Genomic DNA, 72,089 nt, shown 5'->3' on the forward strand with positions numbered 1-72,089 from the left:
TATGTACTCGTGAATTGCACTTTTAAAGTAGAGGTTTTATTTCGTGAAATTCAATATATATATATAGAAGGTAAATATTGATTATGATATTATGTATTTTTATAGCATTTATATGTGAATTCCATAAAAATACATAGTAAATTATATTTATAATCAAATAATTAAAAATAAATGTAATATAACTAAAACACTGCCACTTTCCAGAACTTAATACTCATATCTATGACAATTACTTTGAATTCTTTGTCAAGCGTTCATAAACCTACATTTATTTAGGGTCTACTTTTTGAGATTCATTTTATTTGCATCATTTTCTTTTCTTTATGTCCCTTGTAAATTGATGTTGTTATGTACACATTTGCTAAAACAGCCACTTCTCCCAGTCTTTTAAAGCTGGATTTGTTCAGGGAAAACCATCACTACCTAGTCCACCTAGAGACTCTGGGGGCCTCTCCAAACTTTTCTGAGGATGTCTATCCTCAGATTTGTGTTTTGAGATTCCTCAGAAAGCTGAGAAAAGGTGGGTTCATATCTATTTTGATTCTATTGTATCTACAGTGTCATATAGTATCTAAGACAGCAAATTCTCAATGTTTGTTGAATGAATAACAACGATTGAGTCAACAGATGTGGAGTTTTTTTTGTCATTTCTAAAATTAGATTAAAGGAATCTGAATTGCAAATTTTTGCAGATTTCCTAGGTTTTATGCTACAGTCTATCGGGTCACAAAGAGTCGGACACGACTGAGTGACTTCACTTCACTTCATGCTTTCATTAATTACCAGAACCCAGCCCACCAATCAAATGAAAAGAGGCCTCTGGATAGTAGATACTTCTCAACAATTAGCACCATTATTAAGGGAAAATGACCTGTGAAAATTCTTGGAATATATTTAAGAGTTTAAAATTTATTTAATCTAACTTCTCTCATGCCTTCTATGGGAATTTCATGGGCATGATATTGTATCTCATTCTTTTTTTCATTGTTCTCTATTAAACTTTTGAATAATTTATTTTATACTTAATAGCTTAGTGAGCCACTTTATGGGGAGATTTTATTACACAAGAAAGGAAATGTAGTGTTTAAACATAAGATTCATTCATCCCAAAATTTCAGTCAGCAAGGTCAAGAAATGTTTATACTTTAGGGAAATCCTGATGTACCAAATTCAGAAAACCTCTTCCAAAAATTTTGCACATCTTCCATATGTTTCTGCCCTACTTTTCATGCTTATCTATCTTTTTGGACATTGTCCACCAAGTTTTCTAATTCAATAGTGGTACAAATATTAATAACATATGTATAATCCTTAGAGTATTTTCCTCTTGGCTCTGCTGGCACATTTGATTCACGGGAGTACTTCCCATGAGCCATGGGCATATGTTGTTATAAAACTGCATGTGGTTCATGCAGGTTAAAAATCCATATAAAAATCATGTCCATAAAGAACCACAGTAATGATATCTTACTACCCTTCACCATTTTTTTCTCCCGTGCATGGCTACAAAGCATAATGCACCAAAGAAAAGTAGCTACAGAAAGAAGATAATTGCAAGTGTGTTGAGATAGAGTATTTTTACAAATGCTAAATATCTTAACCTAAACTTGAAGTAGTTACCAATATTTTTTAATAGTTTCTGCCACTTAATGTGATGCATTTGTAGAAATAGAGGTAAGATTGTAAAGTAAAAGCCAATGCAAACTTTCCTTTCCTTAGCACTGATTTATTAATCCTTAGCTAAGCATTTCATCAGGTGAAATAAATAATGAATAATTTAGGGTTGCCATGCCTTCCTGTATATATCAAGGATTCTGAAAAATGAGTCTGTTTATGTTTCCTGTTTGTCATACTAATTTATTAATTTTCAGAAAATTACTCTGAGTTTGGTCCTCCTCATTGAATATATGTCAGATAAGTATCACATGCTTCAGTTTCAGGAGGAAATAGTACAGAATTCCAATTTGACCTTTAACTAGCTGTATGCTTTTGTTTACAATAATTAATCTCTCATTGTCAGTTTCTTCAAAGGTAACATAAGGTTATTGCAATGAATCAGTGAGATCTATGAGATAAGTACATAAACAGCACTGGCTCTCAAGTAAGTTTCCTCCAAAATGGTTGCTATTGTTTTATAGTGGGACCATCTTCCTCAAATGTAATAATTGATTTTATTTGTAGGAATAATAAAGAGAACAGGATTTACTGTGTGGGAATACATGCTTTAAAATTTTATATAATTTAATTTTACTTTTAATCATTAGCCATCACAATAATTCTATGCAATATTATCCTCATTTTCACTGTGGGGAAGAAAAAAACATATAACTCAGAGAGAGTTGTTTTTTTTAATCCAGATCTCTTGGGATGCAAATCCCGAATAATTCCACACAAAATAATTTAAATTAAGACCTAATGCTATATTTTATAAGAATTTCTTTTCCTTTTTAGGTTAAAGATTATCTTCAAATACAGATACTAGTTAACAAACAGATATTTAGGGAGAAATAGAATATCTCTACAGAGAAGGCAATGGCACCCCACTCCAGTACTCTTGCCTGGAAAATCCCATGGATGGAGGAGCCTGGTAGGCTACCGTCTATGGGGTCGTGTGGGGAGCCGGCAGGAGGCACTCTGCCCGTGGCAAAGGTCATGAGGAAGGAGGCTCGACATATGCAAAGGCGGGATCGAGCCTCAGGAGTCCCCCTGGAAATCCTCAAGCATCTACCCCCATAACCAGAGCCTGCCTACTTTACTACTTTGTGCTCTCACCTACACCTCTGACTTTACGGGCAGCTGTCCCCCACCACCTCTTTCGGAGAAGGAGTTAACTTAGAGCTCCAGTTAATAATAATTCCTGGGCATGATAGGAGTGTTTTAACCTACAAACTCATCTGAAGGTTCTCTAGCCTGCCTGACAGGCTTGTCCGGCCACATGTGATTACTCACAGCCTCCCAACCATGAGAGGCACGAGATGCTTTAAACCTTCTAAAAACAGGTTCCTTAGAAAAGTTAGAAAACCATTAGTATAAGTATAGTGGGCTGATTAGAAATTGTATTGGTGAAGGGTTTTTCATTTGTTGAGCCAATGTTTGTTGCTAAGTCTCCACATCCCCTGCCCTTACACACATTAATGAATATATAGAAGAAATAAGTATTAACCTTTGATATAAATCACGTTAGACCTTAGGTGAAGTAAATTATTTCCTTAACTAAAACCCACTATACCCTCACCCTATAGGAATATAACTTTATTTGAGCGGCGTCTGTTTTAAGAATAATCACCCCTGGAGAAATAAGTGTCCTGGTTGACTGACTGCTGTCACAAGGAGAGGCTCATAAATTGTCATAAATTGTCAGCAGGCCAGAAGATGATGTAACACCCCTAAGACCTCTGTATACATTTGTATGAAACACCTGACTTTAATAAAAGTCAGGACTGCTGACCCCACATGACTTTTGGATAACATCTCAGTGTATAAAAGTAGACCATGGAAAATAAAGAATTGGGATCAGTTTCTCGAAAGACTGGTCTCCCCATGTCTCTCTCTCTCTCAAACTCTGGCTGAGTCTCCATCTGGAGCGCAGAGCCCACCATGCTTACTAATTATGCCTGGGCTTCTAAGATCCGACTGGGGAGGCCTCAGTGTCTCCTCTCCTTCGGGAGAACGGAAGGATGCCTGGAGCCTACGTAAGTGGTGCAAGCTTCTTGTCTTGACATTTTATTGGCTTCCCGCGTAAACCAAGCTACTCAGCCTCTTTTCTCCACTGAATTTTCCTGCTGAGCTATCCTCATTCTATCACTCTTTATATCTATAATTAATATCTAATTGAAGCTATTGTATCCTGATCCTCGCCGACGCCATCCCCGCTTCGAACTCCCTGGATCAGCCGGGGCTGGAACCCAGCAGGGTCGCACAGAGTTGGACATGACTGAAGCGACTTAGCAGCAGCAGCAGAATATCTCTATGGAAACCCACAGATCCTAAAAGTGATATAGGTGATTACATTTTTTTCCTTCATTATTCCTAATCACATGGGTTTGTGTGTTGATCTGACTAATTTGATTTGACTCCCCTTTTCCATTAAGAAAAAGTAACTTGCCTTTTTTCAGAGGAGTCAGAGAAACAGAATTCTGAACTAACTGTAGGACTATTCAAAAATAGTTTTAAGGTAATAATCTGAAAATAATCTAAATTGACTCATGAATTTTTTAATACAGTCATAATGAAGTCATTACATGGTTAGATGTCAGCAAGCACAGTCAGCAGTGAAACAAATCATTCTAGAAAAAAAAATTAGGGTTGTTATAAATCCAAACTATTACCCAAGATATAAAATTTAACCAATATTCTGCTGTTCTATGACAAATTATCCTAACTTATAAACCTAACACCAATAAAAAGATCCTTAATTAATAGGGAAAGACAGATAATTGGAATTCTGCATAATAATGCCAGAGCTTCCCACGTAGCTCAGTGATAAAGAATCAACCTGCCAGTGCAGAAGATTCAAGAGACCCAGGTTATTGATCCTGGGGTTGGAAAGATCCCCTGGAGGAGGAAACGGCAACTCACTCCAGTATTCTTGCCTGGGAAATCCCATGGACAGAGGGGCCTGGAGGGCTACAGTTCATAGGGTTGCAAAGAGTTGGACACGACTGAGCACATATGCACCTTTATTAATACTGATGGTGCAAACCCTCTTGAGTTTATATTTGTTCATAGCATTACTTATGACTTCTTAGGAGTCTTAAATAGTAAAATCAGTACATATAGAGAATGTGAGAAGCTAATTTATGTTTCCAATTATATTGTAGAATTTATGGAGCTTCCCACCCATGTCTCACAATTTAGATAAAATAAGGAAAACAATCATTCAATCCTTAATAGACATTTACATATTGTTGCTTTTTCAAATTGTAGCATTTAGGGAATGCTGGTGATCTTTTCTCAAAGAAGCCATTGTTACAATTTACTGTGAAATAGCAGATATGTCCTAAAAATCATTTCCAGTTATTTTATTTAACCCCAAATTTTATTTAACTCGATGGCAAGTATTTGCTTTATATAGGTTGATTTTCATTTTCAAAGATCCACAAGCCTAATTTGACACTGAGCTATCCAAGACACTAGAATTCATTAAAAAGAAAGAGACATAAAGGAACATGAAGCTTGCTATCCTAAGATCCTTGGGACTAGAAGAAACGTGAATGAGCCATTAGTAAGGAAAGTATGAAATGATGACTTAGAGACTTGGATATATTTTTTATTACATTACCAAAAACATCCCAGGAATGGTTGACACTTCACATCCCAGAAATGATTTACAGATTAGAGTCATAAATAGCTGTTAGTTGCAGAGGATTGTTCACTGAGAACAATGACTTTCAAATTTTAAATATCTATCAAATACTTGAGTTGCCATAAATTTGCCTACAGGAATTATGCTTGTAAGGCTTGCTTTTCTTATAAGTGCTCTTAAACGTTTTTCTCTAGTCATTGAGGATTAGCAAAAGGATAGGTTCATTTTAATGTGAACATCACATTTTTTCCCAGTGCGCTGGCCACCATTGACCTCAGTTGGAATTTTCCCTAAATCAGCAGCAGCTCCACTTTCTGCTATACAGAGGAGTAAATGAAAAGAAAGATCAGGTTTGTAGAGAAAACAAACAAACAAAAAAAAAGTGAAAATTTTCACAACGTTACAATAAATTACATGCTACAAATCAACAAACCCACAACTTGAAATTAAGTATTCCATTGCAAAAACTTCTCTCCTGACACTAGAATGTAAAAGCTACAAGTCAATAAGAATTCAAAAATGAATGATATTGAAATTTGTTATTGTTGTTATTCAGTCACTAAGTCATGTCCAGCTTTTTGCCACCCCATTGACTGCAGCATGTTAGGCTTCCCTGTCCTTCACTATTTCCTAGAGATTGCTCAGATTCATGTGCATTGAGTCAGTGATTGTATCTAACTAACCATTTCACCCTCTGCCACCCCATTCTCCTTTTGCTTTCAATCTTTTCCAGCATCAGAGTATTTTCCAATGAGTTGGCTCTTCACATTAGGTGGCCAAAGTATTGCTGCTTCAGTCACCAACAGTCCCTCCATTGAATATTCATGGTTGATTTCCTTTAGGATTGACTGGTTTGATCTCTTTGCAGTCCGAGGGTCTCTCAGAAGTCTTCTCCAGCACCATCATTTGAAAGCATCAGTTTCTGGGCATTCAGCCTTCGTTATGGTCCAACCCTCACAATCATACATGACTACTGAAAAACCTATAGTTTGACGATATGGACCTTTTTGGTAAAATTATATCTCTGCTTTTAAATATGTTTTCTAAGATTGTCATAGTCTTCCGAGGAGCAAGCATCTTTTTTATTTCATGGCTGCAGTCATTGTCCTTAGTGATTTTGGAGCCCAAGAAAGAAAAATCTGTCACTGCTTCCACTTTTTCCATTTCTATTTGCCATGAACTGATGGGACTGGATGCCATAATCTTAGTTTCTTAAATGTTGAATTTTAAACTAGTTTTTTCACTCTCTTCTTTCATCCTCACCCAGAGGCTCTTTAGTTACTCTTCACTTTCTGCCATTAGAGTGGTATCATATTTGAGGCTGTTGATATTTTTCCGGGCAATCTTGATTCCAGTTTGTACATCATCCAGCCTGGCATTTCACATGATGTACTCTGGGGCTTCCCTGGTGGCTCAGAGGTTAAAGCGTCTGCCTGCAACGTGGGAGACCTGGGTTCGATCCCTGGGTCTGAAAGATCCCATGGAGAAGGAAATGCCAACCCACTCCAGTATTCTTGCCTGGAGAATCCCATGGAGGGAGGAGCCTGGTGGGCTACAGACCATGGGGTCTCAAAGAGTTGGGCACAACTGAGCTACTTCACTTCACTTCACTCTGCATAAAATTGAAATAAGCAGGGTGACAAAATACAGCCTTTCCCAATTTGGAACCAGTCCATTGTTCCATGTCTGGTTCTAACTGTTGCCTCTTGACCTGCATACAGGTCTCTCAGCAGACAGGTAAGGTGGTCTGGTATTCCCATCTCTTTAAGAATTTTCCACAGTAAAAGACTTTACTGTAGTTAATGAGGCAGATATTGAAATTAACTGTTTAAATGATTTCTGCTACTGTTAGTTATGATGACAAAATAAAGACTTCATTGCTCTTTCATGGACTATACTAGTAGCCTGACAAAATAGAACTTCTATTAAGGGAATATTAATGTAGATAAAATAAAAATATAATGTAAAAATCAGAATATACACATATAGATAGAGAGAGAATGCTAATAGTATGTAGATAGAGAGGTTTGGATGAAAAAGAAAATGTTCTCCAGAAGGTAATGTTTTATTTTAGATATTGACATACTTTGGTTTCCTTAGCTCATGCCACAGATCCAATATACTTAATGGCCACTCTGCCTCCTTTCTACTCTTGAGTATCTAATATCTGAGAAGACCACCAAAACAGATACATGACCTGGATTCCTTTATTCCATTATCTGGGGCTTCAGATGAGTAGGAGGTTGAGAAGGTGAGTGTGAGTCTAACTCAAAACTTAAGAAATATGGCATGTAGCTCAAGATTCATCTTCCATGATTTTCCTTTTGGAAACATATGCACTGAATGGCCTTTTTCCTGACACATTTGGCTTTTCTATATTACACTAGGAAACAATCATTATACGAGAAACTAGGTGACATATATTAGGACAGGACGATTTACTGAGGTTGAAGAAAAGACAGTACCCCAATAGGAGGGGATCCTGTGGAGACACTTTTAAAGGGTCAAGAGGTAGCTTCTCTCCTCCTGTATTTCCTAGGTTTGAGAAAAACATAGATTATAATCCTTGCTTTTCATGTGAAGGATATATTGTTTTTATAAGATTTTTAAAAGTATTTTTAGCCTGATGCCAATTTGTAAACTAGGGATTTTATAAAGTAACATTCTTTGTGAATCACAAATCTGACATGTAGTAGAAACTTACTTCAAAACAAGTTATCTATTTCATTAACTTTTAAACAATCTCCTGAATTATGTTAGCAGGGCATAGTAGGCTTCCTTTCAGAGCCAAATCCCAGTGCTACACTTGGATAATCCCCTTTTCTGTGTCTTCTGTTTGTGTTTTCTCCTGAAGGTTACTCAAAAGAAGGAGAAAAAATGAGAAACTACACAGAAATAACAGAGTTTATCCTCCTGGGACTGTCAGATGACCCACAACTTCAGGTTGTGAGCTTTATCTTTCTGCTCATCACCTACATGCTCAGCATCACTGGGAACCTGACCATTATCATCCTGACCCTGCTGGATGCCCACCTCCAAACCCCCATGTATTTCTTCCTCAGGAATTTCTCCTTATTAGAAGTTTCATTCACAACTGTCAGTATACCCAGGTTCTTGGCCACCATTATTACAGGAGATAAAACCATCCCTTTTAATGATTGTATGGCTCAGTTATTTTTTTTCATTTTCTTGGGAGTCACTGAGTTTTATCTTCTGGCTGCCATGTCCTATGACCGTTACATTGCCATCTGCAAACCGCTGCATTACTTGACCATCATGAATCACAAAGTCTGCACACTGCTTGTCTTGGCCTCTTGGCTGGCTTCATTCTTAATCATATTCCCATTAGTAATGCTCTTCCTACAGCTTGATTACTGTAAGTCCAATGTTATTGACCATTTTAGTTGTGATTATTTCCCCTTATTATACCTTTCTTGTTCAGACACCAAATTTCTAGAGATAGTAGGGTTTTCCTGTGCTGTGTTTATTCTCTTGTTCACTTTAGCATTAATAATTCTGTCCTACACGTATATCATCAGAACAATTTTGAGGATCCCTTCTACCACTCAGAGGACAAAGGCCTTTTCCACCTGTTCTTCCCACATGATTGTCATCTCCATCTCTTATGGCAGCTGCATTTTCATGTATATGAATCCATCAGCAAAGGACAGGGTGTCTTCAAGCAAGGGAGTGGCTGTGCTAAACACCTCCATAGCTCCCATGCTGAACCCCTTTATCTATACCCTAAGGAATCAGCAAGTCAAGCGAGCCTTCATGGACACAGCAAGGAAGACTATATTTTTCTCAAGTAAATGAAAAATAAAAGTCCTGTTTTATGAATTAGACCCATATGAATGAAAAGCAATTAAATGAAAATCTAGGAATCTCAAAATCTCTTAATATCCACACAGCCTCCCTAGATTCATTTTTTTTTTTTCACCGCTAGAGGGACTTTATTTATTTATTTTTATTTTATTTTATTTTTAAACTTTACAGATTCATTTTTAATCATTCATATTTTTATTGCCAGCAGTTTATCAAGGATATTTGCATATGTATATTTTCTTTTTGCCATTCAAACTTGAATTCTTCATATATATATATATATATATACACACACATCATATACACAAATATATGCTTATACAGTATACAGTTTTTTTCCCATTAAATTTGCAATCCTTCTCTTATGTACTTTTCTTCCTTTAGGGCTGGTTTTTCTAGTTGGTAACTATGGGAGTGATTTTATTTTCTTCTTTGAAACATTGTTTTTATGGTAATAGAGAAATTAGGTCTTTTTTTAATATAAATTAATTTCATTATTTCACACTAATTTTTAGAAAATTAAAATCAGAAAGAGGCAGAACAGGTGCTCACAAGAGAGAAAAGTGTTTTACAATCTCACCAGAAATCAGGTTTTCTAGAAATTAAATGCATATTAAATCATATTTAATCTTATTTTTAATTTACTACACAGAGACTATAAACATAATCCGACAGTCTTATTAGAATCTTGCACACACCCTCCTTTTCATACTGTGGCCTACTTTGTAACTATGTGAAAAACAATACAACTAAAAGAAAAATGTAATTTCATTTTCTTGAGAAATCAAAAAATGTTTCCCATTATGGAATTTAACATTTTCTGTGCTGTTGTTCAGTCACTCTGTCATGTCCAACTCTTTGTGACCCCATGGACTGCAGACTCCCCGGGTGCAGAAGACTGCACCCAGGTTTCCCTGTTCCTTACTCTCTCCTGGAATTTGTTCAAACTCATATCCATTGAGTCGATGATGCCATTCAAACATCACTGTATTATTCTTCAATTCAAAAAACTATTATAATAAATAGTTGCTTAGGGAAAATTATGATGCAGACCCTGCTTTGGGGAAATGCCAATATTAACATATATACAATAACTATTCTTTTAAGAAACCTGAAGAAACTGGCAACTTAAAAACGAGAGCTGTGTGTTAAGTTTTTAGGTGGGCAATATGAGCAACCCAGGAGACAGTGCCTCAAATAGCTCTGAGAAACTGTTCCAAAGAGGTACGGGGGAAAGATAGTGTATATGTGATTTTGATATACAATTAAGCACACATTTATTTTAGAATTTCTGCTGGTCTTATGAAGCTTCTGCCAGTCATGAGAAACAATTTGCACCATCAAGAATTTTAGTGCTTTTCTAGATATGAGGAGATACAAGAATTGGGCTCATAAAATCAGCTCCTGAGTGTATCTAACTATCTGAAGACTTGTCTTGGCAGTTTTCCTGGAGCAGAGGGTGCCTCATTTCTTCTCTCTACCCTTACTCCTTCAGAGAGTGTTGAAGGTCAGCAGTTGCAGCAGCACATGATTTAATCCTTTTAGAGGTTATATGGCAAGTACCCATGCCAATTGCCAATTTGTAGTTGCTGGATACCAAATATGACTACATTTGCCATGGTCAGTTGTATATTTAAGTAAATGCTTGATGTTAAGCTGGTCTTTTGATAATCAATAACTAAGTTTTTTTTTAATAACTTTCTCATGTCTGTGGCTATTTTGAGATAATAGCTTATACATACAATTCTTTTAATTGTCTCTTTAAGTGATATGCCTAATCAGTATTAGAGAAACTAACAGTACCAAAGTTTTAATATACACTAAACTGAGATTGTCTTGTTAAAAATGCTTATTTTAAGCAGTAGAATATGATATCATATGGAAAATGTACTGATTAGAATTTATATGAACAATTGTACAAGATCATACAATTTTAGCCCTGAACATTTTTTTCTGTTTTCCATGAAGTCAAAAACTGAAATAATAATGGAGAGTGCTCAAACTCATCCTACACTTTTAAACCATTATTATAGAAAGACTGTAATCATAATTCATTGAACTAAGTTTTGATATTCTTGTACAATACTCAGTTGAGAGTCTTAGATACATCATTTGCTGAAACACACAGAAAATAACATAAACCATACTGAGGCGATTTCCACACTGTAGGGAAGTCATGCAGTTACTTTTTCCTCCCCTCATGCTGGACATTTATAATTTCTAAGCTTAATTGGAAACATGTGAAAATACTGAAGTTAGACTTGATTGATAACTGTGACTTCTTAATAACTCAAAAAAAATATATACCATAGACTGTAGATAGGTGTAGTTCTGGTAATTAAAAGAACTGTAAAATTATTGCAAAAGATATGAGAGAGTTTATGTTGATATTATCAGATAATACAGCTCTCTACATAACACTATGCAAATTCCTTAGTGGTTAGTATAAATGTTTGCAAACTGTATGAGCATTTTGATTATCAATATCACCAGTCAAGATATACTTTTTCTATAAAAGGGTCATATATTAATAATTTAGAATTTGTAGACCATAAGTCCTTGAGGTAACTAACTGTCCCTCTCTGTAGTGTGGATGCAGCTATGAACAACATGTAAATGAAAGGGCTAAAGCATGTCTAATAAAGCTTTTAATAAAAATAGTTCATGAGCCAAATTTGCCCAATAGGCTATAGATAGTCTATCCACTTGCTGTCTTAAAATTTCCCATAAACTTTGACCAATTGGGCAACAATCTTATAAAATATTTTCAGAGAAAAAGATAAGACACATGTTTCGGCAAGAGAATAACATTTAAGGGTACCTCATAAAGTTGTTGGCAGGATTCGAAGAGGCAATATGAAGAAAACAATTAAAATAGGTCTGCTGCTGCTGAGGCTGCTGCTAAGTCACTTCAGTCGTGTCTGACTCTGTGCAACCCCATAGACGGCAGCCTGCCAGGCTCCCCTGTCCCTGGGATTTAGGTCTGGACTATAGTTTTTTTTTTTTTTTTTAATTTTAATTAGTGGCTAGTTACTTTACAATATTGTATTGGTTTTGCCATACGTCAACATGAATCCGCCATGGGTGTACACTTGTTCCCAATCCTGAACCCCCCTCCCACCTCCCTCCCCATACCATCCCTCTGGGTCATCCCAGACTATAGTCATTGCTGAAAAAAAATTATCTCTACCCTCCTCTTTCTTTTTCTCCTCCTCATTATTATTAGAAGTACTATTAATAATGTAAAGAATTTATATATATATATATATATGAGTTTCTAATTTTTTTTTTAAGCTCAGTAAACATTGTTATGGTCTGTGACGTGTTATTGATTATTTACATAGTCTTTTATATGCTTAAAAGACTTTATAGTGTAGAATACTTTTCTATAGTGACCTTAAAATACTTTGCAGAATCTCATCCTTGAGTACCATAAAGCTCCATTTCTTTTTTAAAATTTCTTAGCATATATACTTTATTGAAGTATAGTTGACTTACAGTGTTTCAGGTACATAGCCAGGTAATTCAGTTACACATATACACATATATTATTTTTCAAATTATTTTCCATTATGGGTTATTACACGATATTGTTTATAGTTCCCTATGTGATATAATAAAACTTTGTTGCTTGTTGTATATCTATTTTTATAATTAGAAATATAGCATTTTATTAATATGAAGTCAAGTTGAGTCAAAATGTCAAATTTTTTATTTAGGAAAAAATTCATATATCTTAGAAAATTTATGAATTTCTAAATTTATTAATTTATATGTATATGTATATATATATACCCTACAAATACTATTTATATATATATATATGTATATGAAAACTGTTCTACTATGCTTGATAAAAGCTTGAGAAAAGGACATAAAAAAAAAGTAGAAGAGATGGAGAAATCTGAAAACAAAAGCTAAATGAGATGGGAACACTGAATATGAAATAGAAAAAGTGAAACCAACTAAATAAAAGTAAAAGATCATCCTGTGGTCCAGTTCTTCTTAAACATGGCTGCTCCTTAGAATCGTATCTGGAGCTTTGGAGGAAAAAAGCAATACCTGGGCATTTGTATTTTTCAAAAAATTCCAAGATATTTCAGATATGCATCTTTATTTTAAAAGGTGATTATAGGTTTTCCTATTAAATGTTAGTGTTGATGATATAGAATTCTATTGTTGACCAATCATGATACAATGATATTAAGGAGTAATAGTTACATAATCACAATAGTAAAAGATGTTTTTCAATTTTCACAATCATTAGCCAGAGAGCATTTAAAGATCAGTGCAATTGCAAGCTGTAATGGGAACATGATTAACCTAATAATATAAAATAATTCCATATTGTTTGGGAGGTTAAGCAGAGAGATATAGTATTTGGAAGTACATATATGCACAGGTTTTCATCCACCCAGTCAGTCTACGTCTTTTGGTTGATGCATTTGACTCATTTACATTTAAGGTGATTATCAATATGTATCATCCTATTATTATTTTCTTAATTGTTTTGGGTTTATTTTTTTAGGTCTTTTCCTTGTCTTGTTTCCTGCTTAGAGAAGTTCCTTTAGCATTTGTTGTAAAACTGGTTTGGTGGTGCTGAATTCTTTCAATTTTTGCTTATCTGGAAAGCTTTTTATTTCTCCATCAAGTCTGAATGAGGCTTGCTGGGTAGAGTATTCTTGATTGTAGGTTCTTCTCTTTTCATCACTTTAAATATATCATGCCATTCCCTTCTGGCTTGTAGAGTTTCTGTTAAAAAGTCAGTGGATAACCTGATGGAAGTTCCCTTGTATGTTATTTTTCCCTTGTTACTCTTAATATTTAATAAAATTCTTATATAACTTAGAATTATGAAAGAACCTTGAAGCTCCAACAATAATGAAGTCTAAGGATAAGTAATGAAGTGTATATGTAGAAAACTTTCATGTGCCAAGAATATGACTAAAACTAAAGTCGACTGAGTGCTATTTTTGTAAGATTTCACATCTATTTTATTAGTCAAAAATAGTAAATAATTGTGATAAATGAAAAAAGTATTATTTTGTAGAAGTCCCCATTGAACTCTTCTGTGGGATGAACATAAACATTCCCAAGAGAGATTCACTATAGAAGAGAGTCAGGAGGCTCTGAGAACACCAATGGTAGCTTCCAGAAACCCCTGACGTTCCATGTCATAGCACAGCTGTTGCCTGGCCTTTGTTCCCAGGAGATCAACACAGGTCTCTCTTCATAAGTCACAACAGCTAAACTTGAATATTTGAGCATTTAGTGCAACTAAATGCCAGATCCTAGTTTAAGACTCTACACTCATAATACCCCACGTTGCCATGTCACTTGCAGTTCTCACTTTAAATATTGCTCCCTTAAACTTCTAGACCAACGTTATTGAAGAGGATGATAGAAGTTCCATATCTTCTTAAAGTTTTGATATTCCATTTTTATTTTTCATGAATCATCATAAAATAGATAAAAAATAATCAAATTTGATTCGTGTGATGTTTACTAGTGTCTGGCAGAGTAGCGATGATTTATCTTCTATTATTCACAGCAGAAATGTGAATGTCTAAAATAAGATAAGGAAGCTATTATGATTTTAGCAAACCAGATACGCAGAATGATAGAAACATCCAGTGGAGCTGGGAATCAGCTGAATGGCTTTGGATTAATAGGAGAGGTTTTCCTCTACATTTCTGGAATATCCTTTTGGATTAGTCACCTCATGTAAAAGATAAATGTGGGGTCGAACTCCAAGGGAATAAAACAGTTGTTCATAAAGTTTAATAGCTGAGAAGCAATGATGTTCAAATGGAAAATGTACTGGGCTGAAGTCTGGGTAATAGAGCTGCTACTATCTGAGGCAAGTAGTTATTTTTCAGTTCGTGCTTCAGTGCAAAATAAAAAATTGATAAATACTGCATATTCTTTTAAGCTCAAAAATATACACAGTCTTGTATATATATAAAGTTTCTATACATATATGCATAGAAAATCTTAGAGAATGTCAAACATTAATGATTTCAAAGGAATTATCAGATAAACCATTAAGTGAATGATATTTAATATATAAAATAATTATATTTTCTTGTAAATAATATCTAATACCTATAGCCTATTCATGTTGATAATTACATTCCAAAACCCCAATATAAAAATAAAGCTGGTAATTAAATTATTAATCATTAAATATTTTAAAGTTTATTTTATTTGCTAAGAAAATCGTGAATTGATTTCTTGTTTCATAAAAGGTGTTGTTACTTTATTCTTTTAAGTTTCATCTATATCTTATGATGGAATTAAGATCATCCACTTCTCTTTTAGATGGCAGTGTTTTCTGATACCTGACAAAAAATGATGTATGTTTTATAGGATTATCCCAACAAAACTGCAAGGACTTGCATAAACTAGACAAAGCAAAAAGTATCAAATTCATTTATCATCTCTGAGTAATATGACTCATATAAAGATTTCCTAACTTCTCCTGTTAGATTTAGAATAAGAGAACTATTATATAAAACATGACCCACAAATACATTTTAAGAAAAATTGTAAATAAGGTATTAAACGAAAACAATATTGGCATGAATTAGATAGAATGCTTTAGAAATGATGATGATATTGTTCATCATGAATTATATTTTTCATCTATTCCTTTAATACACTTTCTATCTAAATATATTTAAAAGAAGAAAAAGGAAGGGAAAAAGAGAAAGAAATGAACCACACAGTGATCACAGAGTTTGTCCTTCTAGGCCTTTCTGATGATCCTGAGCTTCAGATTGTGATTTTCCTCTTTTTATTAATCACATATGTATTAAGTGTCACTTGGAAACCTGACCATCATCACCCTAACCTGGGTGGACTCCCATCTCCAGACACCAATGTATTTCTTCCTCTGAAACTTCTCTTCCTTAGAAATCTCCTTTACTACTGTGTGCATCCCTAGATTTCTGGGGGCAATTATTACCAAAGACAAGACTATTTCTTACAACAATTGTGCAGCCCAACTATTTTTCTTTATTTTCATGGGGGTGACTGAATTTTACATTCTGACCGCCATGTCCTATGACCGCTATGTTGCCATCTGCAAGCCCCTGTTTTACACAACCATCATGAGCAGGAAACTCTGCAGCCTGCTTGTGCTCTGTGCTTGGCTCGGTGGGTTTCTGACCATTTTCCCACCCCTTATGCTTCTCCTCCAGCTGGATTACTGTGCTTCCAATGTCATTGATCACTTTGCATGTGACTATTTCCCCCTTTTACAATTGTCTGGTTCAGATACATGGTTCCTAGAAATAATTGGTTTTTACTTTGCTTTGGTTACCTTGCTATTCACTTTGGCCTTAGTGATTTTGTCATATATGTACATTATCAGGACTATTCTGAGAATCCCATCTGCCAGTCAGAGAAAAAAGGCCTTCTCCACTTGTTCCTCTCACATGATTGTCATCTCCATCTCCTATGGAAGCTGTATATTCATGTATGCTAATCCCTCAGCCAAAGAAATGGCGTCATTGACAAAAGGAGTAGCTATTCTCAATACCTCTGTGGCCCCCATGCTGAACCCCTTCATCTACACCCTGAGAAACCAGCAAGTGAAACAAGCCTTCAAAGACATGGTCTATAAAGCAGTCCTTTCTGCCAATAAATGATTTTTTTGGTCAACTTTAAAGGGCAGTTTGGCTAATTCCTGAAGTCCCTTAAAGTCTGTATAACTATGGTTGGTCTTTATAGTCTCTTAACATGCCACCTGACAGTTAATATATTATTTTTCCAGTCTGCTGCTTCTACTTCCATTCCTGTTTCTCCAGTGTATTATTTTTTGACATTTAAAAATATAATAAGGTTATTTCTAATGCAGAACTTTTGTAAAAATGAAATGCATTTCTTTAAGACATAGCACAATGTGAAAGATGGTTTTAATTCTCTTCATCAGTCCCTGAAAAGATCCTATTATACCACCTTGTACTTCAAATACAGAGTTTCAAAATGAGTGTGTAATTTCCTGTGTATTTTCAAGATGAACATTAATATTTCCTATGGTTTAAAGAACCTATATATTCTGTGTGATATTATGTGTGAAGTGAAAATATCTCCTGTCATATCAACAAACAAGAAACGTCACAGCCATCAGCAATTTCTGGTCTCCAAATGTGAATGAGAGCTCCCAAAACTGAGAATCAGTAGAGTCTCATTCCCTCATGGTGATTGCTGAGTACCTGGGGGTGATGCAAGAAGTAGCCACTTGCAACTCTTTAAGATGAACAAGGGAACCGGATATGGCCCCAGATAGCTGAGAAGGAAATGGCAACCCACTCCAGTGTTCCTGCCTGGAGAATCCCAGGGATGGGGGAGCCTGGTGGGCTGCCATCTATGGGGTCGCACAGAGTCGGACACGACTGAATCAACTTAGCAGTAGCAGTAGCAGCTGAGGTGTTTATGAAAAGAATTAATTCAGTGGACCTAGAGGCTTGCATCTTCCCATACCTAGAATGTTAAATTCCTTAATTTGATACCTGATCTTTGGTGTTCAGACTGCCTGCTCTCTTTGTTGCGAACTTGTATATAGTCTGACTCCCTCTCCTGTCTTCTTGAAACAGTTTTCTCAGAGCTACTGAGGTGCTGTTTCCTGGGCTCAGAGTCCTAAACATTCCCTTCAAATAAAATAGCTCTCTTCTTTCAGGTTGTGACTATATTTTTTTAATCGGCATACGCTAAATTCAATCCAAAGAGGTATGTACTCATGCATCAGACTTTTAATGTCAAGATATTTATTTTGTGAAATTCAATACATGTTTTGAAGGTAAATATTGATCACGATATCATGTAATTTGTATATAATTCACATGTTCTCTATTATTTTGGAAAAAAATTCATTCAAATAATTCAGAATAAATTCAATAAAACTAAAACACTGCCACTTTCCTGATTTTAGTGATAATATTTATGACGGTTATTTTGAGGTCTTTGTCAAATGTTTAAAAACCTCCATTTGTTTAAGGTTAAATTTTTGAGGTTTATTTTATTTGATTGGGTTATTTTCTGTTTCTTCTTTTCCCTTGTAACTTGGTGTTTTTACCTACACCAAGTGGCGGTTCAACTGCTATTCCAGTATTTTGGAGTTGGATTTATTCAGGACTTCATCATGATCAAGTCCACCAAGAGATTTGGGGGCATCCCACATATTTTATGAGCATGACTTTGGGATGCTTCAGAGGGCCCCTGAGACAACCCAAAGAGCCATTAAACCACCTGGGTTCATTAGACATGTTAGGTTACATGGGAAATATTGTTGAAGGGATGATAAATCGTCTCAGGTCATACAATATGGTTGACTTACTAATATATATATATATCCTAAAATTATGTGGAATTCGTATAGATCTGATATGCCCTGATAAAAATGTGCTCAATTATAATTCTAGTTATCATATTAGTGTTACATATCACAGCAATGGCCAGGCTACTTTGTCAATTGCAATTTAATCAGATTTTTAACATGCCTTCTATGGTTTCACTGTGATGCCTTTGCAAGAATACAGCTATTTCAAGATTTATGGAAAAGACTTTTCTAACATTAACCAATAAAAACTTTTGTTTGTTTGTTATCTGGTAAACTGGTAACAGGCTGGAATTTAGCCAATTCTCTATGTTAAGAGAACAAAGTTTTCTTAGATTGAAGCTTTCAATAACAGATTATGAATTTCTTTGCCTTTAAGTATTTTATTTGTTTTTTAAATCTTTTGTTACTTTGGTAAGAATTATTAAAGATTATGGTACATGTAAAAGCTTATTCTGCTTCTATAAGAAATAACCCTTCACTGTTAGACTTTTGCTATTTGATGTCCTTAAAACATGGCAATAGTCTACTCCTAAATCAGAGAATTAAAAATGGGTTAACAATAGCTGTATATCAAAGAGTCAGGGCTATGGGAAATCCAAGATGGCAGCTTGGATTTTTCAGGCTCCCTGACAAACCTCATTTTTATTTGATAGGTTAAAGCCTTCCCTGGCAACAGGGTTAATGCCCTCACAATGACAAAAAAAAAAAAAATGTATTTCATGTAATATTAAGTTCTAATTTTGTTAATTAAGGTCTGTGTTTACTACGACTCACTTCTGAGATAGTTCCTTACTGTTATGTTATATTGATAAAGGTTTAATTAAGTTATTAAAAAGGACACTCTAAGTTTGTTTCTTAAGCTTATCTCAATAGACAACCTTTCGATGTTCAACGAGGAGAGTCACACCTGTCTATAGTCATTTAACCAAGTCAGATGACCCAAGGTATGCTGGGCTTACCTAATGAAAGTTCTTGACTTAAATTCTTGCTTGTGACTTTATTAACAGCTGTTAACTGTACTATTTTCTATGTCTCTTGTATCAGAAGATTGTTTCTTATGTTAGTAAATGTGTGACTGAGCCTGTGATAAAATGCTGATAAGCAGTTCCATAAGATCAATGATTGTAATAATGTAACTCTAGATATGGGAAGAAGCAACAAGAGGGACTATATTCCTGGACCAAGAGGCTAGTAAGACAGGTATGGTCCAGAGACTTTTGCTGGTCACAAGACCTGGTCCAATAACAGCACCCTGAGTGGCCAATCAATGAAATCTTCCCCGGACCTGGAATGAGCCTTCCCAGCACTGCGGGGCACAATGGGCATGAAGTGCACCCAAAGCATGGTTAAATATGTGGACCCTGCTGACTGGGAGTTGGCACTTGCCAGCTGCCTCTACAAAGATTACATCATGACCACTGCAAGCTGCTGACCTTCAACACCCCTTAAAAGGAGCTCAGGATGGAGATCAGAAATAAGGCACTCTGTGCTCTGGGAAAAGCCCAGAAGAACTGGCCTTCAGATAGTCAGAGGTTTTCAGGTAAAGATTTTATGAGCCCAAATTCTTGCATCTTCTTGTACCTAGAGAAACACTAATGTCACGAACCAATGTCTGGCCCTGGTTCTCCTGGCTAGCCCCTGAGCAGCTTTCCTACTTCTTCTAATCTTTGGGCCATGTACCTTTAACTTTTTTGTTAAGTTTTTTTCTTCTAGAATACAACAAATATCCAAGTGGTAGTACAACAAGAATATCCTCTGACCAACCCAAAGACAATGCTGAAACAAATCACCTTATCATTTCATGGACTCTCATCTCCCTCCATAAATGCACCCCGACAAGGAAGCAGGCAAAGGGAACCCAGAGCCCCATGACACCCCTGTACAGCCTGAAGAAGCCAGAGTGGCCATCATTCCTCTTCTCCTGAGACTCAGTTCCCAAATGCCTAAGAAAGGAAATAGGTAGATAGTTAGACATGAACAGGCTATCAACAGGGACCAAAGAATTGGCCCTAAAAATAAAGGAAGGGAGGAATGTGGTGACCCAGGGACTAAAAAACAGATAAAACCAAGGAGGGTCTTGGAATGCAGGAACAGAAAAAGCAGACACATATGGTCCTTCCCTTCCCCCATGTCATAACTATTAACGGATTTCAGGTCCTCCTGAGCAGTATAACCTGTCTCACCTCCTACCTCACACAAGGAAGGTATTTGCCTTACTCTTCCCTACCCAGTATGCATGCCTCATTCAATCAGCAAGTGACCCGCAAGACACCTATCCCATTCCTTGTACTTGTATCCTGGGTATAAAAGTGGACTAAGGACTGTTCAACGTTGGTTCTCCCTTGAGCTGGCTCAGTGTTCTAACAGCGTCTCTCATTCTTTTTTCTTTCTTTTTTAAAAAAAATTTATTTATTCTTTTATTGAAGGGTAATTAATTGCTTTACAAAATGTTGCTCTTTTCTGTCAAAGCTCAACATGAATCAGCCATAGCTATACATATATCCCCTCCCTTTTGAACCTCCCTCTAAACTCCCTCCCAATCCCACCCGTGTTGATGCAGAGCCCCTGTTTGAATTTCCTGAGCCATACAGCAAATTCCCCTTGACTATCTATTTTACATATGGTAATGTAAGTTTCCATGTTACTCTTTCCATACTTCTCACCCTCTCCTCCCCTCTCCCCATGTCCCTAAGTCTATTGCTTCTCAGGCTTTTGGCTAAGATCAAGTGTAGTATCTCTTCTTATCAGCATCTCCCACTCTAATAAACTTTATTTCCCTCTCATTCTATATGTCTGGAAATTCTTTTCCAACCTGTGTACAGACCACGACAGTATCTTCTATATTTGCGTTTGGAGATTCCTTGGTAAGCTGATTAAAATTTGGGTCATATCTGTTTTGATCCTGTATTGTCCCTAGTGCTCCTATAGTACCTAAAGCTAGAAGAATCTCAATGAATGTTTGTTGAATGAATAATAGTGATTGAGTCAATAGATGAGGTTTCTTTAATTTTCTGTCCTTTCTAAAATTAGATTAAAAGGAATTTGAGTTGTAAATTCTTATAAAATAGATTTTATGCTTTCAGTAATTACTGGAACACTGACAATCAATCAGATGAAAACAGGACCTCTGGTAGATCTTTCTCAATGATTAGTATCACTATTATGGAAAAATAACCTGAAAAGTTTTTTGAATAGTTTGAACAGTTTAAAGTGTATTTAATCCAAAATTTCTCACAAATTTCATTGGAATTCACTGAGTATGATATTTTTTCTCATTCTTGTTTTTATTGTGCTCTATTTGATTTTTAATTTTTTTTTTATTTAGTAGCACAGAGGCCAACTTTATAGAGACATTTTATAACATAAGAAAGGAAAATGTAATGTTTACTCATAAGATCCATTCACCACAGTATTTTAGTCAGCAAGGGGGAAAAGGTCTATTCTTCAGAGAAATGGTGATTTAGGATATTCAGGAAATCCCTTCCAAAATCCTGTACATTTAGATATCTTCACATAGATAGTAAGCAAAATAATCCATTTGCTTCTGGCTTAGTTCTCATGCTTTTCTATCTGTTTGGATATTATCTGCAAAGTTTTCTGTTTCACTAGTGATATAAATGTTGATAATATGTTTATAATCCTTAGTGTATTTCCTCTTGGCCCTGTTGTCACATTTGATTCACTGGAGTATTTCCCATGAGCCTTGGCTATATGGTGGATAAAGCAACATTTGCCTCATGCAGGTTAAAATTCATATAGAAATCACATCCAGAAAGGACCACAGTAACTCCATATCTTGCTTCCCTTCACTGTGTTTGCTCCCATGGCTTCCATGTAACATGTATCAAGGAAATTTATCTATAGAAATAAGGTAATTCCAAATGTGTTGAGATAGAGCATTCTTAGAAATGTTTGATATCTTATCCTAAAATTGAAATAGTGACCAGGTTTTTAAAATAGCTTCAGTCACCTGAAGTGATGCATTTGTACAAAAAGAGGTAAGACTGTAAAGTAAAAGCCAATGATAACTTTTTCTTAGCATTGATATATACATTCTTAGCTTAACTTTTCATTACATGGAGATGAATAATTTGGAGTTGCCTTTCCTTTCTGTAAATATCAAGGGTTATGAAGAATGAGCACATTAATACTTTCTGTTTCTCTTATTAATTATTTACTCATTGTTAGAAAATTACTCTTTGAGTTTGGTCCTCCTCATTGAATATATGTTTGATAAATAACACATGCTTCGGTTCAAGCAGAAAAAATTTAGAATACCAGTTTGACCACTTACTAGCTATATGATTTTGTTTAATATTTAGCCTCTCATTGTTAGGTTATTCAAACATTACACAAAGCTATTGCAATGAGTCTATTCAGATCAGATCAGATTAGATCAGTCTCTCAGTCGTGTCCAACTCTGTGACCCCATGAATCGCAGCACGCCAGGCCTCCCTGTCCATCACCAACTCCTGGAGTTCACTCAGACTCACGTCCATCGAGTCAGTGATGCCATCCAGCCATCTCATCTTCTGTCGTCTCCTTCTCCTCTTGCCCCCAATCCCTCCCAGCATCAGAGTCTTTTCCAGTGAGTCAACTCTTTGCATGAGGTGGCCAAAGTACTGGAGTTTCAGCTTTAGCATCATTCCTTCCAAAGAAATCCCAGGGCTGATCTCCTTCAGAATGGACTGGTTGGATCTCCTTGCAGTCCAAGGGACTCTCAAGAGTCTTCTCCAACACCACAGTTCAAAAGCATCAATTCTTCGGTGCTCAGCCTTCTTCACAGTCCAACTCTCACATCCATACATGACCACAGGAAAAACCATAGACTTTGTTGGCAAAGTAATGTCTCTGCTTTTGAATATGCTATCTACGTTGGTCATAACTTTCATTCCAAGGAGTAATCATCTTTTAATTTCATGACTGCAGTCACCATCTGCAGTGATTTTGGAGCCCAGAAAAATAAAGTCTGACACTGTTTCCACTGTTTCCCCATCTATTTCCCATGACGTGATGGGACCGGATTCCATGATCTTTGTTTTCTGAATGTTGAGCTTTAAGCCAAGTTTTTCACTCTCCATTTTCACTTTCATTAAGAGGCTTTTGAGTTCCTCTTCACTTTCTGCCATAAGGGTGGTGTCATCTGCATATCTGAGGTGTTCGATAACTGCATAAATCTTAGCATTGTCTCTCAAACGAGTTTCCTCAAAAATGGTTATTAATTTTTATATTGGGATCATCTTCCTCAAAGGTAATAATTGATTTTACTTTTAGGAATAATAATAAAAATAGTATTTACTCTGGGAATGCATGCTTTAAAATTTTTATATAATTTCACTTTTCTTTTAATTAAATTAGCCCTCATAATAATTCCTTGAAATATTATAGTCATGTTCAAGTTGGAAAAGAAACCTATAACTCAGAGAGTTGTATTTTTAATAATTTCTCTTGGAATACAAATCCCTAATAGTCTCATATGTTTTTAACTAAAGTTAAGTCCTGATGCCATATTTTTATAAGAATGTATTTCCTTTTTAATTTAAAAATTATCTTCAGACATAGATAATAGTTAAAACTGAGACAATTAGGGGAGAAGCAACATTTCTAGGAAATTATACAGATTTTGAGAGTGACTTAGGTCTTTACAGTTTTCCCTTCATTATTCCTATTCATACTTATTGGTGCTTTGATTTGATTTCCCTTTTCCATTCAGAAAGAAACAAGGACTTTTTTTTTTTTTTTTTTAATTAGAGGACTGAGAGAAACAGGACTCTGAACTAATTGTCGGACTAGCAAAGGCAGTCATAAAGTAATATTCTGAAAATAATCTAAATTGACTCTTATGAGTAGTTTTTATTTTTTTCCCTTACAGTCATGATGATGTTTTTCCATGGTATTAGATGTCAGCAAACACAATCAGGAGTGGAATGAATCATTCTAGAAAAAATTACCCAAGATATCAAATTTAATAAATATTCTGTTTTCTTCTGTGACAAGTTATTCTAGCTTATAAACCTAACACCAAGAAAAAGATCCTCAAGCGAAAGGAAAAGATAAAGAAGTGGAATACTATGTCGTATGCATAAGAGTGCAAACTGCCTTGAGGATATATGTGTTCATAGAATTACTTACGATTTCCTTAGGAGTCTTAAACTTATGAAGAGAAAATTCAGTACACATAGAGAATGTGAGAAGCTAATTTGTTTCCAATTATATTGTGGAATTTAGAGAGCTTCCCACTCGTGTCTCACAATTTATATAAAATAAGGAATGTAATCTTTAATAAACATTTAAATATCGTCACTTTTTTAAATTGGTGAATTTGGGGAATGCTAGTGATGTTTTCTCAAAGAAGCCATGCTTATACTTTACTATAGAATAGCACGTGTGTCCTGAAAATCACTTCCAATTATCTTATTTAACACAATGGCCAGCATTTGTTTATCATATAGGTTAATTTTCACTTTCAATGAGCCACATGCCTGTTTTGACAATGAGATCAAAGACACTGTTGCTAAGTCACTTCAGTCGTGTCTGACTCTTTGAGACTCTATGGACTATAGCCTGCCAGGCTCCTTTGTACATGGGGATTCTCCAGGCTGAATACTGGAGTGGATTGCCATGCCCTCCTCCAGGGCATCTTCCCAACCTAAAGATGGAACCCACATCTCTTATGTCTCCTGAATTGGCAGGCGTGTACTTTACCACCAGTGCCACCTGGGAAGCCCTTATCCAAGACACTAGAATTCATTACAAAGGAAGGGACAGAAAGGAATATGTAACTTGTTATCCTAAGTTCCATGGGACTAAGGGAAAAAAAGTTTGAATGAGTTGTAAGGAAAAAAAAAAAAAAAAAACTCGGAAATGATGTCTTAGAAATTTGCATATATTCTTCATTACTTTACCAAAACCATCCCAGGAATAATTAACACCTCACATTCCAGAAGTGGTTTACACATCAGAGTCATCAGTTCAGTTCAGTTCAGTTCAGTCGCTCAGTCATGTATGACTCTTAGACACAGTTGTTAATTACAGATGGTTTTTGTTAACTGAGAACAATGACTTTTATATTTGTAAATATGTATCAAATTCTGGGTTGCCTGAATTTATTGAGAGAACTCAGCTTCCTTTTAACATAAATTCATTATTATTACTGTTAATTCGAATGACAAAAGTTTTCATTGCTATTTCATGTTTATACTAATACACTGACAAAATAGAGATTCTATTAAGGGAAGATTAATGTAGATACTTCCCAGGTAGCACAGTTGGTAAATAATCTGTTTGCCAATGCAAGATTTGCAAGAGACTTGGGTTCAATACTTGGATGGGGAAGATCCCCTGAAGTAGAAGATGGCACCCGCACTCCAGTATTCTTGCCTGGAAAGTTCTATCAGCACAGGAGCCTGGTGGGGTACAGTCAATGGGGCTGCAAAGTGTTGGACACTTCTGAGAAACAGAAACGGACAGAAAATACTAGTAACATTTAGATGGCATAAATTTTGAAGAAAAAATATTCTCTGGAAGGTAATGTTTGTTTTCAGATATTCATATACTTTGGTTGAGAGCTTAGCTGAAGAGCCAATGGAGCGAAGCAACCATCTGTGGGATTATGACTGAACACCTCTAAGTGAGAGTCCTGCCCATGCAGAATGATATGTTAGCATCACAGGAGCCTTGATTGGCGTTGGATAGCTGGTCCCTTAACATCCCTCCTGGCAGGACTCCCCGGGGTCCCTAAGGGAGCGCCACCCTGTTCTTTGGGACCAGGGTCAGGTGCAGAGAGCCCTTCATCCTGGGACTGGGTGCAGCCAGAAAGGTAGTCATTCCTTCACCCATCACGGTGCCCCAATTTGTAGGGAACCTGGTGCTAAACCATTCATAGATGACCTAATTCTCGTTTGGGATTTCCTATGTAACAGAGCTGCATAGGAATCAACAAAGTTGATTGACACTAGTTCCGTCTAGTCAAGGCTGTGGTTTTCTGATGCTGGGAGGGAATGGGGGCAGGAGAAGAAGGGGACAACAAAGGATGAGATGGCTGGATGGCATCACCGACTCGATGGACTTGAGTTTGGGTGAACTCCAGGAGTTGGTGATGGACAGGGAGGCCTGGCATGCTGCGATTCATGGGGTTGCAAAGAGTCGGACAGGCCTGAGCAACTGAACTGAACTGAGCTGACTGATGTACCAGAGCAGCTCCATTGCTGCTATCTACTGAAAGCTTCAATAATTTGGCCAGTTGATGCCAAGAGCTGAGTCATTGGAAAAGACTATGATGCTGGGAAAGATTGAGGACAGAAGGAGAAGAGGACGTCAGAGGAATGGCATCACCATGGCATGATGGCATGGATGACATCACCAATGCAATAGACATGAACTTGAGCAAACTCTGGGAGATAGTGAGGGACAGGGAAGTCTGGCGTGCTGCAGTCCATGGGGTCACAACGAGTCGGACACGATTTGGAGACTGAACAACACATTTTGGTTTCCTTAACTCATAACACAGATGCAATCTACCAAATGTCCACTCTGCCTCCTCTCTTGACTGTCTAATATCTGAGAAGACTGCTGAAGCAAATCCATTATCTGCATTCCTTTATTCCATTATCTGGGGCCTCAGAAGAGGAGTATGAGGTTGGGAAGTTAATATGAGTCTGAGTGGAAACTTAGAAATCTGTCATGTTATTAAAGATTTCATTCCAATGACTTTTATTTTGGAGACATATCCACTGGGTGACTTTTTCCTGACACATTTAGGTTTTCTATATTACAGTAGAGAATAACAATACAAGGAACCAGCTGACACAAACTAGGATAGGATGATTTTATGGGGCTTGAAAAAAGACGAAGTCTTTCCCAACAGGAGGGAATCCTCCAAGAGTGGGGGGTGGGGCATTTTACAAGTCAACAGGTAGCATTTATTTTACTGTATTTCCTAGGTTTTAGAAAGATCTAGGTGATAATCCCTCCTTTTTCAATTCAGGTATGTGATTTGGATGAGATTTTTTAAAATTATTTCTACTCTGACTGAAACCTGTAAAACAGGGATTTGATAAAGAAATATTCTATGTGAAACACACATACTGGCATATGGTAAAAACTTACTTTAAAGTAAGTTACCTATTTTTTTTTACCTTGTTTTTAAAAATCTCCTGAATTATGTTAGCATGGCATAGTAAGTTTACTTTCAGAGACAAATCCCATTGTTATACATGGATAATCCCCTTTTCTGTGTCTTCCCTTTGTGTTTTCTCCTGAAGGTTACTTAAAAGGAGAAGTAAAATGAGAAACAACACAGAAATAAGAGAATTTATCCTCCTGGGACTGTCGGACGACCCACAACTTCAGGTTGTGAACTTTGTCTTTCTGCTCATCACCTACATGCTCAGCATCACTGGGAACTTGACCATTATCACCCTGACCCTGCTGGATATCCACCTCCAGACCCCCATGTATTTCTTCCTCAGGAGTTTCTCCATATTGGAAGTTTCATTCACAACTGTCACTATTTGCAAGTTCTTGGCCACCATTATTACGGGAGATAAAACTATCTCTTTTAATGATTGTATGACTCAGTTATTTTTTTTTCATTTTCTTGGGAGTCACTGAGTTTTACCTTCTGGTTGCCATGTCCTATGACTGCTACATTGCCATCTGCAAACTGCTGCATTACTTGACCATCATGAATCACAGAGTCTGCACGCTGCTTGTCTTGGCCTCTTGGCTGACTTCATTCTTAATTATATTCCCATTACTCATGTTCTTCATACAGCTTGATTACTGTAAGTCCAATGTTATCAACCATTTTACTTGTGATTATTTGCCTTTATTATACCTTTCTTGTTCAGACACCAAATTCCTAGAGATACTGGGGTTTTCCTGTGCTGTGTTTATTCTATTGTTCACTTTAGCATTAATAATTCTGTCCTACACATATGTCATCAGAACAATTTTGAGGATCCCTTCTACCACTCAGAGGACAAAGACCTTTTCCACGTGTTCGTCCCACATGATTGTCGTCTCCATCTCTATGGCAGCTGCATTTTCATGTGTGTGAATCCATCTGCAAAAGACAGGGTCTCTTTGAGCAAGGGAATAGCTGTGCTAAATACCTCAGTAGCACCCATGCTGAACTCTTTTATCTACACTCTTAGGAATCAGCAAGTCAAGAGAGCCTTCATGGACATGGCAAGGAAGACTATGTTTTCTCAAGGAAATGAAAATATAAAAGTCCCTGTTTCATAAATTAGATGCATATGAGTGAAGAGCAATTAAATTAAAATCCAGGTTTTTCAAAATTTATTAATATCCACACAGCCTCCCTAGATTCATTTTCATCATTTATATTTTTATTGTCAGCAGTTTACTAAGGATATTTGCATATGTGTATTTTATTTTTGCCATTTAAATTTGAACTCTTCATATGTGTACATATATACGTACACATTTTTTTCCATTCAGATTGCAAACCTTCTCTCATGCACTTTTCTTCTGGTGAAATTTCAAAATGCAAGAGAGAATAGCATTTTGTGATTTCACCAGAATTACTCTTTTCAGTAATTGAGTAAATATTGTATCATGTTTAACCTTATTTTTTATTACCACACAAGGACAATAAACATAATCTGACAGTCTCATTAGAACATTGCATATACTCTCCTTTTCATATTGTGGCCAATTTAGTAACTACATGAAAAACAGTACAACTTAAAAGAATGATGTAATTACACTTTCTTGAGAAATCAAATAACTTTTCTCATTAGTGAGTTTAACATTTTCTGTGCTGTATAATTTATCAACTCAAAGACTATTATAATGAAGCAAACTATGAAAGCTATTAGGGAAAACTATGAAATAGCCTCCACTTTTTGGGGAACTCTAAAATTAACATATGTATCATAATAATTCTTTTAAAATGCCTGAAGAAATTATCAATTAAAAACAATACACAACATGAGAGTTGCAAGTTAAATTTTATTGGGGCAATATGAGGATTGCAATCCAGGAGACAGACCTCAGATATCTGTGAGAAACAGATCTAAAGAGGAATAGGGGAAGGACAATATATATGTGATTTGGCAAAAAGGGAGTATATGTATTCAAGCACATTTCTTTTTGTAGAAAGTTTCTGCTCGTCTCATGAAAAGTCTGCTAGTTATGAGAAACAATCGTCACCATGAAGAATTTTAGTGTTTTTGTTGATATGAGGAGATACAAGAATTGGGCTCATAAAATCAGCTCCTGAGGCTGTTTAACTATCTGAAGACCTGTCCTGCCAGTTTTCCCAGAGCACAAAGTGCCTCACTCCTGCTTTCCACACGGAACTCCTTCAGGCGGTGTTGAACATCAGTAGCTGCACAGCACATGATTTAACCCTTGTAGAGGCAGATGGCAAGCACTCATGGCAAGTGCCAATTTGTAGCTGACAAAATAAATATTACTGGATACCAAAGATGACCGCATTTACTGTGGTCAGTTGTATATTTAAATAAAAGCTTGATATTAAGCTGATCTTTTGATAATCAGTAGCTAAGGTGTGTTATAACTTTCTCATATTTGTGACTATTCTGAGATAATAGCTTGTACATACAATTCTTTTAATTGCCTCTTTAAGTGATATGCCTAATCAATAGGAGTAAAGAAGGTAACAAGAGCAAAGTTTTACCATATATAAACTTGAGGGTTTTTGTTAAAAATGCTTATTTAAGCATTATCGTATTGGAAATTGTACTGATTAGAATATATATGAATAATCATACAAAATCATGCAATTCTGGCCCTGAACACTTTTTTCGTTTCTGTTTTCCCTGAAGTCAAAAATTTATATAATGATGAAAGGTACTCAAACTCATCCCTCATTTGTTTTTTTTTTTTTTTTATTTTTTAACTTTACAATATAGTATTGGTTTTGCCATATATCAACATGAATCCTCCACAGGTGTACATGTGTTCAGGATAGGGAACACATCCCTCACTTTTAAACCATTATTATACAAAGACTGTAAACATAACTCATAGGCAAGCTTTTCCTGATATTCACATACCAAACTCAGTTGAGAGTCTTAGATCTATCATTTGATGAAACACAAGAAAAACAACTTACAAAAATAATACTGAGATTTCCACGTTGTAGGGAAGTCATACCATTACTTTCTCCTTCCCTCATGCTGAAACATTTATAATTTCTAAGCTTGATTGGAAGCATGTGAAAATACTGAAGTTTAGACTTGATTGAGGGTTGTGAGTTCTTATTCACTCAATAAAAATATACCATAAATAGTAGATAGGTTAGTTCTGGGAATTAAAAGATCTGTAAAAATTTTACAAAATTTATATAGGAGCCTACGCTGATATTTTCAGATAATGCAGCTCTCTACATCATTCTATACAAACTCTTTAGTGTTTAGTTTAAATGTTTGCTATCAGTATAATCATTTTGATTATCAATAGCAGGGATCAACACAGACTTTTTCTGTAAAAGGGTAATACATTAATAATTTAGGGTTTGTAGGCATAGTGTCCCTGATTCAATTACTCGGTTCTTCCTGTCTTTATTTTTGATGCAGCTATGAACATGTAAATGAAAGGGCTCAGGTGTGTTCAATAAAACTTTTAACAAAAATAGGTGGTGGGTCAAATTTCCCAGTGAGCAATGGATTGTCCACCAACCTCCTCTCTTAGAATTTTACTAACCATTGACCCATATTTTATTTCTTATTTAAAATAAGGTAGTATGACTAATAGGTCCATCTAGTCAAAGCTATGGTTTTTCCAGTAGTCATGTATGGATGTGAGAGTTGGACTATAAAGAAAGCTGAGTGCTTAAGAACTGATGCTTTTGAAATGTTGTGTTGGAGAAGACTCTTGAGAGTTCCTTGGACAGCAAAGTGATCCAAATAGTCCATCCTAAAGGAAATCATTCCTGAATCTTCATTGGAAGGACTGATGTTAAAGCTGAAACTCTAATACTTTGGCCACCTAATGTGAAGAACTGACTCATTTGAAGAAACCTTGATGCTGGGAAGGAAGGAAGGTGGGAGGAGAAGGGGACGACAGAGGATAAGATGGCTGGATGGCATCACCAACTCAATGGACATGGGTTTGAGTGAACTCCGGGAGTTGGTGATGGACAGGGAAACCTGGCATGCTGCAGTTCATGGGGTCGCAAAGAGTCAGACACGACTGAGTTACTGAACTGAACTGAAGACTGAAGTTTTCAGAAATCCACATTATTCCTGAGATTCTTTTTCTCAAACAAAATGGCTTATGTTGTAACATTTTATACTTCATCAAATACATATGAATAAAAAACAATTTACAGAAAATTCTGAAGCAATATTCAGCTTTATTCAATTTATCTGGTGCAACGTGTGGGGAAGTTCAGAATAGGAATAAATAAAAAGGAATCATATAACTGTACTGAAAGAGTTTTGAGAGAATATGAATGAAGAAATAGTTGACCAGAACTTTATTTTTTAATGCTACAGTTAGTTGCATTTACTGGAGAAAAAGATAAACTTTTGGATGGTATCCTTAAAGGCTTGCTACACTTGCTGGTTCCTCAGTGTATATATAAACAGATTCATCATAGGAGCAACAGAAGTATCCAGAATTGCTACTCCTTTCATCAAGGATGTCTTTTCTTTTGCTGAAGGGTTGATATACACAAATATACAGCTTCCATAAGAGATGAAAATGACAATCATGTGAGAGGAGCATGCAGAAAAAGCCTTTTTTCTCTGACTGGCAGAAGGCAGTCTCAGAACTGTCTTGATGATGAACATGTAGGATAGAATTATTAATGCCAAAGTAAAAAGCAGAATCTCTATTGCAGAGTAAAAACCAATCACTTCAAGGAGCCATATGTCTGAGCATGATAGTTGCAAGAGAGGGAAATAGTCACAAGTAAAGTGATCAATGATATTAGAACCACAGTAATCTAACTGGAGAAAAAGAATAACAGGTGGGAAGATGTTTAAGAACCCTGCCAGCCAAGCACAAAAGACAAGCAATACACAGACTCTGTTGTTCATGATGGTTGTGTAATGCAGGGGTTTACAGATAGCTACATAGTGATCATAGGACATGGCAGTTAGAAGATAAAATTCAGTGATACCCAAGAAAATGAAGAAAAACAGCTGAGTTGTACAATTGTTGTATGAAATTGCTTTGTCCCTGGTGATAATTTTGCCCAGAAATCTAGAAATACAGACAGTTGTAAATATAGATAAGTTCCTGAGGAAAAAATACATAGGTGTCTGTAGATGGGAGTCCACCAAGGTGAGAATGATGATGGTCATATTTCCAGTGACACTTAATATATATGTGATGATTAAAAAGAGAAAAATCACAGTCTGAAGCTCTGGGTCATCTGATAGCTCCAGAAGAATGAATTCTGTGCATCTTGCGTGGGTTTTCATTTCTGATTATTTTCTCCCTCATTAGAACAGAAAACGTATGCTCTCCCTGAATTTGCTCAGTCATGTCTGACACTTTGCAACCCAGTGGACTATAGCCTACCAGGCTCCTCTGTCCAATCAAATTTTCCAAGCAAGAGTACTTGAGTGGGTTGCCATTTCCTTCTCCAATATGCTCTCCCTATAGGACATAAAAAACGTTAAAAGATATTTGCGGATAGAATACAAAAGTTTTAAAGCTTCCATCATGAAGTAGTGTTTGACATTGAAAACCTCTCTTCCCATACAGTAACTTCTCCAGTTTCCTTTCAACCTTTCATTCAAGTAATGAATATTATCTGAAGTTAAATATTGAGCTCTCATCTTCAAAAATACACTCTCACAGGCCATGGATGAAATAAAAGTTACGTGTTAACATTTAAACTGGGACATTTCTTCTACTGTTTTCTTTATTAAGATTTCAAATTATTCTTTAAAATATTTAGCTTCTTTGGTGATAATATGATAATATTTAATTTATTCTTCTCCTTTCCTCAGTATTATAAAAACCAGTATGCTTTGTAGATAATCTAAATACAGAGTTTATAGTCTTACAGAGGCTATGTAGCCCTCTTCCACATTTATATTTTGAAAAACTGAGGCCCACTTGTTTAGGAACTTTCACAAGTTTAAATGACTCATGTACATAGTAAATATCTCACTTTAGAATATGTGTTTTCCATGGGAATATTTTTTGGTGTTCTCTGCTTTTTATGGGTTTGGTTGATGCAACCCTTTCCCACATCATTGTTTTCTATTTCTGATAAAAGGCTGGAAGGACAAGAGAGTGTAACTTCTGCTACTAAAATAAATATTGTGTAAAAATAATTTAGTTCATGCAATGAGCACATCAGTTTTCTTTTGTTTTACAATATTGTTTTAGAAAGTGACCAAGTAGATGGTCAAAACTTTTACTGGGAAGCAAATATTCCTTTACATGCTATGCTATGCTAAGTCACTTCAGTCGTGTCCGACTCTGTGCAACCCCATAGACGGCAGCCCACCAGGCTCCCCCATCCCTGGGATTCTCCAGGCAACAACAGTGGAGTGGGTTGCCATTTCCTTCTCCAATGCATGAAAGTGAAAAGTGAAAGTGAAGTGCTCAGTCGTGTCCGACTCTTAGCAACGCCTTGGATTGTAGCCTAACAGGCTCCTCTGTCCGTGGGATTTTCCAGGCAAGAGTACTGGAGTGGGGTGCCATTACCTTCTCCGATTCCTTTACCTAGAGAATGTCATTTCATTTCTGTAACAGAAAACCATTTAACTTAAGAAAAGTTAATGAAAAGCCCTAGACTTATTGCTGTGCTGGTTCTTTAGGACTCTATGAATAGTCTTCTTGTTAGTAAATAATCACATTTTAATATCAAAAAGGTTTTGAATTCACAAACCCATAAACAAATACTATTTTAAAACATTTTAATGAGAAGGAATCATATTATTATACTGGAAAATAACAAAGATACTTACTCCCTGGTTCTTCTTGATGATTTAGTCTCAAATTTTAAAGTCTGATTACTTCCATATTTAGATAAATTCAGAGGTGGTGAATTGAGTTGGCAACTTATTTGGTTTCTTTTGTACTCTCAAATCAAGTATGGTGATTTAACTTTGTCATGGCTCTCAAGGTTTATGGTTCTCATTATGGTTAGACTGGTAATATTTGACCCACAATATCCTTCATTCCTGCTGCTGCAAAATTTGAGGAATATTTTCATTATAATGCAATGCATAGTTGCTCTTTGTCTGTTACCCAAGCTCTGTGTAAAAACTTAATTACACCTGGGCAGACTCATAAAGTACTTCTTACACTTGATCCTTTTCATATAATATGAAACACTACTTACTAAGACATTTTCTTTGTACTAATGCAAAGATTTTAAATGAATATTTTGTAATTCTATGATAATCTATCTATACAATTTAAGTAACATTTTCCTTAGGCTTCAGAGCCTAACATATTCTACAAATTCTACTTTGAAAAACAGAAAATAAGAATGTTCTTCTCTATGTATGTCATACACATGGAACTGGATTTATTTTATCTGTCTCATGTTAGCCCAGGGGAATTTAAGCAAAGAGAGTGCCAATGAGGCATCATTAAAGATACATGTGAGTCAGTTTTGTAAATATGGATACAAAAATGTAAAAAGGCAAAATGACTGAGATACATGAGGCAACTTCAGAAACAGCATGTGATATTGAGTGCATGAAAATTTAATTTAGATTTGACTCTTGTATGATTGGGGCTTCCCTGGTGGCTCAGAGGTTAAAGCATCTGCCTGGAATGCAGGAGACCCGGGTTCGATCCCTGGGTCAGGAAGATCCCCTGGAGAAGGAAATGCCAACCCACTCCAGTATTCTTGCTTGGAGAATCCCATGGAGGGAGGAGCCTGGTAGGCTACAGTCCATGGGGTAGCAAAGAGTTGGACACGACTAAGTGACTTCACTTCATTCACTTCACTTGTATGATTATGTTTTAGGAATATACTTTTTTCTCCCAGAAATTCTGGATTTACCCTTAAGAGAGTTAGTGTGCTTATATCCCTTGAATTTTGAGTTTGGATCATAGAAACAATGAGTCTCTACAAATAGATTTGTATTTGTACAACTCCAGAGAGGCAGTTTTTAAACATTTACCAGAAATCGATAGTCCTTCTCATTTAGAACATCTGTCAGCCATGCAGTGGATATTCAATAAATGTAAAATAAATAAACATATTTAAATAATTTATGTGCAGAGTCAATCCCTGTTAGTCAACAGAACCTTAACAACTGATTGCAACATGTATTATTGGTAAAGAATTTGAGAAAGAAAATATTAAAGAATCACTAGTTGGATACACAAATAAAGGTGAAGTCTCTCACCATGGTAGATTTCAAGCTATCAGTGTACCCTTACTGAGCTCAGAGGTGAGAACAGACTGGCAACCATTGGCTCCCAGGATGTGGTCCAGGCAAGCTCCAGCACACCACTGCTGGGAGTGCATCAGTTCATCTACAAAGTAGATAAAGGTCCCCGCTTTCATGGAGTGAAGGATGTAAGGGAATACAGACAATAAACCTGAACATAATTGACTAGTAAACTATATATATGGTATATCATATGTTAATGAGTAGTTTGTAAAAGAAGAGAAAATTGAAAAATCTTGGAAGTAGGGAGATACTGTAATATTAAAAATGTCATTGGGGTGGATGTTTGTCATTGAGGTGACATTTGAACAGAGACCTAAAGGAGTGGAGGGTGCTAACCATGCAAACATCTGGGAAAGGAGACTTTCCAGTAAAAGAAATATTTAGTGTAAGACACTAAGGCACTAGGAGGAAAATTGTGTTATTTGCAATGAATGACACATTTGTTTCTTCCTTTCCAATACTTTTATATATATTTAGTTTTCTTATGATAGTTCCCTGGATAGACCTTCCAACAGAGTACTAAATGAAAGGAGTTATGGTGATAGTTCTCATTTAATAACCGATTTTATCAAGACTTGGCTACTGTTTAAAACATTAAAATTGTTAGCTATCATTCTTAACTTATGAATATTATCAAATATACACTAAGATAGAGAACTGGAGAAATAAGTTTCATCTACAGATCAAGCAGACTGAATAAATATGAGGGCTTTTAAAATATTTGCATTAACTATCTTTTTAAAACTTTAAAGAATTTTATTAATATGTATTAAACAAGAACTGAAAGAGAGTACTTTTTCATCCCTGTATATTTTCAGTATGAATTCCTAAAATACATGTTTGATTTTTGCTTAACCATGATGCAATTTTCAAGCTAGTAAAATTAACCAAAGGTCTTTGGTATTATTATCATCTTGCAATACTCAGAGGTACCCAGTTGTCCCAAAATATCATTTTGCCTTAACTTGTTCAAATTGAGTTAAACAAGGAACATATAGTATATCTAGTTGTGATGATCTCATCAGGTTATTTATGCTACCGAGAAAAAAATATTCTGTTGTATTTTACTAAGAGACTGTTAAGAATCATGACTGGTCATTGCATTTTGTTCAAGGATATGTGATTTTGTGATTTTCTTTTTTCAACCTTTGATTTTCATCTTTAATCCTTTAATGTAATGGATTCCACAAATAAGCTTTCTACAGATAAATTACCTTTGGGATAAAATCATATGTAACATGAAATGCTAGTTTTGATAATTTTAGTACTTTATCTTTTACTTTAGGGTTCAAATTGTTGATGATATTTAATTTCTTACATTATGTTTTGATATCAAGAATAAAAATCTCCAAAACTGAGTTAGAAATGCTTGTCTCATCTTTTCCTCTGGAAATAATTTATAAGATTATGCTAATTTACCTTCATAATAAAAAGAGCTGGAGTTAAAATTAAAACTTACATCTATTATTGAATTTTCACATTTCAATCAAGTTAGCCCATATTAAACAAAGAAAATAGCATATGGGTTAATGTTTATGGCAAAAGTCTAAAACAGGGGTGAGTGAACTAAGGTTTATGGGCCAAATTTGGCCCAGTTCCTATTTTTGTTAAAGAAAGCTGTGGTACATATACACAATGGAATATTACTCAGGCATTAAGAAGAATGCATTTGAATCAGTTCTAATGAGGTGAATGAAACTGGAGCCTATTATACAGAGTGAAGTAAGCCAGAAAGAAAAACACCAATACAGTATACTAACTCATATATATGGAATTTAGAAAGATGGTAATGATAACCCTGTATGCGAGACAGCAAAAGAAACACAGATGTATAGAACAGTCTTTTGGACTCTGAGGGAGAGGGCGAGGGTGGGATTGTTTGGGAGAATGGCATTGAAACATGTATATTATCATATGTGAAACGAATCACCAGTCCAGATTCAATGCATGATACAGGGTGCTCGGGGCTGTTGCACTGGGGTGACCCAGAGAGATGGTGTGGGGAGGGAGGTGGGAGGGGAGTTTAGGATGGGGAACACATGTACACCCATGGTGGATCCATGTCAGTGTATGGCAAAACCAATAAAATATTGTAAAATAAAAAAAAAAAGATAATGTAACATAGCATTACAAAGAAAAAACAAAAAGTTTTATTGGACATGGCTGAGCCCTTCCATTCACACAATGCTTATAGCAGCATTCGTATTACAAAGATGGAGAGTTGAATAGTTTCAACGGGGACACTATGGTCTGCAAATTCTAAATTATTGATATATTGCCCTTTTACAGAAAACTTGTGTTTACCTCTGATATTGATAATCAATGTTTACATGCAGATTGCAAACATTTATATTGACCACTAGGAGTTTGTACAGAGTTATGTGGAGAGCTCCATTATCTGATAATATCAGCATAAACTCCTCTTTTGTAATTCATTTACAGTTCTTTTAATTCCCAGACTACAGTTTATGGTATCAAGAACTCACAATCATCAATCAAGTCTAAACTTCAGTATATTCAAATATTTCCAATTAAGCTAGGAAATCATAAATGTTTCAGCATGAGGGGAGGAAACAGTAATTCCACAACTTTCCTACAAAGTCAAAATCACCTCAGTATTTTTTAATAAGTTGTTTTATTTGTTTTTCAGTAAATTTTGGACTTCTGTCTCTCAATTGATGATAGTACATGAATATCAGGAAGAATTTGGCTCCGTGAATTACAATTACACTCTTTCTGGATACATGTTTTAAAAATGTAGATGAGGTTGAGTATCCGTCATTATTATTCCAAGTTTTGACTTCAGGGAAAACATAAAAAAATAAAAATTCAGTGTCAGAATAGCATAATCTTGTATGAACATTTTATAAATTTTAATCAACACATTTTCCAAAGTAATGCAATTTTAGTGCCTAAAATACAGTGAACTTACAATTTTTCTTTAGCCTCAATTAACTTTGCCAATGTGGTCTTCATTATCCCTACTAATTAGGTTTGTCATTTAAGCAGATAATTGAATGAATTGTATCTGTAAGATATTACCTCAAAATAGCCACAAATATGAGAAAGTTACAGAAACTCTTAGCTATTGATTATTGAAAAGATCAGCATAACATCAATCATTTATTTAAATATACAACTGGCCACAAAAAAATGTAGTCATATATGGTATCTGGTAATATTCATTCTTCAACCTTTCTTTAAGAATTGTTACAGCATATATGTTAGTTAAATATTTCCAAAAAGGGGGTTATTTCACAGTTTTGCTAAATGTATATATTCATACTGATAAATTATATGGCACAGAAGATTTAAGCTGAGTAAAGAGAAAAGTTTTTGAGTTCTCAGAAAATATAATTACATTATGTTCTTAGTTGTATTGTTTTCACGTAACTACTAGGTAGGCCACAATATGCAGAGGAGAGTATATGTAATAGTCTAATGAGATGAACAGATTATGCATATGGCCATTGTAGAGTAAATTAAAAATAGTGCTTTACATGATTTAATATTTCCTGAAATTCTAGAAAGAGTGTTTTCTGGTGAAATCATAAAACACAGGTCTCTCTTGAGTGCTCTTGCTCTGCCTCTTCTGTCTTTAATTTTTTAAGAAACATTGTCCAAAAACGTGGAATTAAAAAACATTTCAAAGAAGAATTATGACGTCAGTTCATGGTTATAGAGTGGAAGGACTAGCCTGAAGGAAGGGAAGTGTATGAGAGAAGGATGGGAATGTGGGAAAAAAATGTATCTAATATCCTTGGCAAGAGCTAGCAATAAAGTATGAGAAATGAAAAACAACTCTAGAGATACTGTGTGAAAATAATTAGATTTGTTAGTAATTTATAATAATTACTCAACAATAGTGTATGGCTTCCCCAATGGCCCAGTAGATAAAGAATCTGCCTGCAGTGCAAGAGACACAGGAGACACAGATTCAATCCCTGGGTCAGGAAGATTGCCTGGAGGAGGAAATGGCAACCCAATCTGGTATTTCTTGCCTGAAAAATCTCATGGACAGAGTTTAGCAGGCTACAGTCCAAAGGAACACAAAGAGTTGGATGCGACTGAGATGAACAATAAAGAATAATGATCAACAATGTATATATGCCAGTCCCAATCACACACCACCCCCATCCCCCCGCTTCCTCTGGCAAGCAGTAGTTTATTGGATAGGTTAATTTTCACCCTAAATGAACCACAAGCCTGATTCACCATGAGATATATAAGACATTAGAAATCTTAAGGGAGAGAAAGGAATATGAAGCTTGTTATTCTAAATTTCATGGGAATAGCAGGAAAAGTGTGAATAAGTCCTAAGGAAGGTTAAGTCTGAAATGAGGTCTTAAAGACTTGGGTATATTCTTCATTGCTTTATCAAAAACATCCCAAGAATGTTGACACTTCACATTCTGAAATGGTTTAAGGATCAGAGTTATGTACAGCAGTTAATTAGAGAAGATTGTTGTTAATTGAGAACAATGACTTTTACACTTGCATTAATGAATATTTATCAAATATTGATTTGCCATGAATTTGTCTACAGACAATGTAAAGCCTGCTGTTTCTGTAAGTTTCAAGATATTGTTTTCCTCTGATCTTTGAGGATTAGCAAAAGGATATACTCATTTTCTCCTAAACATCACATGATTTCCCAGTAGAATTGGCCACCATTCATCTCAGTTGGAATTTTCCCTAAATCGAGAGTAGCTATAGTTTTCTTATACAGTAAAGTGAATGAAAAGGCTCAGGCTTGTAGAAGAAAAAAAAAAAAACACAGAATTTTCACAATATTATGATGCATTACATACTAAAAAAAAAAAGGCTTCCCTGGTGGCTCAAATGGTAAAGAATCTGCTGGCAATGGAGGAGACCCAGTTAGATCCCTTGGTCAGGAAGATCCCCTGGAGAAGGGAATGGCTACTCACTCCAGTATTCTTGCCTGGAGAATCTCATGAATAGAGGAGCCTGATGGGATATAGTCCATAGGTTTGCAAAGAGCTGGACAGAACTGAGCAACTAAGCATGCACATACAACAAATCAATAAACCTATATCTTGAAATTAAATATTCTATTGCAGAAAGTTCTCTCCTGATATCGAAATGTAAATTTTACCATTCAAAGAGAATTCACAGAATGAGTGATCTTGAAAATAACTGGGTCAATTTATTGACCTTTTAAAATAAATGCATTGTTATTTTTGTTACTGTTAAACAGCAAGACAAAGTAAAAGTCTTTCATTGCTACTTAAGAATTATACCAATATACTGACAAAATAGAGATTTTACTAAGTGAATATCAATGTAGAAAAAAGGAAAATATAAAAATACAACATAGGATAGAAAGCAGAATATACATGAAACTGGAGCCGATTATACAGAGTGAAGTAAGCCAGAAAGAAAAACACCAATATAGTATACTAACGCATATATATGGAATTTAGAAAGATGGTAACAATAACCCTGTATGGGAGACAGCAAAAGAGACACAGGTGTATAGAACAGTCTTTTGGACTCTGTTGGAGGGTGGGGATGATTTGGGAGAATGGCATTGAAACATGTATAATATCATATAAGAAACAAATTACCAGTCCTGGTTCAATACAGGATACGGGAAGCTTGGGGCTGGTGCACTGGGATGACCCAGAGGGATGGTATGGGGAGGGAGATGGGAGGGGGTGTCAGGATTGGGAACACATGTACAGCTGTGGTGGATGCATGTTGATGTATGGCAAAACAAGTACAATATTGTAAAGTAATTAGCCTCTAATTAAAATAAATGAATTTAATTAAAAAAAGAAAAAAAAAGTATATACACACATATAGAGAGAGTAATATTTAGATGGCAGAGATTTTGAAGAAAAAAATATTCTCTGAAAGATAATGTTTGTTTGATTTTAGATATTCATACAACTTAGTTTCCTTAGCCAATGACACAGATGCAGTCTATGAAAAATCCACTCTGCCTCCTCTGTACTCTGGAGTCTGTACACAAGTTCCCCAAATTTTTGTACCAGGGATCAGTTTAGCAGATGACAACTTTTCCAAGGACCTGGGTGGAGGCTAGTTACAGGATGGTTCAAATTCATTTTGCATATTGTGCACTTTATTTCTATTATTATTACATCTTTGTCACATCAAATCATCAGGCATTAGATTTCAGAGTTCATAAACCCTGGCTCCAATACTTGAGATGGTCACAATAGTGAATCCATCAGGTGTGATTCAGATAAGGAGTCAGAAGTTAGGAAGGTGGGTGTGAGTCAGAGTGAGAACTTAGAAGTCTTTCATATTGTTGAAGATTTAATTCCAAGGACTTTCATTTGGGAGATGGACCCATTTGAGTGACCTTTTCCCTGACGTATTTGGATTTTCTAAATTAACTAGCAAAATAATAATATAAGAAATCAGGTAATAGATTAGGAAATAATGCAATCTAACTGAATTTGAAGAAAAGATGAGGCGTTTCCCATTGGGAAAGACATATTTTAGGAAAGGATTTAAAAGATCAATAGATAGCATTTCTATTCCAGTATTTCATATACATAGAAAAGCCTAGGTTAAAATTCCTGCTCTTCACATTTAAAGTATGTGATTTGAATAAAAATTTTAAGCATATTTTTAACCTCATTTCAATCAGTGAAATAGTTATTTTAAAAGAAATATTCTGTGTCTCTTTTGCTGTCTCACATACAAGGTTGTCATTATCATCTTTATAAATACCATATATATACATTAGTATACTGTATTGGTGTTTTTCTTTCTGGCTTACTTCATTCTGTATAATAGGCTCCAGTTTCATCCACCTCATTAGAACTGATTCAAATGTACTCTTTTTAATAGCTGAGTAATACTCCATTATGTATATGTACCACAGCATTCTTATCCATTTATCTGCTGATGGACATCTAGGTTGCTTCCATGTCCTGAATATTATAAAGAGTGCTGTGATGAACATTGGGGTACACTTGTCTCTTTCAATTCTGGTTTCCTCGGTGTGTATGCCCAGCAGTGGGATTGCTGGGTCATATGGCCAGTCTAGGTTCGATGCAGGATACAGGAAGCTTGGGGCTGGTGCACTGGGTGACCCAGAGGAATGGTATGGGGAGGGAGGTGGGAGGGGGGTTCAGGATGGGGAATACGTGTACACCCATGGCGGATGCATGTTGATGTATGGCAAAACCAATACAATATTGTAGAGTAAAATAAAAATAAAATAAAATAAGAAAAAAATGAAAAAAGAATAAAAGAAATATTCTATGAAAAACACACACTGGCATATGTTAAAAAAAACTTTAAAGATAAGTTGTTTCAAAGATCTCCCAAGTTAAATTAGTATAGCATAGCCCTTTCAGAAATAAATTCCAGTGCTATCTGTGAATAGTTTGCTTTTCTTTTAGTCTCTTTGCGTTTTACCCTGAAGGATACTCAAAGGAAGATGAAAAGGAGAAACTACATAGAAATAAGAGAGTTTATCCTTCTGGAACTGTCAGATCACCCACAATTTCACGCTGTGAGCTGTATCTTTCTACTCACCACCTACATGCTCAGTATCACTGGAAACCTGACCATTAATCACCCTAACCCTGATGGATGCTCATCTACAGACCCTGATGTATTTCTTCCTCAGAAATTTCTCCATATTAGAGGTGTCATCCACAACTGTCACTGTACCCAAATTCCTTATCACCATTACTACAGGAGAGAAAACCTTTTCTTTTACTGATTGTATGACTCTTTTTTTTTTTTTTCCATTCTCTTACGAGTCATTGAGTTTTGCCTACTGGCTGCCAAGTCTTCTGACCATTACATTGCCATCTGCAAATAGCTGCAGCACATGACCATCATGAATAATAGACTCTTCACACGACTTGTCTTGGCTTCTTGGTTGACTTCATCCTTAATCATTTTCTCATCACTCATGCTGTTCAGACAACTTGATTATGCTATTGATCATTTTACTTGTGATTATTTCCCCTTTCACACATTTCTTGTTCAGACACCAAATTGCTAGAGATGATGGGCTTTCCCATTGCTGTGTTTAACCTAATGTTCACTTTGGTATTAATAATTCTGTCCTATCCATATATCATCAGAACAATTTTGAGGATCTCTTCCACCACTCAGAGGACAAGGGCCTTTTCCACGTGTTATTCCCACAAATTGTCATCTCCATCTCTTATGGCAGCTACATTTTCATGTACATGAATCCATCAGCAAAGGACAGGAAGTCTTTGGCAAGGGAGTGGCTATGCTAAACACCTCAGTAATCCCCATGCTGAGCCCCTTTATATATACCCTAGGGAATCTGAAAGTCAAGTGAGCCTTCATGGACATGGCCAGGAAGACTGTTCTCTTCTCAAGGAAATGAAAAAATAAACATCTTGTTTTATAAATTAGAGGTGTAACAATGAGCAATCAAATAAAAACCAAGGTTTCAAAGTCTATTAATTTTCACATAGTCTCCCTGCAAGTATTTTTCAGTGCTCATACTTTTATTTCCTGCATCTTACCAAATATGAGTACAGTTTTGCAATAGTTTGAACATTCTTTGGCATTGCCTTTCTTTGGGATTGGAATGAAAACTGACATATTGAGTTCAGCATTTTAACAGCATCATCTTTTTGGAATTGAAAGAATTCAACTGGATTTCCATCACCTCCACTAGTTTTGTTCATAGTGATGCTTCCTAAGGCTAACCTGACTCCAGACTCCAAGATGTCTGGCTCTAGGTGAATGATCACACCGTCAGGGTTATCTAAGTCATTAAGATCTTTTTAATATAGTTCTTTTGTGTATTCTTGACAGCTCTTCTTAATATCTTCTGCTTCTATTAGGTCCATACCATTTCTGTACTTTATTGTTCCCATCTTTGCATGAAATGTTCCCTTGGCGTCTCTAACTTTCTTGAAGAGATATCTAGTCTTTCCCATTCTATTGTTTTGCTCAATTTCCTAGCATTGTTCACTGAGGAAGGCTTTCTTACCTCTGCTTGCTATTCTTGGGAACTCTACATTCAAATGGATATATCTTTCCTTTTCTCCTTTGCCTTTCACTTCTCTACTTTTCTCAGCTATTTTTAAGACCTCCTCAGACAGCCATTTTTGCCTTTTTGCGTTTCTTTTGCTTGAGGATGATCTTGGTCACTGCCTCCTGCAGAATGTCACAAACCTCCATCCATAGTTCTTCAGGCACTCTATCAGATCTATTCCCTTAAATCTATTTGTCACTCCCACTGCCTAATCATAAAGGATTTGATTTAGGTCATACCTGAATGGTCTAGTGATTTCCCTTACTTTCTTCATTTAAATCTGAATTTGGCAGTAAGGAGCTCATGATTTGAGCCATAGTCAGCTCCCAGTCTTGTTTTTGCTGACTCCATAGAGCTTCCCCATCTTCAGCTGCAAAGAATATAATCAACCTGATTTCAGTATTGACCATCTGGAGATGTCCATGTGTAGAGTCTTCTCTTGTGTTGTTGGAAGAGGCTGTTTGCTATGACCAGTGTGTTCTCTTGGCAAAACTATATTAGTCTTTACCCTACGTCATTCTGTATTCCAAATTTGCCTATTATTCCAGGTATTTCTTGACTTCCTACTTTTGTGTTCCAGTCCCCAATGATGAAAATGGCATCTTTTTTGGGTGTTAGTTCTAGGTCTTGTAGGCTTTATAGAGCCGTTCAACTCCAGCTTCTTCAGCATTACTGGTCGGGGCATAGACTTGGATTACTGTGATATTGAATGGTTTGCCTTGGAAACAAACAGAGTTCATTCTGTCGCTTTTGAGATTGCACCCAAATACTGCATTTCAGACTCTTTTGTTGACTATGAGGGCTACTCCATTTCTTCTACTTCTTACCCACAGTAGTAGATATAAAAGTCCTCTGAGTTAAATTTACCCATTCCAGTCCATTTTAGTCCCCTGATTCTAAAATGTTGATGTTCACTCTTGCCATCTCCTATTTGACCACTTTTGATTTACCTTTTCATAGGGTCGCAAAGAGTCGGACATGACTGAGCGACTGAACTGAACTGAACTGAACTGATTTACCTTAATTCATGGACCTAACATTCCAGGTTCCTATGCAATATTGTTCTTTACAGCATCAGACTTTAGTTACATTACCAGTCACATCCAAACTGGGCATTGTTTTCACTTTGGCTCCATTTCTTCATTCTTTCTGTAGTTATTTCTCCACTCTTGTCCAGTAGCATACTGGGCACCTACCGACCAGGGCAGTTCATCTTTCAGTGTCATATCTTTTTGCATTTTCATAGTGTTCCTGCGATTCTCAAGACAAGAGTACTGAGGTGGTTTCCATTCCCTTCTCCAGTGAACCATGCTTTGTCAGAACCCTCCACCATGAAGAATGTTCAAACTACCGCACAATTGCACTTATCTCACACTCTAGCAAAGTAATGGTCAAATTAATGACAACACTGTATGCGAGACAGCAAAAGAGACACAGGTGTATAGAACAGTCCTTTGGGCTCTGTGGGAGTTGGGGGGGATGATTTGGGAGAATGGCATTAAAACATGTATAATATCATATAAGAAATGAATCACCAGTTCAGGTTCGATGCAGGATACAGGAAGCTTGGGGCTGGTGCACAGGGATGACCCAGAGGGATGGTATGGGGAGGGAGGTGGGAGGGGAGTTCAGGATGGGGAACACGTGTACATCCTTGGTGGATGCATGTTGATGTATGGCAAAACCAATACAATATTGTAAAGTAAAAATAATAATAATGATAATAATAATAAAATTAAAAAAAAAATTCTCCGAGGCTTCAACAGTACGTTAACCGAGAACTTCCAGATGTTAGAACTGGATTTAGAAAAAGTTGAGGAACAAGAGATCAAATTGCCAACATCTGTTGGACCATGGAAAATTTAAGAAAGTTCCAGAAAAAACATCTACTTCTGCTTTATTGACTATGTCAAAGCCTTTGACTGTGTAGATCACAACAGACTGTTGAAAATTCTTAAAGAGAAGTAAATACCAGATCACCTTACCTACATCCTGAGAAATCTGTATACCGTTCCAGAAGCAGCAGTTAGAACCGGACATGGAACAATGGACTGGTACCAAATTGGGAAAGGAGTACACTAAGCCTGTATATTGTCACCCTGCTCATTTAACTTCTATGTAGCATATATCATTCGAAATTCCAGGCTAGATGAAGGACAAGCTGGAATTAAGATTGCTGAGAGAAATATCAATAACTTAGATAAGCAGATGACACAATCCTTTGGGCAGAAAGTGAAGAGGAACTAAAGAGCTTCCTGATGAAAGTGAAAGAAGAGAGTGAAAAAGCTGGCTTGAAACTCAGCATTTAAAAAACAAAGATCATGGCATCTGGTTCCACCACTTCATGGCAAATAGATGGGGAAACAGTGGAAACAGTGACAAACTAATTTCTTGGGCTCCAAAATCATTGCAGATGGTGACTGCAGGCATGAAACTAAAAGACACTTGCAATGTGGAAGAAAAGACCAAACTAGACAGTATATTAAAAAGCAGACATTACTTTGTCAACACAGATGCATCTAATTAAAGCTACAGTTTTGTTCAGTAGTCATGTATGGATGTGAGAGTTGGTCCATAAAGAATACTGAGCACCAAAGAATTGATACTCTTGAACTGTGGTGTTGGAGAAGACTCTTGAGAGTCTCCTGGGCTGCAATGAGATCAAACCAGTCAATCCCAAAGAAAATCAATCCTGAATATTCATTGGAAGGGCTAATTCTGACGCCGAAGCTCCAATATTTTGGCCACCTGATGCAAAGAACTGACTAACTGGAAAAGACCCTGATGCTGGAAAAGAGTGAAGGCAGGAGGAGAAGGGAACGACAGAGGATGAGATGGTTGGATGGCATCACTGACTCAATGCACATGAGTTTTAGCAAGCTCCAGGGGTTGCTGATAGATCGGGAAGCCTGGCATGTTGCAGTCCATGGGGTCGCAGAGTTGAACATGAGTGAATGACTGAACTGAACCACCAAACAGTATATACATTTTTTGCCATTAAAATTCCCATCATTCTCTCATGCACTGCCTTTCCTTCAGGCTCATCATTCCACTCAACCTTGGAACTAACCTCATTTCCCTCTTTGAAATGTTTTTTAATTCCATGTTTTCATGATATTTCTTAGAAAATTAAGGACAGACAGTAAAAGGCAGAGCAGCAGCACCTGAGAGAGACCTGTGTTTTGATTTAAAGAGGAAACACTCTTTCTAGAAATTCAGGAAATATTAAATCATGCTGAATAATATTTTTGAATTTTTTTAATTGTTGGATAATTGCTTTGCAATGTTGTGTTGGTTTCTGCCATACGTTAACATGAGTCTGTTATAAGTATACATATGTCCCCTCCTTTTTGGCTTCACTCCCACCTCCTATCCCAGCCCACATCTCTAGGTTGTCATAGAGGCTGCAGTTAAGCTCACTGTGCTGTACCGCAACTTCTCATTGGCTATCTGTTTTACATATTTTAAGGAGTTTCAATGCTAGTCTCTCAGTTGCCCCACCCTCTCCCAAACCCCACCCCGCTATGTACACAGGTCTGTTCTCTACATCTGTGTCTCTAACTGTTGCCCTGAAAGTAGGTTCATCGGTACCATTTTTCTAGATTCCATATATATGTGTTAATATACAATATTTGTTTTTCTCTTTCTTATTTACTTCACTCTATAACAGGCTCTAGGTTTATCTACCTCACTATATTTGATTCCAGTTTGTTCCTTTATGTGGATGCTTGGCTTGTTATGAACCAGTTTATAACCCTGCTTATGGTTGTACATGTGTGCTCAGTCACAGCCAAATCTTTGTGACACTATGGACTATAGCCTGACAGCCTCCTCTGTCCATGTGCTTACCATAACTTCTTTATCCATTTACCTGTCAATGGACATCAAGGTTGTTCCCATGTCCTGGCTATTGTGAATAGTGCTGCAGTGAACACTGGGGTACCTGTGTCTTAGAATTGTGATTTTCTGAATATATGCCTGGTAGTGAGATTGCTGGGTCATATGGAAGTTTTATTCCTATTTTTTAAAGAAATCACCATATTATTCTTCATAGTGGCTCTATAAATTCACATTCCCACCAACTGTGCAAGAGGATTCCCATTTCTTCACATCTTCTCCAGCATTTCTTTGATGATGGTCATCTTGACCGATGTGAGGTTTTACCTCATTGTAATTTTGACAAGTGAAGTTGAGTATTTTTTCACGTGTTTATTAGCCATCTTTATCTCTTTGGAAAAATAGCCATCTATTTAGGTCTTCTGCCTATTGTATTAATGACTTGTTCTTTTGTTATTGAACAACTTGAGTTGCTTGTATATTTTAGAGATTAATCCTTTGTCAGTTGCTTCATTTGCAAATATTTTCTCCCATTCTGAAGGTTGTCTTGTCATCTTGTTTATGATTTCCTTGCTGCACAAAGGCTTTTAAGTTTAATTAGGTCCTACCTGTTTTTATTTCCAACATAAGGAGGTGGAGGTCTTTAATCAGTTTTGAGTTTATCTTTGTGAATGGTGTTAGGAAGTGTTCTAATTTTATTCTTTTACACATAGCTGTCCAGTTTTCCCTGCACCACTTATTGAAGAGGCTGTCTTTCCTCTGTTGCATATTCTTGCCTCCTTTTTTGAAGATAAGGTGCTCAAAAGTGCTTGGGTTTATCTCTGGGCTTTATATTTTTTTTACACTGATTATTTTTTTAATTTTATTTATTTAATTTTTTTTGAATTTTTTTTTCAAGCAAAATATTTATATGGGGAGGGAGGAGGGAGGAGGGTTCAGGATGGGGAACACATGTATGCCTGTGGCAGATTCATGTTGATATATGGCAAAACCAATACAATATTGTAAAGTAAAAAAATAAAATTAAATTAAAAAATATATTTTTTTAACTTTACAATATTGTATTGGTTTTGCCATACATCAACATGAATCCGCCACAGATTCCTGCAATTCAAGAATTGGTATGTCTCTCCATCTGTTTATGTCATCTTTGACTTCTTTCATCAATGTCTTATAGTTTTCTTTATGCAGCTTTTTGTGCATTTATTCCTAGATATTTTATTGTTAATGTTGCCTTGGTGAATGGAGTTGATTCTTTATTTTCTCTTTCAGATTTTTGCGGCTAGTGTATTGGAATTCAATGGATTTCTGTGTATTGGTTTTGTATCCTGGAACCTTACTAAATTAACTGATTAATCTAGTCATTTTCTAGTAGTATTTTTAGGGTTTTCTTTGTAGAGTATCATGCTGTCTCCAATGAAACTTTTACTTCTTCTTTTCCAATCTGTATCTCTTTTCTTTCTTGTTCTTCTCTATTGCCAATTAAAATTAACTCCAATTTTACCTTTTCATCACGTCTGTGAAATAAGAACAGTCACATGAAACATTTCCAGAAGAAAAGATAATGTAAAAATGTCTTCAAGAGAAAATCAATAACAGTTACCTCAGAAAGTTGTTTAAGAAAAACTTTGATGAACCTAGACAGTGTATTAAAAAGCAGAAACATCACTTTGCCAACAATGATCCATATAATCAAAGCTATGGGTTTTCAGTAATCATGTAGGGATGTGAGAGTTGGACAATAAAGAAGGCTGAGCACACAAGAATTGATGCTTTTAGACTATGCTGCTAGAGAATATTCTGGAGAGTCCTTTGGACTGCGAGATCAAACAAGTCAGTCCTACAGGAAATCAACTCTGAATATTCATTGGAAAGACTGATGCTGAAGCTGAAGAGCCAATATTTTGGCCAGCTTATGTGAAGAGCACATTCACTGGAAAAGACCCTGATGCTGGGAAAAATTGAGGCCAGGATGGGAAGGGCACAACAGAGGATGAGATGGTTGGATGGCATTACTAGATCATGAACATGAGTTTGAGCAAACTCAGGGAGCTAGTGAAGGATAGGGGAGCCTCATGTACTGCAGTCCATGAGAGAACAAAGAGTTGGATATGAATGAGTGGCTGAAAATGAAATAAAGTTGTTCACAAGATTCAATGAGCCAATATGAAGAAAATAATTAGAATAGGCCTGGAATATAGTAATTGCTGAAAAAATATTAACTCTACCCTTCTCTTCCTTCTTTCTCCTCATTATTATAAAAGTATTATAATAGTATAAAGAGTTCAAATATACTTCAGTTTCTAAACTTTAAAAAATATTTAAGTAGATAGTTTTACTTTATTCCAACCCTCTAGTGAGTGTCATTTTGATTTCATGAAAATTTCAAATAGAATAAAAAATTCCTAATGATATCATTAAAGGAGTATGTCAAGGTTGTATATTGCCACCCTGCTTATTTAACTTATATGCAGAGTACATCATGAGAAACGTTGGACTGGAGGAAACACAAGCTGGAATCAAGATTGCCGGGAGAAATATAAAAAACCTCAGATATGCAGATGACACCACCCTTATGGCAGAAAGTAAAGAGGAGCTAAAAAGCCTCTTGATAAAAGTGAAAGTGGAGAATGAAAAAGTTGGCTTAAAGCTCAACATTCAGAAAACGAAGATCATGGCATCTGGTCCCATCACTTCATGGGAAATAGATGGGGAAACAGTGGAAACACTGTCAGACTCTTTTTTGGGGGGCTCCAAAATCACTGCAGATGGTGACACTCCTTGGAAGGAAAGTTATGACCAACCTAGATAGCATATTCAAAAGCAGAGACATTACTTTGCCAAAAAAAGGTCCATCTAGTCAAGGCTATGGTTTTTCCTCTGGTCATGTATGGATGTGAGAGTTGGACTGTGAAGAAGGCTGAGCACCAAAGAATTGATGCTTTTGAACTGTGGTGTTGGAGAAGACTCTTGAGAGTCCCTTGGACTGCAAGGAGATCCAACCAGTCCATTCTGAAGGAGATCAGCCCTGGGATTTCTTTGAAAGGAATGATGTTAAACTGAAACTCCAGTGCTTTGGCCACCTCATGCGAAGAGTTGACTCATTGGAAAAGACTCTGATGCGGTGAGGGATTGGGGGCAAGAGGAGAAGGGAACCACACAGGATGAGATGGCTGGATGGCTTCACTGACTCGATGGATGTGAGTCTGAGTGAACTCCGGGAGTTGGTGATAGACAGGGAGGCCTGGCGTGCTGCGATTCATGGGGTCGCAAAGAGTTGGTCACAACTAAGCGACTCAACTGAACTGAACTGAATGATATCATTTCTATTACATGGTAAAATGAAAATTTCAGAAATCCACATCAATTCTGACATTCTTTTCATCAAATTAAATGGCCTATAAAATTGTAACAACAACCTGTGTTCTTTACTTCATCCAAATATATTTGAATAGAAAATTTATAGAAAATTCTGAAGCAATATTCAACTTTATCAGTTAATTAGGTTCAGTGTGGGGAATTTTTTAACATTGGAACAGATGAAAAGGACTCATACAACTGTACTGAAAGAGTTTGGGCAGATTATGAATAATAGAAAACATTGACAAGAACTTTACTCTTTTAATGATGTAATCACTTGCATTTACTGGAGAAAAAGATAACCTTTTGGATGGTCTCCTTGAAGGCTTGTTTCACTTGCTGATTCCTCAGTGAATATATAAATGGATTCATCATAGGAGGAACAGAAGCATTCAGAATAGATGCTCCTTTGTTCAAGGATGCCTTTTCCTTTGCTGATGGGTTGGTATACATGAATATACAGCTTCCATAAGAGATGGAAATGACAATGATGTGAGAGGAGCATGTAGAAAATGCCTTTTTTCTCTGACTGGCAGAAGGCAGTCTCAGAATTGTCTTGATGATGAACATGTAGGATAGAATTATTAATGCCAAAGTAAAAAGCAGAATCTCTATTGCAGAGTAAAAACCAATCACTTCAAGGAGCCATGTGTCTGAGCAGGATAGTTTCAATAGGGGGAAATAGTCACAAGCAAAGTGATCAATGATATTAGAACTACAGTAATCTAACTGGAGAAAAAGAATAACAGGTGGGAAGATGTTTAAGAATCCTGCCAGCCAAGCACAAAAGACAAGCAGTACACAGACTCTGTTGTTCATGATGGTTGTGTAATGCAGGGGTTTGCAGATAGCTACATAGCGATCATAGGACATGGCAGTTAGAAGATAAAATTCAGTGATACCCAAGAAAATGAAGAAAAACAGCTGAGCTGTACAATCATTGTATGAAATCGTTTTGTTCCTGGTGATAATTGTGCCCAGAAATCTAGGAATACAGACAGTTGTAAAGGAGATTTCTAATATAGAGAAGTTCCTGAGGAAAAAATACATAGGTGTCTGTAGATGGGAGTCCACCAAGGTGAGAATGATGATGGTCAAATTCCCAGTGACACTTAATATATATGTGATGATTAAAAAGAGAAAAATCACAATCTGAAGCTCTGGGTCATCTGATAGCCCCAGAAGAATGAATTCTGTGGGTCTTGTGTGGTTTTTCATTGTTGATCCTTTCCTCCCATTCAAAATGAAAATGGATGTGTTTCCTATAAGAAATAAAAAATCAAAATACATTTGAGGATAGAATACAAAGCTTTTAAAGTATCCTTCATGACGATAATGAATGAAATTTAAAATTCACCTACAGCACTCTCTCCAATTTCTATTCAACTTTTCATTCTAGTGAGGAATATTATCTGAAGTTCAAAATCATTATTTCTTCTTCAAAAATACATTATCATATACTATGGATAAAATAAAATTCTTATGATAACACAAATAGGGTTATTTTTTCTAATAATTTTTAATTTGTTCAAGGTATTTTTAAAAATATTTAGCTTCCTTTGTAAAAACAACAGAAATATTTAAATTGATTCTCCTCCTTTCCTCATTATTATATAAACCAGTATAGTTTGCAGATAAGCTAAATAGAGTTTGAATGCATACAGACTTTATGTATGCCTACTTCCACATTTTATATTTTGTATAACTGAGGCCCACTTTGTTTAGGTGAGTTTCACTAGTTTAAATGACTAGTGAACGTAGGAAACTATAGGAAATTCCTTTTTTTTTTAATTTTTATTCATTTATTTATTTTTTATAATTCATTTTATTTTTTTGACCATTTATCATTTCTTTATTATTATTATTAGAGATGTGAATACCAGACAATCTAACCTGCCTCCTGAGAAACCTATATGCAGGTCAAGAAACAGCAGTTGGGACTGGTCAAACAGAACAATGGACTGTTTCAAAACTCGGAAAGGAGTACTTCAAGGCTGTATATTATCACCTTGCATGTTTGCGTGTGTGTGTTAGTTGCTCAGTCGTTTCTGACTTTTTACAACCCCATGGACTGTACCCACAGTCCATTTGGATCACAACGAACTATGGAAAATTCTTAAAGAGATGGGAATACCAGACCACCTGACCTGCTTCCTGAGAAATCTGTATGCAGGTCAAGAAGCAACAATTAGAACTGTACATGGAACAAAAGAATGGTTCTAAATCGGGGAAGGAGTACCACAAGGCTGCCTATTGTCACCCTGCTTATTTAACTTATATGCAGAGTACATCATGCAAAATGCTGGGCTGGATGAAGCAAAAGCTGGAATCAAGATTGTGGGTAGAAATACCAATAACCTCAGATATGCAGATGACACCACGCTTATGGCAGAAAGCGAAGAAGAACTAAAGAGCTTCTTGACGAAAGTGAAAGAGGAGGAGAGTGAAAAAGTTGGCTGAAAGCACACGATTCAGAAAACTAAGATCATGGCTACCAGTCCCTTCACTCCATGGCAAATAGATGGGGAAACAGTGGAAACAGTGACAGACTGTATTTGGGGGGGGGGGGGCTCTAAAATCACTGCAGATGGTGACTGTAGTCATGAAATTAAAAGACGCTTGCTTCTTGGAAGAAAAGCTATGACCAATCTCGAGAGCATTTTAAAAAGCAGAGACATTATTTTGCCAACAAAAGTCCATCTAGTCAAAGCTTTGGTTTTTCTAGTAATCATGTGTGGATGTGAGAGTTGGACTATAAAGAAAGCTGAGTGCCGAAAAATTAATGCTTTTGAACTGTGGTGTTGAAGAATACTCCTGAGAGCCCCTTGGGCTACAAGAAGATCAAACCAGTCAATCCTAAATGAAATCAGTTCTGAATATTCATTGGAAGAGCTGACTCACTGGAAAAAAAACCCTGATGCTGGGAAAGATTGAGGGCTGAGGTGAAGGGGACAAAAGAAGATGAGACACCTTCACGGCATCATAGATTCAGTGGACGTGAGTTTGAGCAAACTCCAGGAAATAGTGAGGGACAGGGAAGACTGCATGCTGCAGTTCATGGGGTTGGAAAGAGTCAGACACAACTAACCATCTGAGCAACAATAACACAGCATAGTAATATCTCACTTTAGAATATAGGTATTTACCCATGGGAGTATTTTGGTGGCACTCTCTCCTAATTTACTTTCATAAAGGTTTGGTTGATGCAATGCCTTATTTTTTTCCTTTTCTGATAAAAATCCAAAGCACAAGAAAGTGTAACTTCTGTTACCAAATTAAATAATTGCTCATACTCAGTTTAGTTCATACAATGCACACTTATTTTCTTTTGTTTTACAAGTTTGCATTAGCAAATGAATAAGTAGATAGACAAAACCTTTACTGGGAAGCAGATATTCCTTTAAATAAGGAATGTCATTTTTATAGTTTTATTTCTATAAACGAAAACTATTTAACTTAGGATAAATTAATGAACAACTCACTATGCTGCTTCTTTAGGACTCCATGAATAGCATTCTTGTTAGTAAACCACCATTTACTCTTCAATAAAAAAAAATTTCCTAAATTCACAAACTCATATGCAAATACTACTCTAAAACACATGAATGAGATGTAATAATATGCATTAACCTGAATAATAACAAATTGTACTTGCTTCCTGGTTTTTCTTGATGATTTAGTCTCAAATTTTATGGTCTGATCACTTCAATAATTATATAATTTCAGAGTTGGTGAGCTGAGTTAGCAATTTATTTGGTTTCAATTGTACTCTCAAAACAAAAATGGTGACTTCACTGTGTTATTGCTCTCAAGGATTATATTCTCACAGTGGTTTTACTGGTAATATTTGACCCACAGTATCCTTCATTCCTGATATTGCAAAATTGGGGCGCATTTCATTATACTGTGACTCATAATTGATTCTTGTCTCTTATCCAAGCTCTGTGTACAAACTAAGTTGCACTTGGGTGGACTAGTTAAATATTTCTTACACCTTTTCACATAATAAAAGCACTACTTATTAAAACATTTTCTTTATATTAATGCACAGACTTTAAATGACTATTTTGTAATTCTCTGATTATTTATCCATGCAATTTAAGTAATATTTTCCTTAGGCTTCAGAGATTGTTATATTTTCCTATAAATGCTGCTTTTAGAAAAAGAGATTTAGAAATTTCTTCTCCATGTATGTCATACACAGGGAATTGGATTTACCTTGTCTTTCCTGTTTTCTCAGGGTAATTTGTTAAGTAAACAGAGGGCTGATGAGGCATTATTAAAAGACACAGGTGAATCAGTTTTATGAGGATTATTAAGAAAGTGCTTATGCTTCCTAGTAGCTCAGTGGTAAAGCATCCACTTGCCAATGCTAGAGACGCGGCTGTGATCCCTGAAGTGGGAAGATTCCTCAAGCCACGGAGCAACTAAGACAGTTTGCCACAAAATCTGAGCCTATGCCCTAGAGCTCAGGAACCACAATTACCGAGTCAACATGCTGCAACTATTGAAGCCCTTACCACCTACAGCCTGTGCTCCACATGAAGAGAAGCCACCGCAATGAGAAGCTCATACACCATAAGTAGAGAGTAGCCCCCAACTGTCTCAACTAGAGAAAGCCAGTGCAGCCAAAAATAAATAAGTAAAATTATTTTAAAAAAGAAAGTGTCAAAAACCAAAATGACTGAGCTAAATGAGGTAACTTCATAAACAACATATCATATTGAGTGTGCAAAAATTTGATTTAGATTTAGAAACTGACAAACTCAACAAATCAGCCCCTCAACTTCACCTCTGAGAGGCAGTTGTTAAACATTTACTATTCTCTGATTCAGAACATCTGTCTGTCATGTGGTGGATACTCAATAAATATTTATGAGTGAATAAATATTTGAAATAATTTTAGTGTACAATCAATCTCCAGTACTCAATAAAATCTTAAAAACTGTTAAAGAATTTAAGAAACAAAATATGAAAAGAATCACTATTCGATAAAAAAAATGTTAGTTGCTCAGTCGTGTCTGACTCTTTGAAACCCCATGGACTCTAACCCACCAGGCTCCTCTGTCCATGGAATTCTCCAGGCAAGAATCCTGGAGTGGGTTGCCAGTCCCTTCAGATACAAAGGCAAAGTCTCTTACCGGGGCAGATTTCAAGAACCTGTGCACAATTGGGTCCCATGATGTGGTCCAGACAGGCTCCAGCACACCACTGCTGGGAGTGAACCAGTTCATCTACAAAGTGGACAAAGATCCCTACTTTCATGGGGGTGAGGGATGGGAGAGAATGGAGACAATATGCATGAATGTAATAATAGTAAGTGTTTTGAAAAGGAAGAGAAAACTGAAATTCCTTGAAAGTGGGGAGCTAGTATAATTTAAATAGTGTCAGTGGGGTAGATTTTATTGAGGTGATATTTGGTCAGAGATCTGAAGGAGGGATGGGTGCTAACCATGTGATTATCTGAGAGAGTGAGACTTTCCAGTTTAAGAAACATTTAGGGTAAATACTATAAGGTCCTAGAAGGAAAATCATGTTAATTGCAAAAAATGATTTGGGTTGTTTATTTTGTTTTCTCATTTCTGATATTTTTCAATTTTCGTTGAACTAATTTCCTGGATAGAATCTCCAGCAGAGTATTGAATGAATCAGTTACAGTGGTCCTTCACATCTTTTAACCGAGTTTACCAAGACTACAGCTACTATTTAAAACATTAAAAATGACATTTGCTATAAACTTTAAATTATGAATATTTTCAAGTATACACTAGGATAGAGAACTGGAGAAATAGTTTCAAGTACAGATCAAGCAGATTCAATAAATATGAAGGCTATTTTATATTGCTTTATCTGTTTTTTGAAAAGCTTTGAAATAGTTTGTTGTATTTTAAACTAGAACTTATATAGCAAACTTTTCTTACCTGTATATTTTCAGTATGAATTCCTAATATGTGTATCTTAATCCTGATGCAGTTTCCAAGCTAGCTAAATTAGCAAAATGTCTTTGGTATCATTTATCACCTTGCACACACTTGCACATGTTCATGCTCACTTGCTCAGTTGTGTCTGATTCTTTGTGACCCCACGGACTCTAGCCCACCAGGCTCCTCTGTTTATGGGATGTCCCAGGCAAAAACACAGGAGGAGGTTGCTATTTCCTCCTCTAGGAGATCTTCTTGACCCAGGGACTAAACCCATATCTCCTGAGTCTTCTGCATTGGCAGGAGGATTCTTTGCCACTGAGCCACTGAGAACATTCTCCTAGATACCCAATTGTCTCAAAACATCATTTTTTGTTGACTTGTTCAAATTGGAGCCAAACAAGGAGCATGTAGCATATCTAGTTGTGATGATCTAGTCAGGTTACTTATGCTATTGAAATAATGTTCTATTCTATTTTACTAAGAGACTTTAAAAAATCATGAATGCTCACTTCATTTTATCATCACATATATGATTTTAATTTCAACTTTTGTTTTTCATTTTTATTCTTTTGATGAGGCAAATTCCACAAGTAAATTCTCTAAAGATAATTATCTTTGGGATAAGGCCAAATGTAACATGAAATACTAGTTTTGATCATTTCTTTTAGTACATTATCTCCTTATTTATGAGTCAAATGCTGGTGACTTTCTCACTTAATCTTTTTATATCAAAAACAATATAAATGTCCAAAAATGAGTTAGAAATGTTTGTCTCATCTTTTCTTCTATAAATATTTTATAAGATATACTCATTCACCTTAACAATAAATAAATAAATAAAAGACATTTGCTGTTAAATTTGAAAATCTTATATCTTTTATTGAATTTTCAAATTTTAGCCAAATTAACTTATATTAAATAAGAAATAATATACTAGCCAATGTTTATGGAAAAACTGTTGTTCATGTGTCACAGTTGGCCCACCACTTATTTGTGTTAAAAGTTTAATTGGGCACACCTGAGCCCTTTCATTCACATATGGTTTATAGCTGTATTTGTATGACAGAGGGGGAGAACTGAGTAATTTCATCAGTTCCCCAAAAGAGGGACAATAATATATTACATTATTAATATAGTGCCATTTAGGCACAAATGGTGTTGACTTCTGATACTGATAATTAAAGTGTTTTCACTGATTGAAAACTTTATAATAACCACTAAAGAGTTTGTGTAGAGTTAGAGAGCCACATTATTTGATATCAGCATAAACTCCTTTATATCTTTTATAATAAAATTTAGAGTTCTTTTAATTCCTGGAACTATAACTTGTCAGTTTATGGTATATTTTTATTCAGGTATCAAGAACCCACATCATCAATCAACTCTAAACTTCAGTATTTTCAAATATTTCCAATTAACTGTAGAAATTATTAATTCAACAAGAAGGTAGGAGATAGTAGCTTCATGACCCTTTCCAAACTGGAAAACTCTTTAGTAATGTTTAAAGTTGTTTTCTTTGTTTTTCAGCAATTATGGATCTAAACTTTCAACTGAGTACAGTGTATGATATCATGAATAATTTGGCTCAATGAATTACAATTACAGTCTTTCTAGAAAAAAGGTTGGAAAATGTAAGATGAGTTTGGGTAACATTCAGTATTATTTAAAATTTTGTCTTCATGGAAAAGCAAAAAAAAAAAAAAAAACAGTGCCAGAGTTGCATGATCTTGGATAATCATCTTCTAAATTCTAATCCTTATAATGCTTAAAGCAGAGTGAACATACAAATTTTTAACAAAAGAAAATTTCAAATTTATATACAGTAAAATTTTGCCAATGTCAGCATCTTTATCCCTATTCATTAAGACTGTCATTTAATTAGGTAATTGAATGCTTTATATTTGTATGATATTAACTCAAAAGAACCACTAATATAAGAAAGTTGTAAAAACTGTCAACTATTGATTAATTAAAAAAACAGCTTAATTTCAAGCATTAAATTAATATAAAACTGATTATAGCAAATGTAGTCATATATGGTTTCCAATAATATTTAATTCTTCAGGTTTTTATTAGAAATTGTTATGTGTTACTTAAAGTGTTCCCCAAAAGAGGGACAATTTCACAGTTTTCTTGAAAGTATATATTCATAATTGTTCTCAAATTGGTAAATTACATGGCAGAGAAGATTTTAAGTTGGGTAATAAAAGATTTTTGATTTCTCGAGAAACTATAATTCCATTAATTTTGCTGTTTTTCACGTAATTCCAAAGTAGGCCATTGTAGGGAGAGAATAATATATGTAATACTCTAATAAGATGGTCAGATTATGTTCATGGTCTTGTATAGTAAATTAAAAATAGTGTTTAGCATGATTTACTGTTTCCTGAATTTCTAGAAAGAAATCTCTCTTGTGCATTCTTGCTCTGCCTCTTTATGTCTGAATTCAATTTCCCAAAAAAATATTGTGGAAGAAATGGAATTTTAAAAGTTTCAAAGAAGGAAATGGCAGTTTCATAGTTACAGAGTGGAACACATGTGTGCAGCTGCACAGTCATGCCAGGTCTTTGTGACAACATTGGCTGTCACCCATCAGGATCCTCTGTTCATAGAATGTTCCAGGCAAGAATACTGGAGTGTGCTTCCATCTCCTACTCCAAAGTGTCTTCCCCACCCAGGGATCAAACCTGTTTCTCTTGAGTCTCCTGCATTGGCAGGTGGACTCTTTACCCCTGGCACCAACCAGGAAGCACAGAATGAAAAGCTGAGTCCAAAGGAAGGTAAGTGAATGAGAGAAGGATGGGAATTCGAATAGAAAAAAAAATGTATACAATATGCTTGCAAAGCTGCTGTCAATGAAATTATGAGTAATGAAAAATAACTCTGGAGACAATATGAAAATTATAGATTTTGAAAAGTTCTGAGTTTTATTTAATTGCATTTCATTATGCCTCTAATTTATGAAATATAACTTTTATTTTTTCATTTCTTTGAGAAAAGTACATTCTTCCTTGCCATGTCCATGAAGGCTCTCTTGACTGGCTGATTCCTAGGATATAGATGAATGGGTTTAGCATGGGGGCAATTGAGATATTTTGCGTAGCTACTCCCATGCTCAAAGACCACTGTCCTTCGCTGATGGATTCATGTACATGAAAATGCAGCTGGCATAAGAGATAGAGATGACAATCATGTGGGAAGAACATGTGGAGAGGCCTTTGACCTATCAGTGGTAGAAGGGATCGTGAAAATTGTTCTAATGACATATGTATCAGTTCAGTTCAGTTCAGTTGCTCAGTCGTGTCTGGCTCTTTGCGACCTCATGAACCGCTCCAGGCCTCCCTGTCCATCACCAACTCCCGGAGTTCACCCAAACCCATGTCCATCAAGTCGGTGATGCCATCCAACCATCTCATCCTCTGTTGTCCCCTTTTCCTCCTGCCCTCAATCTTTCCCAGCATCAGGGTCTGTTCAAATGAGTGAGCTCTTCATATCAGGTCACCAAAGTATTGGAGTTTCAGCCTCAGCATCAGTCCTTTCAATGAATACCTAGGACTGATCTCCTTTAGGATGGACTGGTTGAATCTCCTTGCAGTCCAAGGGACTCTCAAGAGTCTTTTGCAACACCAGTTGAAAAGCATCAATTCTTCTGTGCTCAGCTTTCTTTATAGTCCAACTCTCACATCCATACATGACCACTGGAAAAATCATAGCCTTGACTAGACAGTCCTTTGTTGGCAAAGTAATGTCTCTGCTTTATAATATGCTTTCTAGATTGGTCATAACTTTCCTTCCAAGGAGTAATTTTCTGGAAGGAAACTTACTGATGGATTTTAATTTCATGGCTGCACTCACCATTTGCAGTGATTTTGGAATCATGGCTGCAATCACCAACTGCAGTGATTTTGGAGTCATGGCTGCAGTCACCATCTGCAGTGATTTTCTGCACCATCTGCAGTGGAATCAAGAAAAATAAAGTCAGCCAGTGTTTCCACTGTTTCCCCATCTATTTGCCATGAACTGATGGGACCAGATGTCATGATGTTACTTTTCTGAGTGTTGAGCTGTAATCCAACTTTTTCACTCTCCTCTTTCACTTTCATCAAGAGGATCATTAACTCTCCTTCACTTTCTGCTATAAGGGTGATGTCCTCTGCATATCTGAGGATATTGATATTTCTACCGGCAATCTTGATTCCAGCTTGTGTTTCTTCCAGTCCAGCGTTTCTCATGATGTACTCTGCATATAAGTTAAATAAACAGGGTGACAATATACAGCCTTGACGAACTCCTTTTCCTATTTGGAAGCAGTCTGTTGTTCCATGTCCAGTTCTAACTGTTGCTTCCTGACCTGTATACAAATTTCTCAAGAGGCAGATCAGGTGGTCCAGTATTCCCATCTCTTTCAGAATTTTCCACAGTTTATTGTGATCCACACAGTCAAAGGCTTTGGCATAGTCAATCAAGCAGAAATAGATGTTTTTCTGGAACTGTCTTGCTTTTTTGATGATCCAGCAGATGTTGGCAATTTGATCTCTGGTTCCTCTGCCTTTTCAAAACCAGCTTGAACATCAGGAAGTTCACGGTTCACATATTGCTGAAGCCTGGCTTGGAGAATTTTGAGCATTACTTTACTAGCGTGTGAGATGAGTGCAATTGTGTTGTAGTTTGAACATTCTTTGACATTGCCTTTCTTTGGGATTGGAATGAAAACTGACCTTTTCCAGTCCTGTGGCCATTGCTGAGTTTTCCAAATTTGCTGGCATACTGAGTGTAGCACTTTCACAGCATCATCTTTCAGGATTTGGAATAGCTCAACTGGAATTCCATCACCTCCACTAGCTTTATTCGTAGTGATGCTTTCTAAGGCCCACTTGACTTCACATTCCAGGATGTCTGGCTCTAGGTCAGTGATCACACCATCGTGATTATCTGGGTCGTGAAGATCTTTTTTGTACAGTTCTTCTGTGTATTCTTGCCATCTCTTCTTAATATCTTCTGTTTCTGTTACATCCATACCATTTCTATCCTTTATCGAGCCCATCTTTGCATGAAATGTTCCTTTGGTATCTCTGATTTTCCTGAAGAGATCCCTAGTCTTTCCCATTCTGTTGTTTTCCTTTATTTATTGCACTGATCGCTGAAGAAGGCTTTCTTATCTCTTCTTGCTTTTCTTTGGAACTCTGCATTCAGATGTTTATATTTTTCCTTTTCTCCTTTGCTTTTCGCTTCTCTTCTTTTCACAGCTATTTGTAAGGCCTCTCCAGACAGCCATTTTGCTTTTTTGCATTTATTTTCCATGGGGATGGTCTTGATCCCTGTCTCCTGTACAGTGTCACGAACCTCATTCCATAGTTCATCAGGCACTCTATCTATCAGATCTAGGCCCTTAAATCTATTTCTCACTTCCACTGTATAATCATAAGGGATTTGGTTTAGGTCATACCTGAATGGTCTAGTGGTTTTCCCTACTTTCTTCAGTTTCAGTCTGAATTTGGCAATAAGGAGTTCATGGCCTGAGCCACAGTCAGCTTCTGGTCTTGTTTTTGCTGACTGTATAGAGCTTCTCCATCTTTGGCTGCAAAGAATATAATCAATCTGATTTCGGTGTTGACCATCTGGTGATGTCCATGTATAGCATCTTCTCTTGTGCTGTTGGAAGAGGGTGTTTGTTATGACCAGTGAATTTTCTTGGCAAAACTCTATTAGTCTTTGCCCTGCCTATTCCATATTCCAAGGCCAAATTTGCCTGTTACTCCAGGTGTTTCTTGACTTCCTACTTTTGCATTCCAGTCCCCATAAAGTCATCAGTGAAATGCAAATTAAAATGAGACAAAGCACTATGTGTTCTAAGTCACTTCAGTTATGTCCACTCTTTGCAACCATGGACTGTTGCCCGCCAGGTTCCTCTGTCCATGATTTTCCAGGCAAAAATACTGGAGTGGTTTTCCATTTCTTTTTCCAGAGGATCTTCTCGACCTAGAAATTGAACCCATGTGTCCTGCTTGGCAGATGGATTCTTTACCACTGAGCCATCTAGGAAACACTTTCAAGTTATGATATCCTCTAACAAATACATCACAGAAAAATGTATTTATACGATTATTTCTTAAAAAATGCAATTATTTGAATAAACTGGACAAAGCCAAGAATTGGTTTAATGTATAGTCACTGAATAATACCACTTATTGTGTGAAAATTTCCTAACATCTCCTGCTCGATTTAGAATGAGTGCTAGAAAATAAAGCAGGACTCAAATGTTTTAAGGTACAATGCAAAGAAAATAATCAAAAGAAAATAACATTGGCATGAATATAGAGAATGTTTTAGAATTGTATTCATGTTAATGATATTGATTGCAATGAATTAAATTTTTCATCTTTTCCCTTTAATACACTTTGCACCTAAATATATTTATAAGAAGGAAAAAGGAGAAAAAGAGACAGATAAATGAACCACACAGTGATAACAGAGTTTGTCCTCCTATGCCTTTCTGATGATCCTGACCTTCAGATTGTGATTTTCCTTTTTTTATTTATCACATATGTATTGTTACTGGAAACCTATTATCACCCTAACCTGAGTGGACTCCCATCTCCAGAGACCAGTGTATTTCTTCCTCCTAAACTTCTCTTTCTTAGAAATCTCCTTTACTACTGTGTGTATCCCCAGATTTATGGGGGCAATCATTACTAGGGACAAGACTATTTCTTACAATTGTGCAGCCTAACTATTTTTCTCTATTTTCATGGGGGTGACTGAATTTCACATTCTAACCTCCATGCCTATGACCACTACGTTGCCATCTGCAAGTCCATGCATTACACAACCACTGTGAGCAGGAAATTCTGCAGCGGGCTTGTGCTCTGTGCTTGGCTGGGCAGGTTTCTGACCATCTTCCAATGCCTTATGCTTTTCCTCCATCTGGATTACTGTGCTTCCAATAGAAGCATAGTAATAACTTTTTGATCACTTTTTGTGTGACTGTTTTCCCCTTTTACAATTGTCTTGTTCACATTGATCATTTTGTGTGTGACTGTTTCCCCCTTCTGCAATTGTCTTGTTCAGATACATGACTTCTAGAGGTAATGGGATTTTTACTTTGTTTTTGTTAGTTTGCTATTCACCTTGGCATTAGTGATTTTGTCCTGCTGCTGCTGCTGCTGCTGCATCACTTCAGTCGTGTCCAACTCTGTGTGACCCCAGAGACAGCAGCCCACCAGTCTCCCCCGTCCCTGGGATTCTCCAGACAAGAACACTGGAGTGGGTTGCCATTTCCTTCTCCAATGCATGAAAGTGAAAAGTAAAAGTGAAGTTGTTCAGTTGTGTCCAACTCGTAGCGACCCCATGGACTGCAGCCTCTGAGGCTCCTCCGTCCATGGGATTTTCCAGGCAAGAGTACTATTAGGGTCCAATTCCTTTCAATTTATTACAGGAGAATTAATGCTGTTGTTCATAATTCCTTTACCAAATCTAGAAAAAAGAAACTTCGGTGCTCAAGCAGATAAACAGCCCACCCAGGCAAAGGACTATTTTAAAAAGAGGCGCCAGGTCTATAAAGACACAAGATATCCTCCTGAAGTCTGTGTGCAAGTTGAAGCTCTGATACTTGTAGAAGTATAAATGCTACCACATTATTAGGACTTTAGAGAATTTCATCTGCTAGTCAGAGAAAAAAGGCCTTCTCTACTTGTTCCTTTCATGTGATTGTCATTTCCATCTCCTATGGAAGCTGTATATTCATGTATGCTAATCCCTCAGCCAAATAAAAGGCATCATTGACAAAAGGAGTAGCTATTCTCAATACCTCTGTGGCCCCCATGCTGAACCCCTTCATCTACACCCTGAGAAACCAGCAAGTGAAACAAGCCTTCAAAGACATGGTCTATAAAGCAATGTTTCCTGCCAATAAGTGAGATTTTGGTAAAAAATGAAGGCCACTTTAAATAGAAATTAGATTAAGTCCTGAAATTCCTAAATATCTGTATAGCTATGCTTGCTGTTTATAGTCTCTTAACAGGCCACATAATAGTTAATATAATAATTTCCCAAGGTTTCTTTCACTTCAATGCCCAAGTTTCTCCAGTGCATTGTTATTGGCATTTAAAATTATAGAAAATGTTATTTCTTATGCAGAATTTTCTGGAAATGAAACTTATTTCTTTAAGACATAGCACGATGTGACTAGTTTTAATTCTGTTAATCAGTTCCTGAAAGGATCCTATAATGCTGCATCGTACTTCAAATGTAGAGTTTCAAAATGAGTGTGTAATTTCCAGTGTATTTTCAGGCTGAACATTGACAATTTCCTATGGTTTAAGAATTTATATATTAACAATGATAAGGCACTAAAGAGATAAAAGTCCAAAGAGATAAAATGTACTTTAAATGTAGAGCTTTTTATTTTGTAAAGTTCAGTAGCTATTTTCAAGGTAAATGTTTACCATATTATGTGCTAGTCATAGAATTCATATATTCTCTATCACTTTTGAAAAATGTTTATATTCAAATAATTCAGAGTAAATGCAATAAAACTAAATCACTACCACTTTCCTGAACTTAGTGATCATATTTATGACAATTATTTTTCATTCCTGGTGAAGTGTTCACAAACCTCCAATTTTTAGGGTCTACTTTTCTAAATTAATTTTATTTGATTGGGTTATTTTCTCTTTCTTCATGTCCCTTGTAAATTGGTTGTTATCTACACATTTGGCAAAACAGTCACCTCTCCCTGAGGATGGATTTGTTTAGGGGAAACCGTAATCATTCGGTCCATCTAGAGTTTCTGGGAGCCTCTCAGATCTTTTCTAAGGATGTGTCTCCTCAGATTTGTGTTTGGAGATTCCTTGGTAAACTGAGTGAAGGTGGGAAACATTTCTACTTTGATTCCATTGTGTCCCTGTTTTTGTACAGTATCTAAAGATAGCAGGTCTGCAAAAAATATTTGTGGAATGAATAACAGTGATTCAGTCAATAGATTATTTTTGTCACTTCTAATATTAGATTAAAAGGAATCTGAATTATAAAATCTTGTAAAATTCCTAGATTTTATGCTTTCTTTAATTCCTGGGACCCAGTTTAACAATTGGATAAAAAGGAACACTTGGATAATAGATCTTTCTCAACAACCTGTCCCAGAACACGTGTATACCTGTGGCGGATTCGTGTTGATATATGGCAAAACTAATACAACATTGTAAAGTTAAACAATAAAATAAAATAAATAATCTAAGAAGATTCTTGGAAAAGACTGACAATTTTAATGAACATTTTTTCAAAGTTTTTCATGTCACTTTATGGGAATTCACTTAGCACCATCTTCTAGATCATTCTTATTTTATTGTTCTCAATTTCATGTTTTGAATAATTCATTTTATACTTAATAGATTTGGGAGCTACTTTATGGAGACATTTTATTATATAAGAAAGGAAGTTGAAAAAAAAAGAAAGGAAGTTGTAATGTTTACATATGAGATTCATTCATCTTAGTATTTTAGCCAGCTAGCAAAAAAATGCTTTTCAAAGAAATACTGATTTAGGAAATTCAGGAAACCACTTCCATAACTTTTGCACATTTAGATATCTTCACATAGATACTATGCAAAATATTGCATATGCCTCTGGCCTATTTCTTATGTTTTTTTATCCCTATGGACATTGTCTGGCAAGTTTTCTGTTTCAGTAGTGGTACAAATGTTGATAACATGTTTATAATCCTCAGTGTATTTTCCTCTTCACCCTGGTTGGTACATTTGATTCACTGGAGTATTTCCAATGAGCCTTGGGCATATGTAGTGGATAAAGCAACACTTGTCTCATGCAGGTTAAATTCCACATGGAAATCATGTCCATAAAGGACCACATTAACTCCATATATGCTTTCCTTCACTATTTTTGCTCTCATGGTTAAATGGAAAATGCATCCAAATATTTTCTATAGTAACTATAGAAATAAAATAATTTCAAATGTATTGAGAAAAAATAACTCTCTAGAAGTGCTGCATTGCTTAAAGGAAAACTGAAACAGTTTCCAATATATTATTTGTAATTTCAACTGGCTGATGTGATGCATTGTATGACAAGGAGAGGTAAGATTGTGAAGTAAAAGGCAATGAATCTTTTCTAAGCACTGATTTATTAGTTTTTAGCTCAGCTTTTTATCAGGTTCAGATGAATAATTGGAGTTGCATTTCTTTCTGATGTATGTCAAGGATTATGAAAAATGAACATGTTTACATTTCCTGATTGTCATTGGAATATATTTTTTCATTAGTTTTCAGAAAATTATTCTCTGAGTTTGGTCTTCCTTACTGAATAAAGGTTTGCAAAGTAACACAAGCTTCTGTTTCAGACAAAAAGAGTTTAGAATTCTAATTTGACCATTAACTAGCTGTATGATTTTGTTCATATTATTTAACCTCTTAGTGTCAGTTTCTCCAAACTTAACATAGTGTTATTATAATAAGTAAATGAGGTAAGTACATCAACTGCAGCATTGTCCCTTAAATGAGGTTCTTCATAAATAGTTACTATTTTTTTATAGTGACACCATCTTTCTCAAATGTGACAACTGATTTTATTTTTAGGAATAATGAAGAGAACAATATTTATGTGAGTAAAAGCTTTAAAATTGTATATAATTTAATTTTACTTGTAAATTAAATAAGCCCTCACAATAACTCAATGAAGCATTGTCCAAATTTTCACAGTGGGGGAAGGGGGTAAGCACAGAATCCAAACCAAAAATTCAGGAAGGGTTATATTTTTAACAAATTTTCCTTGGAATGCAAAGCCCCAATAATCTCACACATTATAAATTAACTCCTGATCAGTTCAGTTGCTCAATCATGTCTGATTCTCTGGGACCCCATGGACTACAGCATGCTACGCTTCCTGTCCATCACCAACTCACGGAGCTTGCTCAACCTAATGTCCATTGAGTTGGTGATGTCATCCAACGATTTCATGCTGTTTTCCCCTTCTCTTCCTATCTTCAATCTTTCAAAGCATCAGGATCCTTCCCAATGAGTCAGTTATTCATATGAGGTGGCCAAAGTACTGGAGCTTCAGCTTCAGTATCAGTCCTTCCAATGAATATTCAGGACTGATTTCATTTAGGATGGACTGGTTGGATCTCCTTGCAGTCCAAGATACTCAACAGTCTTCCCCACATCACGGTTCAAAAGCATCGATTCTTCAGTGCTCAGCTTTCTTTATAGTCCAGTTCTCACATTTGTACATAACTATGAAAAACCATAGCTTTGACTAGACAGACATTGTTGGGAAAATAATGTCTCTGCTTTTTAATATGCCATCTAGGATGGTCATAGCTTTTCTTCCAAGGAGTAAGCATCTTTTAATTTCATGGTGGCAGTCACCATCTGCAGTGATTTCTGAGCCCCCCAAAATAAAGTCTGTCACTGTTTCCATTGTTTCCCCATCTATTTGCCATGAAGTGATAGGACTGGATGCCTTGATCTTTGCTCTTTTGAGTGTTGAGTTTTAAGCCAGCTTTTTCACTCTCCTCTTTCACTTTCATAAAGAAGCTTGTTAGTTCTTCTTTGTTTTCTGCCATAAGGGTGGTGTCATCTGCATATCTGAGGTTATTGATATTTCTCCTGGCAATCCTGATTCCAGTTTGTGCTTCATCCAGCCCAGTATTTTGGATGATGCAATCTGCATATAAATTAAATAAGCAGTGATAGTGTACAGCCTTGATGTACTCCTTTTCCTGTTTGGAACCAGTCTGTTGTTCCATGTCTGGTTCTAACTGTTGCTACTTGAACTGCATGCATTTCTCAAGGGGCAGGTAAGGTGGTCTGGTATTCCCATCTCTTGAAGAATTTTCCACACTTTATTGTGATCTACACAGTCAAAAGCTTTGGCATAGTCAATAAAGCAGAAGTAGATGTTTTTCTGGGACTCTCTTGCTTTTTCAATGATCCAGCGGATGTTGGCAATTTGATCTCTGGTTCGTCTGCCTTCTCTAAATCCACCTTGAACATCTGGAAATTCATGGTTCATGTACTGTTGAAGCCTAACTTGGAGGATTTTGTGTGTTACTTTGCTAGCATGTGAGATGAGGGCAATTGTGTGGTAGTTTGAGCATTCTTTGGCATTGCCTTTCTTTGGGATTTAATGAAAACTGACCATTTCCAGTCCTGTGGCCACTGCTGAGTTTTCCAAATTTGCTGGCATACTGAGTGCAGCACTTTCACAGTGTCATCTTTTAGGATTTGAAAGAGTTCAACTGGAATTCCATCACCTCCACTAGCTTTGTTCATAGTGATGCTTCCTGAGGCTAACCTGACTTCAGACTCCAGGATATCTGGCTCTAGGTGAGTGACCACACCATCGTGGTTATCTGGGTCATTAAGATCTTTTTTTTGTATAGTTCTTTTGTGTATTCTTGCCAGCTCTTCTTAATATCTTCTGCTTCTGTTAGATCCATACCATTTCTGTCCTTTATTGTGACCATCTTTGCATGAAATGTTCCTTGGTATCTCTAATTTTCTTGAAGATAGCTCTAGTCTTTCCCATTCTATTGTTTTCCTCAACTTATTGGATTTATCACTGAGGAAGGCTTTCTTATCTCTCCCTGCCATTCTTTGAAACTCTGCTTTCAAATGGGTATATCTTTCCTTATCTCCTTTGCCTTTTGCTTCTCTTCTTTTCTCAGCTATTTGTATGCCTCCTCAGACAACCATTTTGCCTTTTGCATTTCTTTTTCTTGGAGATGGTCTTGATCACTGCCTCCTGTAGAATATCATGAACCTCCATCCATAGTTCTTCAGTCATTTTGTCTATCAGATCTAATCCTTTGAATCTATATGTCACTTCTGTTGTATAATTGTAAGGAAGTTGATTTAGGTCATAACTGAATGATCTAGTGATATCCCCCACTTTCTTCAATTTAAGTCTGAATTTGGCAATAAAGAGTTCATGACCTGAGCCACAGTCAGCTCCCAGTCTTATTTTTGTGGACTGTATAGAGCTTCTCCATGTTTGGCTGCAAAGAATATAATCAATCTGATTTTAGTAGTGACCATCTGGTGATGTCCATGTGTGGAAAGTTCTCTTGTCTTGTTGAAAGAGGATGTTTGCTATGACCCTTGCGTTCTTTTGGCAAAACTCTGTTATCCTTTTCCTGCTTCATTTTGTACTCCAAGTCTAAACTCACCTGTTAGTTTAGGTATCTCTTGACTTCCTACTTTTCCATTCCAATCCCCTATGATGAAAAGGACATCTTTTGGGGGTTTTCGTTCTAGAAGGTCTTGTAGGTCTTCACAGAACTGTTCAACTTTAGATTCTTCTGCTTTAGTGATTGGGGCATAGGCTTGGATTACTGTGATATTGAATAGTTTCTCTGGAAAAGAACAGAGATCATTCTGTTGTTTTTGAGATTTCATCCAAGTACTCCATTTTAGAATCCTGTGTTGACTATAAGGGCTACTTCATTTTTTCTAAGGGATTCTTTCCCACTATAGTAGATACAATGGTCATCTGAATTAAATTTGACCATTCCAATACATTTTAGTTCACTGATTCCTAAAATGATATTCACTCTTGCCATCTCCTGTTTGAACACTTCTAATTTACCTTGATTCAAGGACCTAATATTCCAGGTTCCTATGCAATATTGTTCTTTACAGCATCAGACTTTACTTCCATCACCAGTCACATCCACAATTGGGTGTTGTTTTCGCTTTGGCTCCTCTCATTCTTTCTGGAGTTATTTCTCCACTGATCTCCAGTAGCATATTGGGCCCCTACCGACCTGGTGAGTTCCTTTCAGTGGCCTATCTTTTTGCCTTTTCATACTGTTCATGGGGTTCTCAAGGCAAGAGTTCTGAAGTGGTTTACCATTCCCTTCTCCAGTGGACAACATTTTGTCAGGATTCTCCAACGTGACCAGTCCATCTTGGGTGGCCCTGCTCAGCATGGTTCATAGTTTCTTGGAGTTACACAAGGCTGTGGTCCATGTGATCACTTTGATTAATTTTCTGTGATTGTGGTTATCATTTGGTCTGCTCTCTGACAGATAAGGGTAAGGATAATTCCTGATGCCATTTTATTATAAGTATTTATA

At 36.1% G+C, this 72,089-nt stretch overlaps 3 protein-coding genes and 3 pseudogenes across 3 annotated transcripts; 4 read left to right on the forward strand and 2 right to left on the reverse strand.

The window, feature by feature from the left end:
- The first annotated feature begins 8,182 nt into the window (after nt 1–8,182).
- Nucleotides 8,183–9,121, forward strand: LOC113893701 (olfactory receptor 6C1-like). Its single transcript, XM_027543575.1, has one exon. The coding sequence runs from the start codon at nt 8,183–8,185 to the stop codon at nt 9,119–9,121; it is 939 nt and encodes a 312-aa protein (XP_027399376.1).
- A 6,724-nt stretch (nt 9,122–15,845) lies between these two features.
- LOC113893702 lies at nt 15,846–16,782 on the forward strand (annotated as a pseudogene).
- Nucleotides 16,783–21,169: 4,387 nt separating this feature from the next.
- LOC113893875 lies at nt 21,170–21,278 on the forward strand (annotated as a pseudogene).
- Nucleotides 21,279–27,758: 6,480 nt separating this feature from the next.
- Nucleotides 27,759–28,721, forward strand: LOC113893494 (annotated as a pseudogene).
- Nucleotides 28,722–32,020: 3,299 nt separating this feature from the next.
- Nucleotides 32,021–32,776, reverse strand: LOC113893703 (olfactory receptor 6C3-like). Its single transcript, XM_027543578.1, has one exon. It carries the CDS (start codon nt 32,774–32,776, stop codon nt 32,021–32,023), a length of 756 nt encoding a protein of 251 aa, XP_027399379.1.
- Nucleotides 32,777–52,346: 19,570 nt separating this feature from the next.
- Nucleotides 52,347–53,291, reverse strand: LOC113893495 (olfactory receptor 6C3-like). The gene has a single exon (XM_027543455.1). It carries the CDS (start codon nt 53,289–53,291, stop codon nt 52,347–52,349), a length of 945 nt encoding a protein of 314 aa, XP_027399256.1.
- Between the last annotated feature and the right edge of the window lie 18,798 nt (nt 53,292–72,089).

The sequence above is a fragment of the Bos indicus x Bos taurus genome, chromosome 5 (genome assembly GCF_003369695.1).
Source record: "Bos indicus x Bos taurus breed Angus x Brahman F1 hybrid chromosome 5, Bos_hybrid_MaternalHap_v2.0, whole genome shotgun sequence".
Taxonomy (NCBI): domain Eukaryota; kingdom Metazoa; phylum Chordata; class Mammalia; order Artiodactyla; family Bovidae; genus Bos; species Bos indicus x Bos taurus.

What these genes read in the sequence shown, in the direction of transcription:
- LOC113893703 (XM_027543578.1), bottom strand. Translation starts at nt 32,776, where the DNA reads ATGACCATCATCATTCTCACCTTGGTGGACTCCCATCTACAGACACCT.
- LOC113893495 (XM_027543455.1), bottom strand. Translation starts at nt 53,291, where the DNA reads ATGAAAAACCACACAAGACCCACAGAATTCATTCTTCTGGGGCTATCA.
- LOC113893701 (XM_027543575.1), top strand. Translation starts at nt 8,183, where the DNA reads ATGAGAAACTACACAGAAATAACAGAGTTTATCCTCCTGGGACTGTCA.